A 72,089-nucleotide genomic window follows, 5' to 3' on the forward strand; every position below is an offset into this window, starting at 1 on the left:
AGAATGGGTCTCTATGAGTATGGGTCTCTATAAGTGTGGGTCTCTGTGAGTATGGGTCTCTGTGAGTGTGGTTCTCTGTGAGTCTCTATGAGTATGGGTCTCTATGAGTATGGGTCTCTGTGAGTATGGGTCTCTGTGAGTATGGGTCTCTGTGGGTCTCTATGAGTATGGGTCTCTGTGAGTGTGGTTCTCTGTGAGTATGGGTCTCTGTGAGTGTGGTTCTCAGTGAGTCTCTATGAGTATGGGTCTCTATGAGTATGGGTCTCTGTGAGTATGGGTCCCTGTGAGTATGGGTCTCTGTGGGTATCTATGAGTATGGGTCTCTGTGAGTGTGGTTCTCTGTGAGTATGGATCTCTGTGAGTATGGGTCTCTGTGAGTATGGGTCTCTGTGGGTGTGGTTCTCTGTGAGTATGGGTCTCTATGGTTCTCACTCAGTGTGGGACCTTACCTGGTCAAATTCAAATGCTTGTGATGTGATGTGTGATGATGATGGTTGGCTTGGATCACACGGCCTACGCGGAGGGTGGGGGGATGCGTGACGTCATCAGGTGACATCACAGATGTGACGTCACCGCTCACTTGCCGTGACTAATATTAATATATACAAAAGTCTATTTTTATACTTGTTGCATTGTGTACAGTCTGGAAGCTACCCAGGTGCCAAATTTCAAGTTTGTTGCATGTTGGAAAGTAAGCTAAACATTTCGAACAGACACACATTCACAAATTTCCCTTTTATACATCATAAACTGTATATTATGTGTGTATATATAAACTGTACATTACGTGTGTATAAACTGTATATTATGTGTGTGTATATAAACTGTATATTATGTGTATAAACTGTATATTATGTGTATGTATAAACTGTATATTAAGTGTGTATATAAACTGTATATTAAGTGTAAATAAACTGTATATTATGTGTGTATATAAACTGTATATTATGTGTGTGTATAACCTGTATATTAAGTGTATATAAACTGTATATTATGTGTGTGTATATAAACTGTATATTATGTGTATATAAACTGTATATTACGTGTGTATATAAACTGTATATTACGTGTGTATATAAACTGTATATTATGTGTGTATATAAACTGTATATTATGTGTATGTATAAACTGTATATTATGTGTATATATAAACTGTATATTATGTGTGTATATAAACTGTATATTATGTGTGTGTATGAACTCTATATTATGTGTATATGAACTGTATATTACGTGTGTATATAAACTGTATATTATGTGTATATATAAACGGTATATTATGTGTATGTATAAACTGTATATTATGTGTATATATGAACTGTATATTATGTGTATATATAAACTGTATATTATGTGTATATAAACTGTATATTATGTGTATATAAACTGTATATTATGTGTATATAAACTGTATATTATGTGTATGTATAAACTGTATGTTATGTGTATATATAAACTATATATTATGTGTGTATATAAACTGTATATTACGTGTGTATAAACTGTATATTATGTGTATATATAAACTGTATATTACGTGTGTATATAAACTGTATATTACGTGTGTATATAAACTGTATATTATGTGTATGTATAAACTGTATATTATGTGTGTATATAAACTGTATATTATGTGTGTATATAAACTGTATATTACGTGTGTGTATATAAACTGTATATTATGTGTGTATATAAACTGTATATTATGTGTATATAAACTGTATATTATGTGTGTATATATAAACTGTATATTATGTGTGTATATAAACTGTATATTATGTGTGTATATAAACTGTATATTATGTGTGTATATAAACTGTATATTATGTGTGTATATAAACTGTATATTACGTGTGTATATAAACTGTATATTATGTGTGTATATAAACTGTATATTATGTGTATGTATAAACTGTATATTATGTGTATATATAAACTGTATATTATGTGTGTATATAAACTGTATATTATGTGTATATATAAACTGTATATTATGTGTATATATAAACTATATTATGTGTGTATATAAACTGTATATTATGTGTGTATATTAACTGTATATTATGTGTGTATATAAACTGTATATTACGTGTGTATATAAACTGTATGTTATGTGTATATATAAACTGTATATTATGTGTGTATATAAACTGTATATTATGTGTGTATATAAACTGTATATTACGTGTGTATATAAACTGTATATTATGTGTGTATATAAACTGTATATTATGTGTGTATATAAACTGTATATTATGTGTATGTATAAACTGTATATTATGTGTATATAAACTGTATATTACGTGTGTATATAAACTGTATATTACGTGTGTATAAACTGTATATTATGTGTATATATAAACTGTATATTATGTGTGTATATAAACTGTATATTACGTGTGTATATAAACTGTATATTATGTGTGTATATAAACTGTATATTACGTGTGTATATAAACTGTATATTATGTGTATATATAAACTGTATATTATGTGTTATATAAACTGTATATTACGTGTATATATAAACTATATTATGTGTGTATATAAACTGTATATTATGTGTGTATATAAACTGTATATTATGTGTGTATATAAACTGTATATTACGTGTGTATATAAACTGTATATTATGTGTGTATATATAAACTGTATATTATGTGTGTATATAAACTGTATATTATGTGTGTATATAAACTGTATATTACGTGTGTATATAAACTGTATATTATGTGTGTATATAAACTGTATATTATGTGTGTATATAAACTGTATATTATGTGTATGTATAAACTGTATATTATGTGTATATAAACTGTATATTACGTGTGTATATAAACTGTATATTACGTGTGTATAAACTGTATATTATGTGTATATATAAACTGTATATTATGTGTGTATATAAACTGTATATTACGTGTGCATATAAACTGTATATTATGTGTGTATATAAACTGTATATTACGTGTGTATATAAACTGTATATTATGTGTATATATAAACTGTATATTACGTGTTATATAAACTGTATATTACGTGTGTATATAAACTGTATATTACGTGTGTGTATATAAACTGTATATTATGTGTATATAAACTGTATATTATGTGTATATAAACTGTATATTATGTGTGTATAAACTGTATATTACGTGTGTATATAAACTGTATATTATGTGTATATAAACTGTATATTATGTGTGTATATAAACTGTATATTACGTGTGTATATAAACTGTATATTATGTGTATATAAACTGTATATTATGTGTGTATATAAACTGTATATTATGTGTGTATATAAACTGCATATTACGTGTGTATATAAACTCTATATTATGTGTATGTATAAACTGTATATTATGTGTATATATAAACTGTATATTATGTGTGTATATAAACTGCATATTACGTGTGTATATAAACTGTATATTATGTGTGTATATAAACTGTATATTATGTGTATATATAAACTGTATATTACGTGTGTATATAAACTGTATATTATGTGTGTATATAAACTGTATATTACGTGTATATAAACTGTATATTATGTGTATATATAAACTGTATATTATGTGTATATATAAACTGTATATTATGTGTGTATATAAACTGTATATTATGTGTATATATAAACTGTATATTATGTGTGTATATAAACTGTATATTATGTGTGTGTATGAACTGTATATTATGTGTGTATATAAACTGTATATCACGTGTGTATATAAACTGTATATTGACGATGACGATGATGACGATGCCACGTGTCTATTGATGACGATGACGACGATGCCACGTGTCTACTGATGACGATGACGATGATGACGATGCCACGTGTCTACTGGTGACGACGATGATGACGATGCCACGTGTCTACTGATAATGACGATGCCACGTGTCTACTGATGATGACAATGATGACGATGATGACGATGCCACGTGTCTACTGATGACGACGATGATGATGCCACGTGTCTACTGATGACGACGATGATGACGATGCCACGTGTCTACTGATGATGACGATGACGACGATGCCACGTGTCTACTGATGACGACGATGATGACGATGCCACGTGTCTACTGATGATGACGATGCCACGTGTCTACTGACGATGATGATGACGATTCCACGTGTCTACTGATGATGATGATGACGATGCCACGTGTCTACTGATGACGACGATGATGACGATGCCACGTGTCTACTGATGACGACGATGATGACGATGCCACGTGTCTACTGATGATGACGATGACGACGATGCCACGTGTCTACTGATGACGATGATGACGATGCCACGTGTCTACTGATGATGACGATGATGACGATGCCATGTGTCAACTGATGACGATGATGACAATGCCACGTGTCTACTGACGATGACGATGATGACGATGCCACGTGTCTACTGATGACGATGATGACGATGCCACGTGTCTACTGATGATGACGATGATGACGATGCCATGTGTCAACTGATGACGATGATGACAATGCCACGTGTCTACTGACGATGACGATGATGACGATGCCATGTGTCAACTGATGACGATGATGACGATGCCACATGTCTACTGATGACGACGATGACGACGATGCCACGTGTCTACTGATGACGACGATGACGATGCCACGTGTCTACCAGATGACGACGATGATGACGATGCCACGTGTCTACTGATGACGACGATGATGACGAACGCCGACGAACGGCGGCAGTCGCCCGACTCGGCACAGGGACTCACCAAACGTGGCGGCAGTCTTAGCGACGCTTTGCACGCGGCAACTTCTTCACGCAAACAGCCACCCCGTCTACAACACGCGGCAGGGGCAACGATCAAGCGGGCAGCAGCAGTCAGTCAGTCTCTCTCTGTGTGTGTGTCTCTCTCTCTCTGTCTATCCCTGTGTGTTTCTCTGTGTCTCTCTCTGTCTATCCCTCTCTCTGTCTCTGTTTCTATCCCTGTCTCTCTCTCTGTCTATCCCCGTCTCTCTCTCTGTGTGTGTCTCTCTCTCTGTCTATCCCTGTGTGGCTCTCTGTGTGTCTCTCTCTGTCTATCCCTCTCTCTGTCTGTGTCTCTCTCTGTGTCTATCCCTGTCTCTCTCTCTGTCTATCCCCGTCTCTCTCTCTCTCTGTTTCTCTCTCTGTCTATCCCTGTGTGTCTCTCTGTGTCTCTCTCTCTCTCTGTCTATCCCTCTCTCTGTGTCTCTCTCTGTCTCTGTGTCTATCCCTGTCTGTCTGTCTCTCTGTCTATCCCTGTGTGCCTCGGTGTCTCTGTCTCTCTCTGTGTCTCTGTCTGTGTCTTTTGTGTTTTTCTCTGTGTCTCTCTCTCTCTCTCTGTGTGTCTCTCTCTGTCTATCTCTCTCTCCGTCTCTGTCTCTCTCTCTGTCTCTCTGTGTGTCTCTCTGTCTATCTCTGTGTTTCTCTCTCTGTCTGTCTCCCTGTGTCTCTGTCTCTCTCTGTTTCTCTCTATCTGTCTCTCTGTGTCTCTCTATCTATCTCTGTCTCTGTCTCTCGCTGTTTCTCTGTCTCTCTGTGTCTCTCTCTTTGTGTCTATCTCTGTGTCTCTGTCTCTCTGTGTCTCTCTCTCTGTGTCTCTCTCTGTCTCTCTCTGTGTGTCTCTCTCTGTGTCTGTGTGTCTCTGTCTCTCTCTCTCTGTGTCTCTCTGTGTCTCTCTCTCTGTGTCTCTCTCTGTGTCTCTCTCTGTCTCTCTGTGTCTCTCTCTCTCTGTGTCTCTCTCTGTGTGTCTCTCTCTGTGTCTCTCTGTGTGTCTCTGTGTCTCTCTCTCCGTGTGTCTCTCTCTGTGTGTCTCTCTGTGTGTGTCTCTCTGTGTCTCTCTCTGTGTCTCTCTGTGTGTCTCTCTCTGTGTGTCTCTGTCTCTCTCTGTGTGTCTCTCTCTGTGTCTCTCTCTGTGTCTCTCTGTGTGTCTCTCTGTGTCTCTCTGTCTCTCTCTGTGTCTCTCTCTGTGTTGAACTTCGCACTCAGATCGTCAGCGAGGCCACTGCGACCCGAGCGGTTAGCTCGGGTCGCATTGGGGCGTGGGGAGGGGCCAACCAGCGAGGCAACGCCGCGATTGGACAGAGGGAGGAGGAGGGGGAGGGGCCTCTATCACTTCCCCAACGAGGCAAAGATTGTGAATATTAATTCACGTTTTGGGGAAATGGCAATTCTTCGTACAGCAGAGAGATCTCTCCGGAATTATTTAAGACAATATTTGGGCATTGAGGCTTTATTCATGGCAGAGAGCAATATCCCTTCTTTATTAGAGATGTATTTGCGGTTAAAGTAAACAATTAAACGAAACTATATATACTTTTTTTATTTTACCAGGAAAAGCTGTAGTAGTGTACAGGCCCTTTTCACAAGCGACCTGGCCAGAAATGATAGCTCAGCTAAATGTCTTCTTACGCGGAAATTGACAGAAGCCGAATATCTTCTTTGGTTCTTTCGGTAAAGTCACCACGTAGAATGAGAATAAAATTATAAATTGATAAAATAAAATAACACAATACAATTCTCACGACGTTTCGGCCACAACACAAGCGGCCTTCAGGTGAAGGGACGAGACTGTCTGGCCGAAACGTTGTGATAATTTTATTGCGTTATTTTATTTGATCAATTTATTATTTTATTCTCATTCTACGTGGTGACTTTACCGAAAGAACCAAAGAAGATGAATCCTTGCAGTCACGAAAGCTTTAAATCGACAATTTAACCTTAAAAAACCTTCGGCGCAAGCCCTTGAAACTTACCTACAAGCAAGGGGTCCACTGAGCTGTTAGCTTCTCTTCTTTTAGGAGCGACCTGTCCACAAATGATCGCCCCTCCAAGCAAGCGGCGTGTTGTCGCGTGGACAACGTCGGCAGCCAAACGCCGTGAATGCGCCGTGGTGATGTTGACTTTAAATGTGGGGCGAAAAAACCGGAGGGCCCGGAGAGAAATCCACGCGACCATGGGGAGAGACGCAAATTCTAAATATACAGCAGCAGCAGCAGGCGTCAGGGTCGGGATCGAACCCACTACCTCCTGTAGACCAGGCGACGTAGTTAACATCTCGTGTGTGACACGTATCTCAACACACACGCGAGTGAGGACACACACACGGAATACACACACACATACACTGGGGAACAAACACACACACATAAAACACACACACGGAACACACACACGGGACACACACGGAACACACACACGGAACACACACACGGGACACACACACGGGACACACACGTAACACACACACACGGAACACACACACGGAACACACACACGGGACACACACACGACACACACACACAGAACACACACACGGAACACACACACGGGACACACACACGTAACACACACACACGGAACACACACACTGAACACACACACGGAACACACACACGGAACACACACACGGAACACACACACCGAACACACACACACGTAACACACACACGGAACACACACACGGAACACACACAGGGGACACACACACGTAACACACACACACCGAACACACACATGTAACACACACACACGGAACACACACACCGAACACACACACGTAACACACACACAGAACACACACACGGAACACACACACACGGAACACACACACACGGAACACACACACGGAACACACACACGGAACACACACACACGGAACACACACGTAACACACACACACGGAACACACACACCGAACACACACACACGGAACACACACACGGAACACACACACCGAACACACACACACACATAACACACACACACGGAACACACACACACGTAACACACACACACGGAACACACACACAGAACACACACACGGAACACACACACACACGGAACACACACACGGAACACACACACGGAACACACACACGGAACACGACTGGGTGAGTGGGTGAGTGTGTGGGTGGGTGAGTGTGTAGGTGAGTATGTGAGCGACTGGGCGAGTGATTGGGTGAGTGAGTGTATGAGTGGTTGGGTGAGTGGGTGAGTGTGTTTCTGGGTGAGTGTGTGGGTGGGTGAGTGGGTGGGTGAGCATGTGAGTGAGTGAGCGACTGGGTGAGTGGGTAGTGAGTGTGTGGGTGAGTGTGTGAGCAACTGGGTGAGTATGTGGGCGACTGGGTGAGTGAGTGTGTGTGTGAGTGAGCTACTGGGTGAGTGGGTGGGTGTGTGAGTGTGTGAGGTGAGTGTGTGAGCGACTGGGTGAGTGTGTGAGTGAGTGAGCGACTGGGTGAGTATATGGGTGGGTGAGTGTGTGGGTGGGTGAGTGTGTAGGTGAGTATGTGAGAGACTGGGCGAGGGATTGGGTAAGTGAGTGTATGAGTGGTTGGGTGAGTGGGTGGGTGGGTTAGTGTGTGAGTTTCTGGGTGAGTGTGTGGGTGGGTGAGTGGCTGAGTGAGTGGGCGAGTAAGTGAGCGAGTGGGTGGGTGAGTGGGTGAGAGTGTGGGTGGGTGAGTGTGTGAGCAACTGGGTAAGTGAATGTGTGTGTGTGAGTGGGTGGGTGAGCGTGTGAGTGAGTGAGCGACTGGGTGAGTGGGTAGTGAGTGTGTGGGTGAGTGTGTGAGCGAGTGTGTGAGCAACTGGGTGAGTATGTGAGCGATTGGGTGAGTGAGTGTGTGTGAGTGAGCGACTGGGTGAGTGGGTGGGTGTGTGAGTAAGTGTGTGAGGTGAGTGTGTGAGCGACTGGGTAAGTGAGTGTGTGTCTGTGAGTGGGTAGGTGAGCGTGTGAGTGAGTGAGCGACTGGGTGAGTGGGTAGTGAGTGTGAGTGCCGGACGGGTAACTCTGTCGTGGACAGTGCTGTGGGGGGAGGTCCAATTTCGATTGGCTCCTCCCCTCATGGCATCTGTGTCCACCACAGGGGCTAAACGGGGGCTCTGGACGGGTGCGAGGGGCTGGTAACCCCTCCACCTTCAATTAATTACCACTAAACCACGAGTTAAACTGAAATATGTAACTAATAAGCTTGTGCCGGAGGCCCCGGGGGCCAGGCGTCTATGACGTTTCCTGGCCAAACCCCAATTGGCGGAGCCAGGAGATTGAATATCTACCCTCGGGGCTCCTCCATAAACAACGAAAAACCACTACGGGTGGCCACGTGGAATGTTCGAACGCTCACTGCGGAGGAGAGGCTGCCACTCCTCTGTCGGGAGCTGGACCGGTACCGCCTGGATCTATGTGACATTCAGGAGGTCCGGTGGACCGGTTCTGGCTCCTGCCACCATGAGGGGTGGACAGTCCTCTACTTGGGGCAGCAGACTGCCAAACAACAGGGTGTGGCTCTTTTGAACAAAAGAATGAAGGGGGCGTGGGAGCATGGCGGTGAGGTGTGGGAAGCTGTAAGCCCCAGGCTACTTTGGGCTCGCCTTCCCATCAACCGGAGGCGAGGAATGGTGGTCGTGGTTACTTATGCCCCCACCGAAGATGAACATCCGTGGAGGGATGCAGGCAAAGCCGATGAGTCAGATGCCTTCTATGACCTCCTGTCACAGGTGCTGGCTAAAGTGGCCCCTCGGGATAGAGTCATCATGTTGGGTGACTTCAATGCCCGAGTTGGTCATGATGCTGGCACCTGGTCTGGAGTGATTGGAGGGCATGGACCAGATCAGCTCAATAACAACGGTAGGAGGCTGCTAGATTTTTGTGCAGCCCATGGGCTTGTAATTACCAACACGCTGTTCCGGCATCGGCGCATTCACACAACATCATGGATGCATGCCGGGTCCAAGCAAGAACATCTGCTGGACTACATAGTGACGGACCAGCGGATGCGAGCCCATGTCCTTGACACCAGGACCTACCGTGAAGCTGATCTGCCCTCTGACCATCGACTAGTCATCTGTAAGATGCGCCTGCCATTCTTCTACTCCGGTGGTGGGTGTACACCCAGGACCCCATTCCAACCTAAAGTGGCCTGATCTCAGTTATCTGATGAAAGTTGCAAGCGAGAATTTAATCATTGCTTGTGGCTGGGATTGGCATCGTCCCCGACTCCTCCTGATGTCGAGGGTAAATGGGCGAGGTTTAGGACTGTGACTCATGCAGCTGCAATGGCTGCTTTGGGCACGCGGTCCAGACCTCCCCAGAGACCCTGGCTGACAGAGGAGGTGTTCAGGATGGTTGAGAAAAAGCGACAGGCCCACTGTCATCGGCTACAGAATCCCACGTCAGAGAATGAGGAGGCTTACCGCAGCCTTCGCTCGGAGGTTCGGAGAGCCGTGAGGCGCTGCAAGGATGGGTAGTGGTCGCGGGTTGCTGAGGAGATGGAGTCTGCCTCAGTGGCCCGTGATCACAAATTTCTATTTAACTCCATCAAAAAAGTAACCTGCAGCACCACACCTATTACCATCAGGAGAAAAAACGGTGATCCAATCTCCGACCCCCATGAACAGGTTTGCAGATTTGCTGAGCATTTCTGTGAGGTCCTGGGGGAGGGAAAATCCCTCAGCCAGGAAAACATCGTGGCACAAAGTGAGGATGACCCTGCTGAGGCTGCGGTGCCTCAAATATTGGAAGAAGTCACCCCCTGTGAGTGGCTGGCTGAGGTGTCATCTGTTGAGGAAGTACTGAGGGCGATCCGGAGTCTGAGACCAGGAAAGGCAGCGGGCAGAGATGATCTCCAAAGCGAAATGCTGAGGGAGGGTGGCGTTTGTGCACTGACTGCCCTATATGACATCATAACAACAGTCTGGACCACTGGACGGGTTCCGCAGGATTGGAAGGATGCCCTGGTGGTCCCCCTTTTTAAGAAGGGGGACCACCGGCGGGCAAGGCTGCAATGGCTGGGTCATGTAGCTCGCATGCCCAGCCACTGCATGCCGAAACAGCTTTTGTTCGGCCGGATCGAGGGGGCTAAACGGGCGCGGCCCGGGCTAGAGAAGAGATGGAGTGATGTGGTACGGGAGGACGTGGAGCTGAGTGGACTTGCCGATGACTGGTACCAGCGGTGTCAAGATCGGCCTCTGTGGAGGAGGCTCGTGAAGGACGCTAGTGGGCAGTTGGAGGTAGTCGCCCTCCAACAACAACGGAGGGTGGAGGAATGACGCTCACCACAACGAGCGGAGCGCCGGGTGGCTAAAGCACAGCAGGTTGGCACAGTAGGGGGCATAGGTGGTGCATCAGCCAGTCATCTCAGTCAGTCGACCCATGGCACCTGGGTCTGCCCCGTGACCTGTCAGCGGGCATTCGACACTTCACGTGGCCTCAGGGTGCACATAGCCTGGCACAAGCGTCGTGGTGACGTCACCGCCACTTAGTGGTGAATGGCGGTTGTTGTTGTTGAGGTGAGTGTGTAAGCGACTGGGTGAGTGTGTAAGTGAGTGAGCGACTGGGTGAGTGTGTGGGTGGGTGAGTGTGTGGGTGAGTGGTTGGGTGAGTGGGTGGGTGAGTGTGTGAGTTTCTGGGTGAGTGTGTGGGTGGGTGAGTGTGTGAGCGACTGGGTGAGTGATTGGGTGAGTGAGTGGGTGGGTGAGAGAGAGTGAGTGGCTGAGTGAGTGGGCATGTGGGTGAGTGAATGGGTGAGTGGGTAAGTGAGTGGGTGGGTGAGTGTGTGAGCGACTCGGTGAGTGAGTGCGTGGGTGGATCAGTGAGTGGATGAGTGAGGAGGGGCACTGCGGGGTGGGGGAGTGTACAGAGGGTGAGGGGTAATGATTATTATACAGGGCGGTACTAAAGTCAGGACACAGTTTCTTGGGTTTATCTTTAAGTTTATTGTGATTTTGCGAGTTTATATAGGTAGCTCTGCTTAAACGTGTCTCTCTCTCCATCCGTCTCCACTCTCTCTCTTCCTCTCTTCACTGCTGGCCTGTAGGTTTGGGCCGAGCGAGTTCCTGCCGGGGTTTTGGCTCTTCAGGAGTTGATTCCCCCCGTGGCTTTGTCGGCACGAGGCGACCGCGCGGAGTGTCAAGGGCTCCACCGGGCCCCAAGCCGCTGCCCCAGCACCACCGTAGCAGCCAAACCACCGGTGCTCGGCATGGCCTCTATGAAGGTCTTGCTGGACCTCATGTTGAGCACGGGGTACAACATTGTCCAGGAGAACGGACAGAGGAAGTTCGGACCGCCACCCGACTGGCAGGGGCCCCCTCCCGCCCGTGGCTGCGAGGTGTTTCTGGTGAGGATCCCGCGCGACCTCTACGAGGATGAGCTGGTGCCCGTGCTGGAGATGGTGGGGAAGCTCTACCAGCTCCGCCTCATGATGGAGCATAGCGGAGAGACCCGCGGCTATGCGTTCGCTACCTACGCGACGCTCGCCCAAGCCACGGATGCCGTCAAGAAACTCGACAAATTCGAGATCCGTCCCGGACGCCGCATTGCAGTCTGCTTCAGCGTGGACAATCGCCGCCTCTTCATTGGGGGGCTGCCAGAGGACAAGAAGCGAGCGGAGGTGATGATGGCGATGAGCGGTGCCACAGAGGGCGTGGCGGATGTCAAGATGAGCGTCTGTCGCTGGGACAAAACCCTCAACCGAGGCTATGCGTTCATCGAGTACGGGAGCCATCGCGCGGCCGCCATGGCCAGGAAGAAGCTCCTTCGAATCAACTTCCGGCCATGGGGCCGGACCATCAAGGTGGACTGGGCCATCCCGGAGTGGGAAACGGTAGCTGCGGCCGCGGCAACGGAAGACGCGGAGGAGGAGGCGGCGGTGCCAGACCTGCCGGAGCCGGAGTGCACGGCCACCGGCAAAGCCGCACACAGCCTGTTTGAGGGCTGGGGGGCACGTACGTGGCTGTGGTGGGTACCTCTCCACCTGCGGCCTATGCCCATTGCTCTCGAGGCGCTGCCGGAGGCGGCCATGCTGTCGTGGGAGGTGCGGCTGCGGATGCTGTGCCGGACCGCCGGCGTCAGCTACCCAATCTTCGAGCTGCACGCTCACTCGGAGCCCGGGATACCCGTGGGCCTCCTCTATAAGGTGTCGATTCCCGGGATGGGAAAAGGCACCGGCATCTTCCCCGCATTTCTGAGCTCCAGCGAGGAGGGAGCACGGGAGGTGGCGTGTCAGCACGCCTACAACATCCTCACCAAGGCGAATCCTCTGAGAATGTGCCCAGCCCCTGCCGCGACACCGCCTCCCAGCCGCCTCTTCCAGGATCCTTGAAGAAAAAACTAATTCATGCGTTTGACATGTCAACGCCATTTCGTTTTGAAAATGTAGCGGAGAAAAATATATTTTGTTCACATCGCATTCTGTTTTGTCAATAATCTCTGTAACGTGCGCCTGCTCTGCAAGGCATGCATTAACCCCTTTCTGTCTCAATTTCATTCCCAGCATGCAATTCTCCAAGCCTCAGATTTTATAACATATTTCGCACAACTTTAATCCTGGTAAATATATTATTTTCTTTAAAAACACGAGCATTATATTTAGTCTATTGCATGGCTAAAGTATTCTAAGTAAAAATATAAATTGTATTAACCAATATTTGATAATCGCTATGATAAATATATTTCTACCCTACAATATACAAATCTACATTGTGCTAATGTTTCAATTTTACTTTTATTAACTTACAAATATAGTGTCTAGGACACATTTTCAAAGAAATATTTTCATGTACCCAGACAATATTTGCAAGTGCCCACATAAAAAAAAACTTGCAGACTGCATACGTAGCTACGACAACAGAATCCTTGAAGAAAAAACGAATTCAGGTGTTTGACATTTCGTTTTATACAGGAGAAAAATATATATATATTGTGCACATCGCATTCTGATGTCAAAACATTTGATTCTTTATAAAATTGAAAAACCCTTGAACAACTTTGCTGCACACGGAGATGTCCGTGCACTGCCTCGTTTCCACAGCTTCTATCCCAGTGCCATTTGTATTTCATGCACATACCGCTGTTAAGAGTTTGATGTTTTATTGATTTTCAATTTAGGTGTTTTTTTCCTGTAATGTTTTTTTGTTATTTTTAGTGGAAATAAAGTCCTGAAAAGTCTCTTCCTCTCTCTCTCTCTCTCCACTCTCTCGGCCGAGTCTCTGCCACTTCTGGTTCTGAGTGTCGCATGCTTGGGATCCTTCTTTCCCTCCTCTGTGGATTTAATTTGATATGCTGATTTACACGCCAACATATTTCAGACTTCCCTGTTTTGTTAGGGTATTATCCTGATCATTACCAACGTTCCCACGGCCAGGCACTTTCGAGTAACTTATTACCTTTTACCACAGCATCATAATATCATTTTCCTGGATCATCGCCTTCATAGCTTTGATCAATCACCAATGGTTTACTGGTTCGTTTTTGTATTTACTTATGCCACCCTAAACTTGGTTCGAAGCTTTCGTGACTGCAGGAATTAATCTTTGTTTTTTAGGTAAAGTCACGTATAAATAAGAAATAACAAAACAACATAATTATGTTTTGTTATTTCTTATTTATATGTGACTTTATCGAAAAAACCAAAGATTAATTTATGTCACCCTCTTTCCCCGTGGGACCATGTGGCGTGAAGTTGTGTCGCACATAAAGAGAATCTGTTCACATCACGATTTTCCGTATTCGACTGTCAGTTGCCATCCCAGGGGGCAATATGCACATTTGTCGACTCGGCGAATCGACATGATTTCGGGCTCCGTTGGGTCGCCCCTTTTGTGCTTTTGCGCGAGCCGGATTTCAACGCAATTCCCGATCCGTTGTGGTGCCACGGTCTCGGAGCAACTCTGCCGGCGCCTCGACTCCCCCGTGGCCCCCCACACCGAGCACGCACCTGCAGCGCCCGCACATAGCGTCCTGGCGGGGGATTGCCCGTCACGACGGGTTTTCATCCGAAGGGTCTCTGGGATGAAAGTCCCGCGGTTTCCCGGTGCCAGGAGAATGGCCGACCCTCGCAGAGCGAGTCACATTGCGGCGCCTCTGAGTTGGCTTCAAATTGTTTGGGCGCGCGAAGGTTTGCCGGGTCGGCAGCGACGAGTCGCGCGCGACGCTCCCCGCCTTCTCGAGCCGCTCGCGGCATCTGTGTGACGCCGGCGAGCGCCGCTACGAGGCGGCGATAGGCAAAGTTCCCTTTCGTCTTCGTCCCTACCGACTCTCACGGCGTCCGCGCGACGCCGTGAGCATGGCCGCGAGGTACGTGATGGGGCGTGCGAGCATTTGTGGACTTGGGTAGCGGTAGGCTAGGCTCCGCTCGTAGAATATTCCCTCCGGGCGGTGCGGGGTTTGCGCCACGAATAAAATTTAGCAGAGAGCATCGGTGTGGTGCGCGTGTGATCCCCGTGCGGAGCGGCTCCGTGGGCGGATGCGCGGCGAGAGCGAGGGCGGAGCCGCGGCCGGAGCTCGCGCGTTGAGATCATCGCCCGTCGGCGTGGACGCGAGTGGGCCGCCGCGTGCTGCGTCAGCGTCAGCCGTAGTGGGCGCGCGGCGTGCACGCACGCGCGTTGAGATAATCGCCCGCAGGTGCGAGACCGTTCGGGCCCCGTGTTAACGACGGCTGCGGTGCGCGCCGATGCTCGTGGAGGTAATCGCTCGCCGGTGTAGGCGCTAGCGTGCCGCTGTCCGCTGCGTTAGCGATAGCCGCGGTGCGCGCGGGGGTGCGTGGGTTTACTCCGTGCGGCCGTGAGCCAGCAGCACGAGTCTGTCCCTCGGAGAGGGCGCTAGCGCGGGGGGCCCGATTGCTCGGTCGGCGGGGGCCCGGCGGGAGCCGACCGACGCGGTGGAGGAGGCGGCGGAAGGGGCCGATGTCGCGCCCCACCTGCCCAGCGAGGGCGGTGGGGTGGACGTCGGCCCCCACACCGCCATGGCCCTGTACACGTTAAAGTATTGAGCACAAACTCAAGGAGCGCGGAAAATGGTAATGTTGCTTGGATTTAATTTTAATATCATTGCAACTGTATAGTTTTGATATGTTTTATTGAAAAACATGCACGTGCATTGGCATGTCCCTCTGTCTCAAACATTAATAATGTATCATCTGCAAATGTCCTTTAGCAATGTAAATTTTTGTGCAACATTGGTATGCAGCTTGAAGAATGACGGAGTCTTATAACTGAAGACACTTCGGATTTTCAATCAAAATTTACAAATAATCCACTCTACCATAAACATGCTACATTCCAGCTAAAGTATAGTAGTATATTACTGTAAAGTAGTATGGTGTATAGCACAGATATTTTGTACAAATCCAGTGAGATGGGAGTGCTGCTTTGATGCATTACGCTTGGATCCGATCTCATGGGTTCAATTCAGGCTAACCCCTAAGGGTACAATTTTATTTTTGCAGTTTCAATCGGACCAAGTACCTGGGGAGGTTTATTCCAAGTCAACGTGGCTTAAAATCTGCCATGCTGAAATAAAATAGCTGGACGTTATTGCCTCTGACGTGAGTGCAGGACTCGCTTTCCATGCCAAGGTGCGGAGGCTCATTTGGGCGACCAAAGGAATTCCGAATGCATGTTACAATAACATTAATTTCAGATGACTGGATTCATTGGTAGAGTGCTCCAACTTGGGCAGAGATATCTGGCTGGAAAGTGATGTGGTTAAAACGTTTGTCTCGCAGTTTTAAAGGTTGCAATTTCAAAATACAGTTTGGGCATCAGAGCTCAATAAATTGAGTACTACTCTGTGTGAGGTTAACAGGAGTCATCCAATGGAGAGACTGGGCTACGCCATATAAATGTGGAATTTATATCAGTTGACAGGTCAAACGTACTCTTTGTCCTTTTTGGTCACTTTATTATTATAGGCTAGTGGTGTTTGTGTGTTTTAATCACAGAGATGGATGGGGGGGCATTGCACCTCGCTACACCCATCCACTGCTGACGTAGAGGTTGTGTGTGTTTACACTGTGTCTGTGTGTACACACACAGACACAGTGTAAACACACACAGTGTACACACACACACATTGTACACACACACAGATTGTACACACACAGTGTACACACACAGTGTACACACACACAGTGTACACACACTCACACTGTACACAGTGTACACACACACAGTGTACACACACTGTAAACACACAGTATAAACACACACAGAGTGTACACACACACACAGTGTAAACACACAGAGTGTACACACACAGTGTAAACACACACAGAGTAAACACACACAGTGTAAACACACAGTGTAAACACACACAGTGTACACACAGAGTGTACACACACAGTGTACACACACACGCATTGTGTACACACACACACGGTGTACACACACATTGTGTACACACACACACATTATGTACACACACACATTGTGTACACACACAGTGTACACACAGTGTACACACACAGTGTACATACACACACAGTGTACACACACACAGATTATACACACAGTGTACACACACACACAGTGTACACACACACAGTGTACACACAGACACATTGCGTACACACACAGTGTACACACAGACACATTGCGTACACACACAGTGTATACACACATAGTGTACACACACACAGTGTACACACAGTGTACACACACACATTGTGTACACACACACAGTGTACACACACACACAGTGTACACACACACAGTGTGTACGTGTACACATACAGTGTACACACAGTGTACACACACAGTGTACACACACATAGTGTACACACAGTGTACACACACACAGAGTGTGCACACACACACAGTGTACACACACTGTGTACACACACACAGTGTACACACACACAGTGTACACACACAGTATATACACACAGTGTACACACACACACAGTGTACACACAATAATGTCCACGTTGTTGTTGTAGCTGAGCCCACGCTCCCAAGGGAGGGAGCAATGAAAATGAATCTACATCAACTTAAACTCCAATCCCGCTCTGTGAGGCCACCATTCAGCATTACTTCATCGGCGTGAAACGCCAGGGGGAGGTGTACCTCGCTAGTGACGGCATGTCACCAAGGTATTCCGCTGCGCTCTTGAGCGTGACGTCACCTCCGCTTGGGTCACTGCCAATAGCGTTCCAGGGCCAATCCTTATTTGGGCAAAGCTACGCCCAGTGACTGGCTGCTCATTAACATAATGTATTCGTTAAAGCCGTCGCGAGTTTATTGCGACGGGTTCAGCACTCACGACATAACGGTCAGACATTAACATAATTTATTCACTCTAGTTTATTTAGTTACGGAGCCACTCATTGTGGGAGGAGCGTGTCTCGTACCCCGGACGTGACGTGACGTCACCTGCTGCCGCGAGACGTCACGAGGTAACAGGAAGCGATATGCACTGAAATCCGAGGTGAGAAAGTCTCATTGCGATTGTGGTTGTTGTGGTGGTGGTGATTGTGGTGGTTGTTGTTGTCGTAGGGATGTCAGTTGAGTAGCAGCGAGCATGGGAATCGATGTCCAGGTTGGAACTTTACAACGCGGGGCCTAGCCACGCGGGGCCTTGCCTCCTGCCCTCGCCTGATTGCATTTACTTTAATTATCTCGCTTAAGTTTAATTTGTCTTCACCCGGCTCGCCACTTTGTAACTTTGTTTTATTGTCAATATTCACGCAGTTTTTATTTTTTTTCACCAGGCCAAGCCCGCTTGAGCTGCTATACCGCTCTTGTTATCAGAAGCAACCTGCCCACAACAACACAAGGTGAGGCTTTGTCAACGTGTGTGAATGTTTTGACTTAAAACTTTGGTGACTGCAGGAATTAATATTCTTGGTTCTTTCGGTAAAGTCACGTAGATAGAAAATTAAATAACAAAATAACAGATAATAATTTATCTTGTTTAAATGAAGCAAAAAACCCCACGTTTCTATGGCAACATTAATGTTGAAGATGCGAGGGCTTACAGGAATATTTATGACATTTGCCTTCTCATTGCGTGCCATGACAGTGCTGTTTGCACAGTCACACATAGTCACTGTAAGATGTTTTTCTTGGTCGTGTTTTTGTTTTGTTGCTTGTTGTGGTTGCACCCGATTCAAGAGCCGAATGGCTCACGGGACTATAACCAAAATAAATCAAACTGAAAATCAAAAAACTGAAACCGCGTGATGAATTTGGGAAAGTTTTTCACTGCATCTCCAAATACATATAAAAGGCAAAGTTGTGATTGTGTATGTCCGTTCAAAATGTTTAGCGTACTTCCCGACATGCAACAAACTGGAAATTTGCCATGTGGGTACTTTCCAGACTGTACACCGTGCAAACATTATACAAATACACTTTTGTGTTTTTGTTGGGGGGGGGAGGGGAGCTCAATAATGTATAGATTTTTTGGACGGCAAGTGAGCTGTGACGTCAAATCTGTCACGTGACCCTCGCATGTGGAAGCGTCACGCATTGTGGTGTAGTGGTTAGCGTTGTCTGTGTGTGTGTGTCTGTGTGTGTCTGTCTGTGTGTGTGTGTCTGTGTGTGTGTCTGTGTGTGTGTGTGGAAGAGTAACTCATTGTAGTGTAGCGGCTAGCGCTAAACCACGCTACGAACCCGGCGACCCGAGTTCGATTCCCGCTCACGGCCACCACCGGTGACGATTATTTGAACCGCTTCTGGGCCTCCCCTAGGTCGACTCAGCCTTAAACGAGTAACTGTTGTGGTGTAAACATCGCCACTGGGGAGACAAAGGCAACCGGACGTGGGGATCCAAGTCCCGGGCGAAGCCAGGTAGTACAGCTAGTCGTGAATACATGAATGAATATAGACGTGTAACTCACGTGTGACTGTTTATATTCATTCCTCCATGGCTCGATACTGACGTGTAGATGGTGTGGATATTCTTATTTTCTGTCTGCAGCTGACGCTGGTCTGATGGAGCAAAGGCCCTCAGCACACCAGCTCGGTACGACAAGTCAACAATGCGACCAGCGTGCATACAGCACGGATCGGACTGGAAATTTGACACAGCACCAGAGAACTCGCACAGGAGAGAAACCCTTCAAGTGCACTGTGTGTGACAAGGCATTTTCAGATTCATCTACTCTTAAAAAACACCAGAGAACACACACGGGAGAGAAACCCTTCGAGTACAGTGTGTGGGGGAAGGCATTTTCAGATTCATTTGCTCTTAAAACACACCAGAGAACACACACGGGAGAGAAACCCTTCAAGTGCAGTGTGTGTGGGAAGGCATTTTCAGATTCATCTCATCTTCAAAGACACCAGAGAACACACACGGGAGAGAAACCCTTCAAGTGCAGTGTGTGTGGGAAGACTTTTTCAGATTCATCTACTCTTAAAACACACCAGAGAAAACACACGGGAGAGAAACCCTTCAGGTGCAGTGTGTGTCGGAAGACATTTTCAGGTTCATTTGCTCTTAAAACACACCAGAGAACACACACGGGAGAGAAACCCTTCAAGTGCAGTGTGTGTGTGAAGGCATTTTCACGGTCATCTGCTCTTAAAACACACCAGAGAACACACACGGGAGAGAAACCCTTGTGCAGTGTGTGTGGGAAGACATTTTCTGATTCATCTGCTCTTAAAAAACACCAGAGAACACACACGGGAGAGAAACCCTTCAAGTGCACTGTGTGTGTGAAGGCATTTTCACAGTCATCTGCTCTTAAAACACACCAGAGAACACACACGGGAGAGAAACCCTTCAAGTGCAGTGTGTGTGGGAAGGCATTTTCACAGTCATCTGGTCTTAAATCACACCAGAGAACACACACGGGAGAGAAACCCTTCAAGTGCAGTGTGTGTGGGAAGGCATTTTCACAGTCATCTGCTCTTAAAAAACACCAGAGTACACACGGGAGAGAAACCCTTCAAGTGCAGTGTGTGCGGAAAGGCATTTGCACATTCATCAAATCTTCTAGTACACCAGTGAACACAGACAGGAGAGAAACCCTTGAGGTACACTCTGTGTGGGATGATGTTTGCACAGTCATCACATCTTAAAGTACACCAGAGAACACACAGGAGAGAAACCCTTCAGGTGCACTCTGCGGGAAGGCGTTTGCACATTCATAAAATCTTCAAGTACACCAGAAAACACGGAAGCATCAGAAGATCTGCAAGGAGTGGAATCTGAAATCAGCTTGTGAAAGTCAAAGTGCCACAATAAGCCCATCCCTCATGAAACAAGAACCGGACGAAAATCGCAGCTTGGACACTTTTAAAGGTATCGAGGTGAAATATGAAGAGGTGATGGTGAAGAGGGAAGAAGTGATGGTGAAGAGGGAAGAAGTGAAGGTGAAATGTAAAGATGAAGATTCAACTCCAAAATGGGACCTTCACATCGATGGAGGCAACGTAAAGCAGGAGGAGAATTCTGACTGTGAGGCAGAGCGAGGCAACTCCCAGCAGTTTGTGGAGGTGTGGGTGGACTTCCTCCGAGACAATCCAAAGTCAAGTGGAGACCCGGTAGATGTATAAGCCAGAGACGATGTCGCTACAATAGATGCACCTTTGTCACAAGCCTTTAATGACAATGTGAAGTTGAACACTTTGTGGGCCCGTGAGTTGGGTAGATCTCTAACCAGGAGCAAGAGCCAATAATCTCCCAAGCATTCACTGTTATAATAATTGCTTTTACACGGTGCTTGCTTAATCGCCTCAGCAACTCGGAGTTTTGTGTCGTACCTCGCCTGAAACACTCAAAGAGCATCCCCAAGTAGCAGCTGCCCCTGTGTGGCACAAGGTGGTGGCCCTGCACCGGCCTGCATGTGGACAAGAGCCTGTCAGTAGGGGGCGATGATTGATGTGTCATCTCAGTTGTGTGGTTTGTAGGTAATGTTTAGAATTTGCTACATTTTCACTCAGACGCCAACATGCAATGGCCTACTCGTTTTGAATGATACAATAGTATGTTTTACATACACGGTGAAGCAGACTGTGCAACTTTCTTGTTAATACGATGTAACGTGATGCAGTATATTTCACTGCAGTAATCCAATTTTGTTAATATGCCTGTCAATAATTTAGAATGTATACTTGTCTGGTTTTGTGCATACTTGTAACATTTGATCTGTAAGGGTCAAACATTGAATAAGTGATGTTAGGACAAAGTGTGTGTGTGTGTTTTGGAAGTAACCTGTACAGAGAACTCAGGTGGGACCCGTTGTTCTTGTGATACAGGTCAAACGGTGTTTTTGTGTTCCACGAAGCGTCTGCCTCTGGAGCAACTCATCGTCTTTGAAATAGGGAGCACGCTCGGATCATTCATCGGTTACAAGGCATACCACTTAAAAGTTACATGTAGCGGAGGAGGTACATTCTCTACAACACGAATTGTAGTTTTGTCTTACGTGTTGACGTAGATTTTGTCTAACTAGGACTAGAAATGCACCTTGCTGATTAACGTCTGGATGTTCGTACCTGTCGGTTGAAGCAAACCCCACTGCTGTTGTTGAGACGCTGTGCACCAATAAGGGTCCAACACATTGACGGCCTTCAGGCCAGGAAAGTCACAACATTTGCACACGAAGGACGCATTCACGCAAACACCCGGTGCTCCATTTTGAAGTTTTAAAATGAAACATCTTTGAATTGTGTTGTGTTTTGAATTAGATGATTTTTATTTCTTCATTAAAAGCTTGTATCAATTTACATCTGGAAGACTTCATTGAAAAGGACATTTCGTGTGAATTTTCTCTCGTCATTAAGTAGATGGCCTTGCCGGGGGTTCGGACACAAACAGTGTACACATAGTGTACACACACACAGTGTACACACACACAGTGACACAACAACAAACGCCATTCGCCACTAAGTGGCGGTGACGTCACCACGACGCTTGTGCCAGGCACAGTGACACATACACAGTGACACACAGTGTTTACATACACACACAGTGTGTACACAATAGTTTCAGTTTATATATATTTGGTATACCCCTGTGAGCCATTCGGCTCTTGAATCAAGTGCAACCACAACAAACACAAACAAGAACAAGAAACACATCTTAAAGTGACTACTTTGTGTGACTCTGCAAACAGAAAAAACATTAAAAAAACAGCAAAATGTTCCTGAAAAAAGCACCGTACACCAACGCTGTGTGCTAAAAATCCCAGTGGGATGCAATGTCCACGTTGTTGTTGCTGAGTTCAAGGGAGGGAGCAATGGAAAATGAATCTAAATCAACTTAAACTCCAATCCCGCTCTGTAACGTGACCACTCAGCAATACCTCATCGGCGTGAAACGCCAGGGGGAGGTGTACCTCGCCAGTGACGTCATGTCACCAAGGTATTCACCCCACCCCGTCTACCGCGCCTTTGAGCGTGACGTCACCTCTGCCTGGGTCAACTTGCGTTATCTGTTCAAGTACAATCCTTATTTGGGCAAAGCTACGCCCGGTGACTGGCGGCTCATTAACATAATATATTCGTGTTTACTGTCGCGAGTTTATTGCGACGGGTTCAGCACCCACGCCCCATCCCTCCACGTATGGGCCGGGCTCATTAACATAATTTATTTAAATTAAAACCCGCTCGTTGCGGGAGGGGAGTGTTCTTGTACCACGCAAGTGACGTCATCTCCTGCTGCCGCGTGACGTCACGAGGTAACAGAAATCTGCCGCTCCGTGCGTGAACTGAAATCCGAGGTGAGAAATTCTCATCGCGGTTGTGGTGGTGGTGGTTGTGGTGGTTGTTGTTTACCAATGTAGAGCCTCGCTCTCTCTCGTAGGGATGTCAATTGAGTAGCAGCGAGCATGGGAATCGATGTCCAGGTTGGAACTTTACAACTCGGGGCCTAGCCACGCGGGGCCTTGCCTCCTGCCCTCGCCTGATTGCATTCACTTTAATGATCTCGCTTAAGTTTAATTTGTCTTCACCCGGCTCGCCACTTTGTAACTTTGTTTTATTGTCAATATTCACGCAGTTTTTATTTTCTTTTGTTACCAGACCAAGCCCGCTTGAGCTGCTATACCGCTCTTGTTATCAGAAGCGACCTGCCCACAACAACACAAGGTGAGGCTTTGTCAACGTGTGTGAATGTTTTGACTTAAAACTTTGGTGACTGCAGGAATTAATATTCTTGGTTCTTTCGGTAAAGTCACGTAGATAGAAAATAAAAGAAAAATAACAGATAAAAAAATTTCTTTTTTACAATGAAGCAAAACACCCCACGACGTTTCTATGGCAACATTAATGTTGAAGATGCGAGGGCTTACAGGAATATTTATGACATTTGCCCTCTCATTGCGTGCCATGACAGTGCTGTTTGCACAGTCACATAGTCACTGTAAGATGTTTTTCTCGGTCGTGTTTTTGTTTTGTTGCTTGTTGTGGTTGCACCCGATTCAAAAGCCGAATGGCTCACGGGACTATAACCAAAATAAATCTAACTGAAAATCAAAAAACTGAAACCGCGTGATGAATTTGGGAAAGTTTTTCACTGCATCTCCAAATATATATAAAAGGCAAAGTTGTGATTGTGTGTGTTGTCTGTTCAAAATGTTTAGCGTACTTCCCGACATGCAACAAACTGGAAATTTGCCATGTGGGTACTTTCCAGACTGTACACCGTGCAAACATTATACAAATACACTTTTGTGTTTTTGTTGGGGGGTGGGAGCTCAATAATGTATTGAATTGTTTGCACGGCAAGTGAGCTGTGACGTCAAATCTGTCACGTGACCCGCGCACGTGGAAGCGTCACGCATTGTAGTGTAGCGGTTAGCCTTGTCTGTGTGTGTGTGTCTGTGTGTGTGTGTCTGTGTGTGTGTCTGTGTGTGTCTGTGTGTGTGTGGAAGAGTAACGCATTGTAGTGTAGCGGTTAGCGTTGTGTGTGTGTCTGTGTGTGTGTGTAAGCGTAACGCATTGCAGTGTAGCGGTTAGCGCTACGCCGCGCTACGAACCCGGCGACCCGAGTTCAATTCCCGCTCACGGCCACCACCGGCGACGATTATTTGAACCGCTTCTGGGCCTCCCCTAGGTCGACTCAGCCTCAAACGAGTAACTTGTGGTGTGAACATCACCACTGGGGAGACAAAGGCGGCCGGACGTGGTGGATCCAAGTCCCGGGCGAAGCCGGGTAGTACAGCTAGTCGTGAATACATGAATGAATATAGACGTGTAAGTCACGTGTGACTGTATATATTAATTCCTCCATGGCTCGATACTGACGTGTAGATGGTGTGGATATTCTTATTTTCTGTCTGCAGCTGACGCTGGTCTGATGAAGCAAAGGCCCTCAGCACAGCAGCTCGGTACGACAAGTCAGCATTGCGACCAGCGTGCATACAGCACCGATCGGACTGGAAATTTGACACAGCACCAGAGAACTCGCACAGGAGAGAAACCCTTCAAGTGCACAGTGTGTGACAAGGCATTTGCATGGCCATCAGTTCTTCAGACCCACCAGAGAACTCACACAGGAGTGAAACCCTTCAGGTGCAGTGTGTGTGGGAAGGCATTTTCACGGTCATCTGCTCTTAAAATACACCAGAGAACACACACGGGAGAGAAACCCTTCAAGTGCACTGTGTGTGTGAAGACATTTCCAGATTCATCTACTCTTAAAACACACCAGAGAACACATACGGGAGAGAAACCCTTCAAGTGCAGTGTGTGTGTGAAGGCATTTTCAGATTCATCTACTCTTAAAAAACACCAGAGAACACACACGGGAGAGAAACCCTTCAAGTGCAGTGTGTGTGTGAAGACATTTTCATGGTCATCTGCTCTTAAAACACACCAGAGAACACACACGGGAGAGAAACCCTTCAGGTGCAGTGTGTGTGGGAAGGCATTTTCAGATTCATCTCATCTTCAAAGACACCAGAGAACACACACGGGAGAGAAACTCTTCAAGTGCAGTGTGTGTGGGAAGCCATTTTCAGATTCATCTGCTCTTAAAACACACCAGAGAACACACACAGGAGAGAAACCCTTCAAGTGCAGTGTGTGTGGAAAGGCATTTTCAGAGTCATCTCATCTTCAAAGACACCAGAGAACACACACGGGAGAGAAACCCTTCAAGTGCAGTGTGTGTGGGAAGACATTTTCAGATTCATTTGCTCTTAAAACACACCAGAGAACACACACGGGAGAGAAACCCTTCAAGTGCAGTGTGTGTGGAAAGGCATTTTCAGATTCATCTACTGTTAAAAAACACCAGAGAACACACACGGGAGAGAAACCCTTCAAGTGCACTGTGTGTGGGAAGACATTTTCAGATTCATCTGCTCTTAAAACACACCAGAGAACACACACGGGAGAGAACCCCTTCAAGTGCACTGTGTGTGGGAAGGCATTTGCAGAGTCATCTGCTCTTAAAAAACACCAGAGAACACACACGGGAGAGAAACCCTTCAAGTGCAGTGTGTGTGGGAAGACATTTTCAGATTCATCTGCTCTTAAAACACACCAGAGAACACACACGGGAGAGAAACCCTTCAAGTGCACTGTATGTGGGAAGGCATTTGTACAGTAATTTGCTCTTAAAACACACCAGAGAACACACACGGGAGAGAAACCCTTCAGGTGCAGTGTGTGTGGGAAGACATTTTCAGATTCATCTACTCTTAAAAAACACCAGAGAACACACACGGGAGAGAAACCCTTCAAGTGCAGTGTGTGTGTGAAGACATTTTCACGGTCATCTGCTCTTAAAACACACCAGAGAACACACACGGGAGAGAAACCCTTCAGGTGCAGTGTGTGTGGGAAGCCATTTTCAGATTCATCTGCTCTTAAAACACACCAGAGAACACACACAGGAGAGAAACCCTTCAAGTGCAGTGTGTGTGACAAGGCATTTGCATGGCCATCAGTTCTTCAGACCCACCAGAGAACTCACACAGGAGTGAAACCCTTCAGGTGCAGTGTGTGTGGGAAGGCATTTTCACGGTCATCTGCTCTTAAAATACACCAGAGAACACACACGGGAGAGAAACCCTTCAAGTGCACTGTGTGTGGGAAGACATTTCCAGATTCATCTACTCTTAAAACACACCAGAGAACACATACGGGAGAGAAACCCTTCAAGTGCAGTGTGTGTGTGAAGGCATTTTCAGATTCATCTACTCTTAAAAAACACCAGAGAACACACACGGGAGAGAAACCCTTCAAGTGCAGTGTGTGTGTGAAGACATTTTCACGGTCATCTGCTCTTAAAACACACCAGAGAACACACACGGGAGAGAAACCCTTCAGGTGCAGTGTGTGTGGGAAGCCATTTTCAGATTCATCTGCTCTTAAAACACACCAGAGAACACACACAGGAGAGAAACCCTTCAAGTGCAGTGTGTGTGACAAGGCATTTGCATGGCCATCAGTTCTTCAGACCCACCAGAGAACTCACACAGGAGTGAAACCCTTCAGGTGCAGTGTGTGTGGGAAGGCATTTTCACGGTCATCTGCTCTTAAAATACACCAGAGAACACACACGGGAGAGAAACCCTTCAAGTGCACTGTGTGTGGGAAGACATTTCCAGATTCATCTACTCTTAAAACACACCAGAGAACACATACGGGAGAGAAACCCTTCAAGTGCAGTGTGTGTGTGAAGGCATTTTCAGATTTATCTACTCTTAAAAAACACCAGAGAACACACACGGGAGAGAAACCCTTCAAGTGCAGTGTGTGTGTGAAGACATTTTCACAGTCATCTGCTCTTAAAACACACCAGAGAACACACACGGGAGAGAAACCCTTCAAGTGCAGTGTGTGTGGGAAGCCATTTTCAGATTCATCTGCTCTTAAAACACACCAGAGAACACACACAGGAGAGAAACCCTTCAAGTGCAGTGTGTGTGGAAAGGCATTTTCAGATTCATCTACTCTTGAAAAACATCAGAGAACACACACGGGAGAGAAACCCTTCAAGTGCAGTGTGTGTGTGAAGACATTTTCACAGTCATCTGCTCTTAAAACACACCAGAGAACACACACGGGAGAGAAACCCTTCAAGTGCAGTGTGTGTGGGAAGCCATTTTCAGATTCATCTGCTCTTAAAACACACCAGAGAACACACACAGGAGAGAAACCCTTCAAGTGCAGTGTGTGTGGAAAGGCATTTTCAGATTCATCTACTCTTGAAAAACATCAGAGAACACACACGGGAGAGAACCCCTTCAAGTGCACTGTGTGTGGGAAGCCATTTTCAGATTCATCTGCTCTTAAAAAACACCAGAGAACACACACGGGAGAGAAACCCTTCAAGTGCAGTGTGTGTGGGAAGACATTTTCAGATTCATCTGCTCTTAAAACACACCAGAGAACACACACGGGAGAGAAACCCTTCAAGTGCACTGTATGTGGGAAGGCATTTGTACAGTCATTTGCTCTTAAAAGACACCAGAGAACACACACGGGAGAGAAACCCTTCAGGTGCAGTGTGTGTGGGAAGACATTTTCAGATTCATCTACTCTTAAAAAACACCAGAGAACACACACGGGAGAGAAACCCTTCAAGTGCAGTGTGTGTGGGAAGGCATTTTCACAGTCATCAAATCTTCAAGTACACCAGAGAACACAAAAGCATCAGAAGATCCACAAGGAGTGGAGTCTGAAATCAGCTTGTGAAAGTCAAAGTGCCGCAATGAGCCCATCCCTCATGAAACAAGAACCGGAAGAAAATCCCAGCTTGGACACTTTTAAAGGTATCGAGGTGAAATGTGAAGAGGTGATGGTGAAATGTGAAGAAGTGATGGTGAAGAGTGAAGAAGTGATGGTAAAGAGCGAAGAAGTGATGGTGAAGAGCGAAGAAGTGATGGTGAAATGTGAAGAAGTGATGGTGAAGAGTGAAGAAGTGAAGGTGAAATGTGAAGAAGTGAAGGTGAAATGTGAAGAAGTGATGGTGAAGAGCGAAGAAGTGAAGGTAAAATGTGAAGATGAAGATTCAACTCCAAAATGGGACCTTCACATCGATGGAGGCAACGTGAAGCAGGAGGAGAATTCTTACTGTGAGGCAGAGCGAGGCAACTCCCAGCAGTTTGTGGAAGTGGAGGTGTGGGTGGACTTCCTCCGAGACAATACAAAGTCAAGTGGAGACCCAGTAGATGTGTAAGCCAGAGACGATGTCGCTACAATAGATGCACCTTTGTCACAGGTCTTTAATGACAAGAACGTGAAGTTGAACACTTTGTGGGCCCATGGGTTGGGTAGATCTGTAACCAGGAGCGAGAGACAATAAGCTCCCAAGCATTCACTATGTTATAACAATTGCATTTACACGTTGCTTGCTTTATCGCCTCAGCAACTCATAGTTTCGTGTCGTACCTCGTCTGAAACACTCGAAGAGCATCCCCAAGTAGCAGCTGCCCCTGTGTGGCACAAGGTGGTGGTCCTGCACCGGCCTGCATGTGGACAAGAGCCTGTCAGTAGGGGGCGATGATTGATGCGTCATCTCAGTTGTGTTGTTTGTAGGTAATCTTGATTCGAAGCTTTCGTGACTGCAGGAATCCACACTCTTGAGTTCTTTCGGTAAAGTCACCACGTGGGTAGAAACATAACAGATCACGGCGTTTAGATCGCAACACAAGCAATCGTCATCAGGTGGGACAACCACAGCAAGAGAAACTGCTGAAGGAGTAGGCGCCTACTCCAGCAGTTTCTTGTTGCTGCTGTGCTTGCCCCACCTGATGACGATTGCTTGTGTTGCCATCGACATGCCGTGATTTATTATTTGTAGCGTAATGGTTTGAATTTGCTACATTTTGACCCAGACGCCAGCATGCAACGGCCTACTCGTTTTGAATGACGCAACAATAGTACGGTGTACATACACGGTTAAGCAGACGGTGCGTATTTGTAAATAACTTCTTGTTAATACGATATAACGTGATGCAGTCAATTTCGCTGCAGTAATTCAATGTTAATATGCCCGTCAATGATTTAGAATTAATACTTGTCTGATTGTGCGCGTACATGTAACATTTTGTCTGAGGGTCAAGCATTGAATAAGTGATGTTAGGACAAAGTGTGTGTGTGTTTTGGAAGTAACCTGTACAGAGAACTCAGGTGAGACCCGTTGTTCTTGTGATACAGGTCAAAGGGTACTTTTGTGTTTCACGAAGCGTCTGCCTCTGAAGCAACTCATCGTCTTTGAAATAGGGAGCACGCTCAGATCATTCATCAGTTACAAGGCATACCACTGGAAAGTTACACGTATAGGAGGAGGTACATTCTCTACAACACGAATTGTAGTTTTGTCTTACGTGTTGACGTAGATTTTGTCTAACTAGGACTAGAAATGCTCCTTGCTGATTGACGTCTGGATGTTCGTAACCATTGGTTGAAGCAAACCCCACTGCTGTTATTGAGACGCTGTGCACCAATAAGGGTCCAACACATTGACGGCCTTCAGGCCAGGAAAGTCACAACATTTATGGCACACGAAGGACGCATTCACGCAAGTACCCCATGCTCCGTTTTGAAGTTTTAAAATGAAGCATCTTTGAATTGTGTTATGTTTTGAATTGGATGATTTTACTTCTTCATTAAAAGCTTGTATCAATTTACATCTGGAAGACTTCATTGAAAAGGACATTTCGAGTGAATTTTCTCTCAACGTTAAGTAGACGGCCTTGCCGGGGGTTCGGTTCGATGCGGACTTTCACCTGTCTGGGATTGCGGGATCGAGATAAGGCGACACGGAGCTGGCCGTGCGAGAAGACCGCCGTCTGCAGATCGATTCCAACATAATCGAACGTCTGTCCCTGCTCCTCCGTCGTCCATGCAGGGGGTGCGTCGGTTTGCAGTGCCCCCTGCATGAAAACAACGGAAAGTGCAGCGCTCATCACAGATAGATAAAGATGTGCGCTTTTATTTAAAATGTTATTCTTTTATAAGGTGATGTTGAAATCGGAAAGTGTTTGGCCAGTTCATGATTTCAATCCGATTGATTCATTTATTATGAACCACATATCCGAGCTTTTGTGGTCCTGTTGAGCTAAAGTTGGAAAAAGTCCGTGACTATAACTTCGCTCAATATTGTAAACGTGTTTCTATTATTTAGTTATTGTTTAATACAAAGTACTTCAGATAATGGGTTTCAAGATGTACTTGAATGGCACGTTCATTGTTCCGGTGTTTAATGGCTTGGACGTCATGGCAAATGGCTTCCATCGATGTGGAAGTCAAATGTGGATGATAATTTGACATTTCGGTGTTGATTTGGAGTAGATTGTTTAACTGTTGAATACCGGGTGGTGAAATGCTTTGCCGAGTACCTGAACTGTTTGACCAAGTGAATTCATGAAGAGTTAGATACGAGTTTGAGCGTTAATATTCTTGCGGAACAACAAAGGTCGGATATTTTAAAGATTCCTGATCGTACGTTTATTGCGACAATGTTCACGGGGAACACGTGTGGAGGAGAGTTCCGGGTGAAGTCTCCCCTTACCTGACAACCATGGTGGCTGTCCGCTGATCACTCTCGCTCCGTCACAGCTACGAGCTGTAGGGACGGGACGCTCCACCCTGGCGCTGTTTTAATTCACAGCACCAAGACTGGAGAGCCTCATCCCTGCAGTTCCCTCCTGTTGTGCCGCAGCATTTACCGCGTAACGAGGCAACGTTTTCATGAGCAGTGCGTTCCACTACACACCCACACGAGCGAACCATGTGCAACAGTGTGCGTACATACAGACACGAACAAACACGCGGGTGCACATACACACACGAGCGCTTACTTGCAGACACGGACGAGTGGAGATGCACGCACGAGTGTGGTCACCACCTGGCTAGCTACACTAGTCACGTGATAACTAGTATACTAAACTATACACTACACTATACACTACTATAGACTACACTATACACTACACTATACTAAACTATACACTACACTATACACTACACTACTATACACTACACTATACACTACACTACTATACACTAAACACTATTATACACTACACTATACACTACTATACACTACACTATACACTACGCTATACACTACTATACACTACACTATACACTACACTACTATACACTACTATACACTACACTATATACTAATATACACTACACTATACACTACACTATACACTACTATACACTACACTATATACTACACTATACACTACTATACACTACACTATTATACACTACTATACACTACACTACTATACACTACACTATACACCACTATACACTACACTATACACTACACTATACACTACTATACACTATACACTACACTACTATACACTACACTATACACTACTACACACTAGTGCTGCACTAGTCCCCAAAATGCAAAGACAAAGGCTCCCCAATGTAGACTGACGCATCCACAGACCCACACGTGGACCCACGGACTCGCACAGAAACCCACGGACTCATCGACTCCCACTGGGCGTGCGCTGTTAGCGAGCACCGGTGAGGGTCGCAATGGAACAACACCAGGGGCTGGTGTGGACACAACCACGGCTGGCCGCTCGTCTCTCCAATTCTGATGTTAGCACCCCCACCCACCTCACCACCACCTTAATTATGGCTGAGTCCACCTAAGTGACGCTCGGGACTGCTTCAGGTAAGGGGCCAACCTTAAATGACGTCACGCGATTTTAGAGGATTTTTGACCCCCCCCCCCCCCCCATCGTCACATGACGTCACACAAATTCTAGATTTAAAGCTTTCGTGACTGCTAGGATCCATACTCTTTGGTTCTATTGGGTAAAATCACGTAGGTGAAAATAAAATAACAAAAAATCACGACGTTTCGGCCACAACACAAGCGGCCTTCATCAGGTGAAGGGACGAGACTGGAGGACAGTGCTGGAGTGGGAGAAGCCACGCTTAGATCACGACCTTTAAGCTGTGTGAGAAGAAAAACAGAGCGCCTTGACAAAGGAATTAGCATAGAATTTAGCATTGAAATGGCTCATTGAAATAGCTATACTTTAACTTAGCTATTTCAATGAGCCATTTCAATGCTAAATTCGATGCTAATTCCTTTGTCAAGGGGTACCTCTGCGGATGTGTATACTTTAACTTAGCTATTTCAATGAGCCATTTCAATGCTAAATTATATGCTAATTAATTTGTCAAGGCGCTTGGTGTTTTTCTTCTCACACAGGTTAAAGGTCGTGATCTAAGTGTGGCTTCTTCCACTCCAGCGCTGTCCTCCAGACAGTCTCGTCCCTTCACCTGATGAAGGCCGCTTGTGTTGTGGCCGAAACGTCGTGATTTTTTGTTATTTTATTTTCACCTACGTGACTTTACCCAATAGAACCAAAGACTACGTCACACAAAGTCAGACCCCTCCCCCTCAAATATGACGTCACAAAGCTCTGCCCCCTCCCCCCTCCCAAAAAAAATATAAAACATGCTTCAAATCGCTCTAAACTATTGTCATTGTAGTGCGTTGTTAATGTGCCGCTGCACTCTGATGTAGGTAGAAATCATTTATTACAAAGTCGATTTAATTAAGTAGAACGTGTTTACATTTATTTAAAGTTGCGCAATTTGATGTGATGTCACTTTTCTCAAACCCCCCCCCCCCTTGTCACACATCGTCACAAACGTCTGACCCCCCCCCCCACCCTCTAGGTGCGTGATGTCATTCACGGACGGCCCCTAATTGTCGCTGGTATTGGCCGTGAGCGAGAATAGCGCAGCTATTCCCGCTTACGGTGGCTTTCAGACAACATACATTAATTTTTCGTCTCCCCCCTCCTCTTTTCAGAACATAGATGGACTCGTCCTTCTAAATAATCTGCCAAATCGCTGCACGTGGCGCTGACGTTTTTTTATAAATAAATAAACCGTTTAAAAATAAATAAATTAATTCGAACCGACACACCTGATGACGACCGTTTGTGTTATGGTCGAAACGTCGTGAGAATTTTTATTGTTTTATATATCATTATTTTATTGTTTCCCTTCAACGTGACTTTACCGAAAGAGCTAAGAATATGAATTACTACAGTCACGAAAGCTTTAAATCAAGATTAAAATTAATTAGCATACCAAAATTAGCATAGGTCAACCGTTGACCAATCGCTACGCACCATCGCCGGAGACGCGCCCAGGTTTGCCTCTCGACCAATCGGATCGCTGGCCCTCCCCTCCCCACTTTTGCACGCGGCGACCAATCAGATCGCGGGAGGACGCTACCATTTTTAATGCCCTACACGCTGAGCAGCGCGCGCCCATGTGCGTGTGAGTGTTTAGTTTTGTTTTAATTATTTTAATCATTAAAGTTCGCGAGTGTCAAGGTAAGCTAAGTTGACTTTTTTTAAAAAGCATTTTCTCAAGAGAACCGTTGTTGCTGCTGCGGCTGTTGTTGTGAAAGGCCCGGTACACCCTGAGGCCTTGCCTAGACTAGGACAGCCTTGATGTCACGTGGGTCCACACTCTTTGCTTTCGGTAAAGTCACGGAGGTAGAATTTTTTATATATATTTATTATTTAATTTAATTACATTTTATTTTATACCTACGTTAAATTTGATTTAAAATTTTAATTAAGTTGATTTAAACTTGTTTTATATCTACGTATTTTTTAAATAAATGAATGAGTTCTTAATTTAAATGTATTTTATACCTACGTTAAATTTAATTGAAATTTGTAATAAATCAAAATTTCTTTATTTTATTTCATAGCTACGTTAAATTAAGTTGAAATTTTTAATAAATTAAATTTATTTTATTTAAATTACATTTATTTAATACCTACGTTTAATTTAATTTTTAAAATAAATTACATTATTTAAATACATTTTATATTATACCTACGTTAAATAAACATTTTTATAAATTAGATTATTTTATTTAAATTAAATTTTTTAATAAATTACATTTATTTTATTTAAATTACATTTATTTTATACCTACGTTAAATTAAATTAAATGTTTTAATAAATCAAATTTATTTTATTTTATACCTACGTTAAATTAAATTTTTAACAAGTTGCCTCTCGACAACTTGTTAACTGCTCTGACTGCTACAAGCTAAGTGCGGCCTGGAAGCGTATTATTAAGTAATACATTTTACAATTACAATTCCTTATAGAGGAACCCCATACTAATGAACTGACTACGTATCTATATAATTAAAAGACCGCACGCAGATACCGCAAAAGCAGACCCCGTTGTCAATGATATAATTTCATGTACGTACAGCAGTTGCTGTACGTGCATCATTAAAATTACACCGATTGTAATACGTCACCAAAGACGACACAATTTTAATTTGACCCCCGGGTCTGATCGCGTTAACTGTGCAGGTGGCGGGTCGAGAGGTGACTTGCACGTGTGTGCAGCTTGTTGAATATTGACGTGCGATGACTTGTGGAGAGGAAGAACGATGATGATGGCGATGCAAGTCTTGAAGTCTGACGTTGTTCTCCGAGTCGTGTAGCCTACCCCGTGCGACTTTGGGGATTGCGTAATGTCATTTTAGTTTCCTCTGTGGAACTTTTTATTTTGTTGATTCTAACGATGTAAACTGACGTAGGGCGGGCTTGGGAGCGGCGTTGACGATGTGTTTTGGCGTTGCACCAACCAGCACCTTTGCATTCAGAAGTTGGAGGTGCTTTGATTGTTACGGCGAGAGGTGGAATCGTCACCGCCATCGTCATGGGTTTAAGTGGGCACGGAGCCCGTCAAGGGAATGGGTAGGTAGAGGAATGGGGTTGGAGAGTATACACAACTTGCATTTCTAGTCATTTCAACAATTTATGGGCATGTGCATCATTAACAGTATCCTGATTGATGAGCAAAACAAAGTCATCAATCTATTGTCATAAATGAGTCCGAAATATCAATAGTCATGCTCAAAACCGCATTCCTATTATAAAAATCATTGTACCCCCATTAATGATGACAATTCCATTATGGTCATTATGATGCTCAGAATTACACTTATATTCTCAGAATCATGAACATTTATTAAAACAGCAGTGTGCTCAAAATGCTCATTTAACAATTTCAACATGTACACAATCAATTCCAAGATTCTAATCAAAGTAAGTCCTATGTATCGTGGTGTTTTCATGCTTATACATTATTGCGCGCCCCCCCAAAAAATATACAAAAGTCTATTTTTATAATGTTTGCACGGTGTACAGTCTGGAAATTACCCATATGGCAAATTTCAAGCTTGGTGCGTGTCGGGAAGTACGCTAAACATTTTGAACAGACACACACATTCACAACTTTGCCTTTGATATATATGGAGATTGGTAATAAATTGTTAATTTAACTACTTTCATGTTGACGGATTGTAAATAGGAATAGCACTGGCTCACCACGGAGCTTATCGCGTGGTATCTGGGCACTTTATTTGAAACGTAAACCCCACAGTGTGTGAGTACAATTCCTCGCAAGTTGCGTCCACAGAGACAGACAGACTGACAATGACGTTTCTAGGTAAGAGTAAGAAATGAATCTACATGTCGAGGAGAAACGAGAGAGCCAAGAGGTCACCTCGGGAGACGGGGCGACGCGTCAACCTTAGTCACGTGACTGAAGGAGTGTGGGCGTGCCGTGTGTGTGTACTGTGGGTGTGTGTACTGTGTGTGTGTACTGTGCGTGTAGTGTGTGTGTGTACTGTGCGTGTGTGTGCATGTGTGTGTGTGTACTGTGCGTGTGTACCGTGCGTGTGTGTGTACTGTGTGTGTGTACTGTGCGTGTTTGTGTACTGTGTGTGTGTACTGTGTGTGTGTACTGTGCGTGTGTGTGTACCGTGTGTGTGTGTGTACTGTGCGTGTGTACTGTGAGTGTGTGTATACTGTGCGTGTGTGTCGTGCGTGTGTGTGCATCGTGTATGTGTACTGTGCGTGTGTGTGTGCACCGTGTGTGTGTACTGTGTGTGTGTGTACTGTCTGTGTGTACCGTGTGTGTGTGTACTGTGTGTGTGTATGTAACGTGCGGGTGTGTGTGTGTGTACCGTGCGTGTGTGTACTGTGTGTGTGTGTACTGTGTGTGTGTGTACTGTGTGTGTACTGTGTGTGTGTACTGTGTGTGTAACGTGTGTGTGTGTGTGTACTGTGTGTGAATAAGTAATACAAACAAATAAAAATAATTCATTAAAAAAATTAATTGATGAGAAGATGCCATGGGTCTACTGACTCAGATGACTACCCACACACACACAGTGTGTACACGTACACAGTGTGTACACGTACACACTGTGTGTGTACGTGTACACACGTACACACTCTGTGTGTACGTGTGTACGTGTACACACAACAACGTGTGTACGTGTACACACGTTGTTGCTGAGTTCATGCACCCAAGAGAGGGGGCAATGGAAAATGAAGCTAAATCAACTTAAACTCCATCCCCGCTCTGTGACGTCACCACTCAGCATGACTTCATAGGCATGAAGCGCCAGCGGGAGGTGTACCTCGCTAGTGACGTCATGTCACCAAGGTATTCACACTCCCCCAACCCCGTCCACCGCGCTCTTGAGCGTGACGTCACCTCCGCATGGGTCACTGGCGATATCAATCCAGTGGCAATCTTTATTTGGGCAAAGCTACGCCCAGTGATTGGCGGTTCATTAACATATTGTGCTCGTTGAAGCCGTCGGGTTCAGCAGCCACGCCCCATCCCTCGACATATGGGCAGTTTATATTAACATAAATTATTCATATTCTTAGTTTTTTCGGTAAAGTCACGTTGAAGAGAAACAACAAAATAACAAAATATATATAAAACAATAAAAAATTCTCACGACGTTTCGACCATAACTCAAACGGTCATCATCAGGTGTGTCGGTTTGCATAAATTTATTTTGAAAACGGCATATTTATTTATATATATAAAAATAACGTTTGCGTCACGCGCAACGATGGCAGTTTGCCAGGACTAGTCCATCTATTTTTTGAAAAGAGGAGGGGGGAGACGAAATTTGTTTTTATGTATGCTGTCTGAAAGGCACTGTAAGCGTGAACAATCAATCAAGAACTGAAATGATTTATCAAATCTTTCCAATGATTGCTAAGATAGAATCCATCTTCTCGGTTGAAATTGTCTCTGTGTTTGTATATGTGGATAGCCTCATGAACGAATCTCTCATGGAAGCCAGATGGCTTACAAAGAACCTCCGTCTTGGAAAAGTCAATGGCATGTGAGCCTACTGAATTAGAACAATGATCTGCTACGGCCGAGGTGTTGGTCCTACCGTGTTTAAGGTCTGCTTTATGTTCACGAATGCGGTCCGAGATATGGCGTTTGGTTTCTCCAATGTAACTACTACCACAGAGGCAACTTAGTTTGTAGACACCAGGGTATTGTATGTCCGGAATCACATCTTTTACAGACGGAACCAGATCACGGATTTTATGTAATGTGTTGAAACGGACCTGGATCTTGTGTTTATTCAAGATTTTGGAGATCTTTTTTGTGATCCCAGCAATGTAGGGTAAAGTGATGGTTTTGAAAGGCTCCTCAAGAGGGTTCTTCTTCATGGTTTGAGTGATAGCTTTGCGGATTGTATAGTCGGAGTAACCATTAGCCCTAAGAGCTTGGTGTACGTGCTTGAGTTCACTGCTTATGTGTTCCTGGTCGGATATGCATTGGGCTCTATGATACAGAGTCTTGATGAGAGAATTCTTCTGTGATGGATGGTGGTGGGAATCCGGTTTCAGATAAGCATCCGTATGGGTAGCTTTCCTGTAGACAGAGTGGCTCATTGAACCATCAGGTCTCTTTTTAATTAGGACATCCAAAAAAGGTATCTTGCCATCTATTTCGACTTCCATGGTAAATCTGATGGCTGGGTGTATGGAATTGATGTGGTCGAAGAATTTGTCTAGAGCAGGCCGGCCATGTGGCCAGATGACAAAAGTGTCATCCACGTACCTCTTCCATAAGGTTGGGCGCAGAGTGGCAGTCTGGATGGCGTCAGTCTCAAATTTCTCCATGAAAATGTTAGCTATAACTGGAGAAAGGGGGGAGCCCATTGGGGTGCCCTCAGTTTGTTTGTAGAAAGTTCCATTCCAAGTGAAGTATGTATTGGTTAAACAGTGTCTCACCAGGGGGGGTACCTCAGTGTTTAGTCCTTGATGAACCAAGTCTTCAATGATTGCAATGGTGTCAGGTACAGGAACCTTGGTGAATAAGGAAACTACATCAAAACTGACAAGCAGGTCGTCTGGGGACAGGGAAATACCCTTGATTGTTGATACCAGGTGAGTAGAATTTTGTACCGCAGAGGTGGTCTTTCCAGTGAAAGGACGCAGGATTTCAGACAAAAAACGAGCTAGTTTGTAGGTGGGGGAGCTGATAGTAGAGACTATGGGACGAAGAGGTGTATCAACTTTATGTATTTTTGGTAAGCCGTATAATCTTGGTGGCCTGGCAGCAGAAGGTTTCAACGAAAACTGTTTAGATTGATCAATTAATGCGGTTGAATCAGAAATTATTTTGTTGGTTTGTGTGACGAGGCTGTTGGTGGGATCTCTTTTTATTTTTGTATAACTACCATCGTCGAGTAATTCTTTAATTTTGTTGTTGTATTCTATTTTATCCATGATAACAGTAGCATTGCCTTTGTCAGCTGAGAGAACTACAATATCATTCCTCTTTTTTAATTTATATAATTCAAAACGCTCATCTTTGCTGAGGTTGCTAGCTGGCATCTTAGCGTTTTTGAGGGTTGCAGCGATTTCAGATCTTGCTACGTCTGCAGCGATGTGACCCAGGCCCCTGAGAGCAACGTCTACTTGGGCAATTATATCATTAACTGGTATGTGTTTAGGTGTGACTGCAAAGTTTAGACCTTTAGCTAAAACGGATTTCAGACCATCGGAAATAGAACTGTTACTGCGATTAATTACGACTTTATTAACGTCTAACTTTTTGGTGTGTGGGTCCGGTCTTTTGTTTAAGAGGAGGTTAAATTTGGAAATCAGGTTTTCCTTACATTTGGTCGACATAGTAGCAGCTGAAGAGGCAGTCATATTGTCTACATGTTCCCAATCCGATGTGGACATTATTGCCGTCAATGATAAGTGTGATTTGTAGAGTGTCTTGTCTAACTGATCTAGTTCTGTGCGTATAAGTCTGATTTTTTCTGAGATAAGAGCTAAGCTAGTTTTGAAAAGAATTCGTTTCGCATTAGAAGAAGTTACAGTAGCAGAGGTGAGTGTAAATGCGATTGGTATTACCCCAGAGTCGCGGCATCTCTTCAGGAAGGTGAGAGACTCGATCAGCTGAGCTTTCTTATCCCGGAGTTTGTTGAAAGATCTTAAAGTTATGTGAAAACCCTCCCCGTAGAGGCGATTAAATTTTGATTTAAAGCTTTCGTGACTGCAGTAATTCATATTCTTAGTTTTTTCGGTAAAGTCACGTTGAAGAGAAACAACAAAATAACAAAATATATATAAAACAATAAAAAATTCTCACGACGTTTCGACCATAACTCAAACGGTCATCATCAGGTGTGTCGGTTTGCATAAATTTATTTTGAAAACGGCATATTTATTTATATATATAAAAATAACGTTTGCGTCACGCGCAACGATGGCAGTTTGCCAGGACTAGTCCATCTATTTTTTGAAAAGAGGAGGGGGGAGACGAAATTTGTTTTTATGTATGCTGTCTGAAAGGCACTGTAAGCGTGAACAATCAATCAAGAACTGAAATGATTTATCAAATCTTTCCAATGATTGCTAAGATAGAATCCATCTTCTCGGTTGAAATTGTCTCTGTGTTTGTATATGTGGATAGCCTCATGAACGAATCTCTCATGGAAGCCAGATGGCTTACAAAGAACCTCCGTCTTGGAAAAGTCAATGGCATGTGAGCCTACTGAATTAGAACAATGATCTGCTACGGCCGAGGTGTTGGTCCTACCGTGTTTAAGGTCTGCTTTATGTTCACGAATGCGGTCCGAGATATGGCGTTTGGTTTCTCCAATGTAACTACTACCACAGAGGCAACTTAGTTTGTAGACACCAGGGTATTGTATGTCCGGAATCACATCTTTTACAGACGGAACCAGATCACGGATTTTATGTAATGTGTTGAAACGGACCTGGATCTTGTGTTTATTCAAGATTTTGGAGATCTTTTTTGTGATCCCAGCAATGTAGGGTAAAGTGATGGTTTTGAAAGGCTCCTCAAGAGGGTTCTTCTTCATGGTTTGAGTGATAGCTTTGCGGATTGTATAGTCGGAGTAACCATTAGCCCTAAGAGCTTGGTGTACGTGCTTGAGTTCACTGCTTATGTGTTCCTGGTCGGATATGCATTGGGCTCTATGATACAGAGTCTTGATGAGAGAATTCTTCTGTGATGGATGGTGGTGGGAATCCGGTTTCAGATAAGCATCCGTATGGGTAGCTTTCCTGTAGACAGAGTGGCTCATTGAACCATCAGGTCTCTTTTTAATTAGGACATCCAAAAAAGGTATCTTGCCATCTATTTCGACTTCCATGGTAAATCTGATGGCTGGGTGTATGGAATTGATGTGGTCGAAGAATTTGTCTAGAGCAGGCCGGCCATGTGGCCAGATGACAAAAGTGTCATCCACGTACCTCTTCCATAAGGTTGGGCGCAGAGTGGCAGTCTGGATGGCGTCAGTCTCAAATTTCTCCATGAAAATGTTAGCTATAACTGGAGAAAGGGGGGAGCCCATTGGGGTGCCCTCAGTTTGTTTGTAGAAAGTTCCATTCCAAGTGAAGTATGTATTGGTTAAACAGTGTCTCACCAGGGGGGGTACCTCAGTGTTTAGTCCTTGATGAACCAAGTCTTCAATGATTGCAATGGTGTCAGGTACAGGAACCTTGGTGAATAAGGAAACTACATCAAAACTGACAAGCAGGTCGTCTGGGGACAGGGAAATACCCTTGATTGTTGATACCAGGTGAGTAGAATTTTGTACCGCAGAGGTGGTCTTTCCAGTGAAAGGACGCAGGATTTCAGACAAAAAACGAGCTAGTTTGTAGGTGGGGGAGCTGATAGTAGAGACTATGGGACGAAGAGGTGTATCAACTTTATGTATTTTTGGTAAGCCGTATAATCTTGGTGGCCTGGCAGCAGAAGGTTTCAACGAAAACTGTTTAGATTGATCAATTAATGCGGTTGAATCAGAAATTATTTTGTTGGTTTGTGTGACGAGGCTGTTGGTGGGATCTCTTTTTATTTTTGTATAACTACCATCGTCGAGTAATTCTTTAATTTTGTTGTTGTATTCTATTTTATCCATGATAACAGTAGCATTGCCTTTGTCAGCTGAGAGAACTACAATATCATTCCTCTTTTTTAATTTATATAATTCAAAACGCTCATCTTTGCTGAGGTTGCTAGCTGGCATCTTAGCGTTTTTGAGGGTTGCAGCGATTTCAGATCTTGCTACGTCTGCAGCGATGTGACCCAGGCCCCTGAGAGCAACGTCTACTTGGGCAATTATATCATTAACTGGTATGTGTTTAGGTGTGACTGCAAAGTTTAGACCTTTAGCTAAAACGGATTTCAGACCATCGGAAATAGAACTGTTACTGCGATTAATTACGACTTTATTAACGTCTAACTTTTTGGTGTGTGGGTCCGGTCTTTTGTTTAAGAGGAGGTTAAATTTGGAAATCAGGTTTTCCTTACATTTGGTCGACATAGTAGCAGCTGAAGAGGCAGTCATATTGTCTACATGTTCCCAATCCGATGTGGACATTATTGCCGTCAATGATAAGTGTGATTTGTAGAGTGTCTTGTCTAACTGATCTAGTTCTGTGCGTATAAGTCTGATTTTTTCTGAGATAAGAGCTAAGCTAGTTTTGAAAAGAATTCGTTTCGCATTAGAAGAAGTTACAGTAGCAGAGGTGAGTGTAAATGCGATTGGTATTACCCCAGAGTCGCGGCATCTCTTCAGGAAGGTGAGAGACTCGATCAGCTGAGCTTTCTTATCCCGGAGTTTGTTGAAAGATCTTAAAGTTATGTGAAAACCCTCCCCGTAGAGGCGATTAAATTTTGATTTAAAGCTTTCGTGACTGCAGTAATTCATATTCTTAGTTTTTTCGGTAAAGTCACGTTGAAGAGAAACAACAAAATAACAAAATATATATAAAACAATAAAAAATTCTCACGACGTTTCGACCATAACTCAAACGGTCATCATCAGGTGTGTCGGTTTGCATAAATTTATTTTGAAAACGGCATATTTATTTATATATATAAAAATAACGTTTGCGTCACGCGCAACGATGGCAGTTTGCCAGGACTAGTCCATCTATTTTTTGAAAAGAGGAGGGGGGAGACGAAATTTGTTTTTATGTATGCTGTCTGAAAGGCACTGTAAGCGTGAACAATCAATCAAGAACTGAAATGATTTATCAAATCTTTCCAATGATTGCTAAGATAGAATCCATCTTCTCGGTTGAAATTGTCTCTGTGTTTGTATATGTGGATAGCCTCATGAACGAATCTCTCATGGAAGCCAGATGGCTTACAAAGAACCTCCGTCTTGGAAAAGTCAATGGCATGTGAGCCTACTGAATTAGAACAATGATCTGCTACGGCCGAGGTGTTGGTCCTACCGTGTTTAAGGTCTGCTTTATGTTCACGAATGCGGTCCGAGATATGGCGTTTGGTTTCTCCAATGTAACTACTACCACAGAGGCAACTTAGTTTGTAGACACCAGGGTATTGTATGTCCGGAATCACATCTTTTACAGACGGAACCAGATCACGGATTTTATGTAATGTGTTGAAACGGACCTGGATCTTGTGTTTATTCAAGATTTTGGAGATCTTTTTTGTGATCCCAGCAATGTAGGGTAAAGTGATGGTTTTGAAAGGCTCCTCAAGAGGGTTCTTCTTCATGGTTTGAGTGATAGCTTTGCGGATTGTATTGTCGGAGTAACCATTAGCCCTAAGAGCTTGGTGTACGTGCTTGAGTTCACTGCTTATGTGTTCCTGGTCGGATATGCATTGGGCTCTATGATACAGAGTCTTGATGAGAGAATTCTTCTGTGATGGATGGTGGTGGGAATCCGGTTTCAGATAAGCATCCGTATGGGTAGCTTTCCTGTAGACAGAGTGGCTCATTGAACCATCAGGTCTCTTTTTAATTAGGACATCCAAAAAAGGTATCTTGCCATCTATTTCGACTTCCATGGTAAATCTGATGGCTGGGTGTATGGAATTGATGTGGTCGAAGAATTTGTCTAGAGCAGGCCGGCCATGTGGCCAGATGACAAAAGTGTCATCCACGTACCTCTTCCATAAGGTTGGGCGCAGAGTGGCAGTCTGGATGGCGTCAGTCTCAAATTTCTCCATGAAAATGTTAGCTATAACTGGAGAAAGGGGGGAGCCCATTGGGGTGCCCTCAGTTTGTTTGTAGAAAGTTCCATTCCAAGTGAAGTATGTATTGGTTAAACAGTGTCTCACCAGGGGGGGTACCTCAGTGTTTAGTCCTTGATGAACCAAGTCTTCAATGATTGCAATGGTGTCAGGTACAGGAACCTTGGTGAATAAGGAAACTACATCAAAACTGACAAGCAGGTCGTCTGGGGACAGGGAAATACCCTTGATTGTTGATACCAGGTGAGTAGAATTTTGTACCGCAGAGGTGGTCTTTCCAGTGAAAGGACGCAGGATTTCAGACAAAAAACGAGCTAGTTTGTAGGTGGGGGAGCTGATAGTAGAGACTATGGGACGAAGAGGTGTATCAACTTTATGTATTTTTGGTAAGCCGTATAATCTTGGTGGCCTGGCAGCAGAAGGTTTCAACGAAAACTGTTTAGATTGATCAATTAATGCGGTTGAATCAGAAATTATTTTGTTGGTTTGTGTGACGAGGCTGTTGGTGGGATCTCTTTTTATTTTTGTATAACTACCATCGTCGAGTAATTCTTTAATTTTGTTGTTGTATTCTATTTTATCCATGATAACAGTAGCATTGCCTTTGTCAGCTGAGAGAACTACAATATCATTCCTCTTTTTTAATTTATATAATTCAAAACGCTCATCTTTGCTGAGGTTGCTAGCTGGCATCTTAGCGTTTTTGAGGGTTGCAGCGATTTCAGATCTTGCTACGTCTGCAGCGATGTGACCCAGGCCCCTGAGAGCAACGTCTACTTGGGCAATTATATCATTAACTGGTATGTGTTTAGGTGTGACTGCAAAGTTTAGACCTTTAGCTAAAACGGATTTCAGACCATCGGAAATAGAACTGTTACTGCGATTAATTACGACTTTATTAACGTCTAACTTTTTGGTGTGTGGGTCCGGTCTTTTGTTTAAGAGGAGGTTAAATTTGGAAATCAGGTTTTCCTTACATTTGGTCGACATAGTAGCAGCTGAAGAGGCAGTCATATTGTCTACATGTTCCCAATCCGATGTGGACATTATTGCCGTCAATGATAAGTGTGATTTGTAGAGTGTCTTGTCTAACTGATCTAGTTCTGTGCGTATAAGTCTGATTTTTTCTGAGATAAGAGCTAAGCTAGTTTTGAAAAGAATTCGTTTCGCATTAGAAGAAGTTACAGTAGCAGAGGTGAGTGTAAATGCGATTGGTATTACCCCAGAGTCGCGGCATCTCTTCAGGAAGGTGAGAGACTCGATCAGCTGAGCTTTCTTATCCCGGAGTTTGTTGAAAGATCTTAAAGTTATGTGAAAACCCTCCCCGTAGAGGCGATTAAATTTTGATTTAAAGCTTTCGTGACTGCAGTAATTCATATTCTTAGTTTTTTCGGTAAAGTCACGTTGAAGAGAAACAACAAAATAACAAAATATATATAAAACAATAAAAAATTCTCACGACGTTTCGACCATAACTCAAACGGTCATCATCAGGTGTGTCGGTTTGCATAAATTTATTTTGAAAACGGCATATTTATTTATATATATAAAAATAACGTTTGCGTCACGCGCAACGATGGCAGTTTGCCAGGACTAGTCCATCTATTTTTTGAAAAGAGGAGGGGGGAGACGAAATTTGTTTTTATGTATGCTGTCTGAAAGGCACTGTAAGCGTGAACAATCAATCAAGAACTGAAATGATTTATCAAATCTTTCCAATGATTGCTAAGATAGAATCCATCTTCTCGGTTGAAATTGTCTCTGTGTTTGTATATGTGGATAGCCTCATGAACGAATCTCTCATGGAAGCCAGATGGCTTACAAAGAACCTCCGTCTTGGAAAAGTCAATGGCATGTGAGCCTACTGAATTAGAACAATGATCTGCTACGGCCGAGGTGTTGGTCCTACCGTGTTTAAGGTCTGCTTTATGTTCACGAATGCGGTCCGAGATATGGCGTTTGGTTTCTCCAATGTAACTACTACCACAGAGGCAACTTAGTTTGTAGACACCAGGGTATTGTATGTCCGGAATCACATCTTTTACAGACGGAACCAGATCACGGATTTTATGTAATGTGTTGAAACGGACCTGGATCTTGTGTTTATTCAAGATTTTGGAGATCTTTTTTGTGATCCCAGCAATGTAGGGTAAAGTGATGGTTTTGAAAGGCTCCTCAAGAGGGTTCTTCTTCATGGTTTGAGTGATAGCTTTGCGGATTGTATAGTCGGAGTAACCATTAGCCCTAAGAGCTTGGTGTACGTGCTTGAGTTCACTGCTTATGTGTTCCTGGTCGGATATGCATTGGGCTCTATGATACAGAGTCTTGATGAGAGAATTCTTCTGTGATGGATGGTGGTGGGAATCCGGTTTCAGATAAGCATCCGTATGGGTAGCTTTCCTGTAGACAGAGTGGCTCATTGAACCATCAGGTCTCTTTTTAATTAGGACATCCAAAAAAGGTATCTTGCCATCTATTTCGACTTCCATGGTAAATCTGATGGCTGGGTGTATGGAATTGATGTGGTCGAAGAATTTGTCTAGAGCAGGCCGGCCATGTGGCCAGATGACAAAAGTGTCATCCACGTACCTCTTCCATAAGGTTGGGCGCAGAGTGGCAGTCTGGATGGCGTCAGTCTCAAATTTCTCCATGAAAATGTTAGCTATAACTGGAGAAAGGGGGGAGCCCATTGGGGTGCCCTCAAGACTCTGTATCATAGAGCCCAATGCATATCCGACCAGGAACACATAAGCAGTGAACTCAAGCACGTACACCAAGCTCTTAGGGCTAATGGTTACTCCGACTATACAATCCGCAAAGCTATCACTCAAACCATGAAGAAGAACCCTCTTGAGGAGCCTTTCAAAACCATCACTTTACCCTACATTGCTGGGATCACAAAAAAGATCTCCAAAATCTTGAATAAACACAAGATCCAGGTCCGTTTCAACACATTACATAAAATCCGTGATCTGGTTCCGTCTGTAAAAGATGTGATTCCGGACATACAATACCCTGGTGTCTACAAACTAAGTTGCCTCTGTGGTAGTAGTTACATTGGAGAAACCAAACGCCATACCTCGGACCGCATTCGTGAACATAAAGCAGACCTTAAACACGGTAGGACCAACACCTCGGCCGTAGCAGATCATTGTTCTAATTCAGTAGGCTCACATGCCATTGACTTTTCCAAGACGGAGGTTCTTTGTAAGCCATCTGGCTTCCATGAGAGATTCGTTCATGAGGCTATCCACATATACAAACACAGAGACAATTTCAACCGAGAAGATGGATTCTATCTTAGCAATCATTGGAAAGATTTGATAAATCATTTCAGTTCTTGATTGATTGTTCACGCTTACAGTGCCTTTCAGACAGCATACATAAAAACAAATTTCGTCTCCCCCCTCCTCTTTTCAAAAAATAGATGGACTAGTCCTGGCAAACTGCCATCGTTGCGCGTGACGCAAACGTTATTTTTATATATATAAATAAATATGCCGTTTTCAAAATAAATTTATGCAAACCGACACACCTGATGATGACCGTTTGAGTTATGGTCGAAACGTCGTGAGAATTTTTTATTGTTTTATATATATTTTGTTATTTTGTTGTTTCTCTTCAACGTGACTTTACCGAAAAAACTAAGAATATGAATTACTGCAGTCACGAAAGCTTTAAATCAAAATTTAATCGCCTCTACGGGGAGGGTTTTCACATAACTTTAAGATCTTTCAACAAACTCCGGGATAAGAAAGCTCAGCTGATCGAGTCTCTCACCTTCCTGAAGAGATGCCGCGACTCTGGGGTAATACCAATCGCATTTACACTCACCTCTGCTACTGTAACTTCTTCTAATGCGAAACGAATTCTTTTCAAAACTAGCTTAGCTCTTATCTCAGAAAAAATCAGACTTATACGCACAGAACTAGATCAGTTAGACAAGACACTCTACAAATCACACTTATCATTGACGGCAATAATGTCCACATCGGATTGGGAACATGTAGACAATATGACTGCCTCTTCAGCTGCTACTATGTCGACCAAATGTAAGGAAAACCTGATTTCCAAATTTAACCTCCTCTTAAACAAAAGACCGGACCCACACACCAAAAAGTTAGACGTTAATAAAGTCGTAATTAATCGCAGTAACAGTTCTATTTCCGATGGTCTGAAATCCGTTTTAGCTAAAGGTCTAAACTTTGCAGTCACACCTAAACACATACCAGTTAATGATATAATTGCCCAAGTAGACGTTGCTCTCAGGGGCCTGGGTCACATCGCTGCAGACATAGCAAGATCTGAAATCGCTGCAACCCTCAAAAACGCTAAGATGCCAGCTAGCAACCTCAGCAAAGATGAGCGTTTTGAATTATATAAATTAAAAAAGAGGAATGATATTGTAGTTCTCTCAGCTGACAAAGGCAATGCTACTGTTATCATGGATAAAATAGAATACAACAACAAAATTAAAGAATTACTCGACGATGGTAGTTATACAAAAATAAAAAGAGATCCCACCAACAGCCTCGTCACACAAACCAACAAAATAATTTCTGATTCAACCGCATTAATTGATCAATCTAAACAGTTTTCGTTGAAACCTTCTGCTGCCAGGCCACCAAGATTATACGGCTTACCAAAAATACATAAAGTTGATACACCTCTTCGTCCCATAGTCTCTACTATCAGCTCCCCCACCTACAAACTAGCTCGTTTTTTGTCTGAAATCCTGCGTCCTTTCACTGGAAAGACCACCTCTGCGGTACAAAATTCTACTCACCTGGTATCAACAATCAAGGGTATTTCCCTGTCCCCAGACGACCTGCTTGTCAGTTTTGATGTAGTTTCCTTATTCACCAAGGTTCCTGTACCTGACACCATTGCAATCATTGAAGACTTGGTTCATCAAGGACTAAACACTGAGGTACCCCCCCTGGTGAGACACTGTTTAACCAATACATACTTCACTTGGAATGGAACTTTCTACAAACAAACTGAGGGCACCCCAATGGGCTCCCCCCTTTCTCCAGTTATAGCTAACATTTTCATGGAGAAATTTGAGACTGACGCCATCCAGACTGCCACTCTGCGCCCAACCTTATGGAAGAGGTACGTGGATGACACTTTTGTCATCTGGCCACATGGCCGGCCTGCTCTAGACAAATTCTTCGACCACATCAATTCCATACACCCAGCCATCAGATTTACCATGGAAGTCGAAATAGATGGCAAGATACCTTTTTTGGATGTCCTAATTAAAAAGAGACCTGATGGTTCAATGAGCCACTCTGTCTACAGGAAAGCTACCCATACGGATGCTTATCTGAAACCGGATTCCCACCACCATCCATCACAGAAGAATTCTCTCATCAAGACTCTGTATCATAGAGCCCAATGCATATCCGACCAGGAACACATAAGCAGTGAACTCAAGCACGTACACCAAGCTCTTAGGGCTAATGGTTACTCCGACTATACAATCCGCAAAGCTATCACTCAAACCATGAAGAAGAACCCTCTTGAGGAGCCTTTCAAAACCATCACTTTACCCTACATTGCTGGGATCACAAAAAAGATCTCCAAAATCTTGAATAAACACAAGATCCAGGTCCGTTTCAACACATTACATAAAATCCGTGATCTGGTTCCGTCTGTAAAAGATGTGATTCCGGACATACAATACCCTGGTGTCTACAAACTAAGTTGCCTCTGTGGTAGTAGTTACATTGGAGAAACCAAACGCCATATCTCGGACCGCATTCGTGAACATAAAGCAGACCTTAAACACGGTAGGACCAACACCTCGGCCGTAGCAGATCATTGTTCTAATTCAGTAGGCTCACATGCCATTGACTTTTCCAAGACGGAGGTTCTTTGTAAGCCATCTGGCTTCCATGAGAGATTCGTTCATGAGGCTATCCACATATACAAACACAGAGACAATTTCAACCGAGAAGATGGATTCTATCTTAGCAATCATTGGAAAGATTTGATAAATCATTTCAGTTCTTGATTGATTGTTCACGCTTACAGTGCCTTTCAGACAGCATACATAAAAACAAATTTCGTCTCCCCCCTCCTCTTTTCAAAAAATAGATGGACTAGTCCTGGCAAACTGCCATCGTTGCGCGTGACGCAAACGTTATTTTTATATATATAAATAAATATGCCGTTTTCAAAATAGATTTATGCAAACCGACACACCTGATGATGACCGTTTGAGTTATGGTCGAAACGTCGTGAGAATTTTTTATTGTTTTATATATATTTTGTTATTTTGTTGTTTCTCTTCAACGTGACTTTACCGAAAAAACTAAGAATATGAATTACTGCAGTCACGAAAGCTTTAAATCAAAATTTTATCGCCTCTACGGGGAGGGTTTTCACATAACTTTAAGATCTTTCAACAAACTCCGGGATAAGAAAGCTCAGCTGATCGAGTCTCTCACCTTCCTGAAGAGATGCCGCGACTCTGGGGTAATACCAATCGCATTTACACTCACCTCTGCTACTGTAACTTCTTCTAATGCGAAACGAATTCTTTTCAAAACTAGCTTAGCTCTTATCTCAGAAAAAATCAGACTTATACGCACAGAACTAGATCAGTTAGACAAGACACTCTACAAATCACACTTATCATTGACGGCAATAATGTCCACATCGGATTGGGAACATGTAGACAATATGACTGCCTCTTCAGCTGCTACTATGTCGACCAAATGTAAGGAAAACCTGATTTCCAAATTTAACCTCCTCTTAAACAAAAGACCGGACCCACACACCAAAAAGTTAGACGTTAATAAAGTCGTAATTAATCGCAGTAACAGTTCTATTTCCGATGGTCTGAAATCCGTTTTAGCTAAAGGTCTAAACTTTGCAGTCACACCTAAACACATACCAGTTAATGATATAATTGCCCAAGTAGACGTTGCTCTCAGGGGCCTGGGTCACATCGCTGCAGACGTAGCAAGATCTGAAATCGCTGCAACCCTCAAAAACGCTAAGATGCCAGCTAGCAACCTCAGCAAAGATGAGCGTTTTGAATTATATAAATTAAAAAAGAGGAATGATATTGTAGTTCTCTCAGCTGACAAAGGCAATGCTACTGTTATCATGGATAAAATAGAATACAACAACAAAATTAAAGAATTACTCGACGATGGTAGTTATACAAAAATAAAAAGAGATCCCACCAACAGCCTCGTCACACAAACCAACAAAATAATTTCTGATTCAACCGCATTAATTGATCAATCTAAACAGTTTTCGTTGAAACCTTCTGCTGCCAGGCCACCAAGATTATACGGCTTACCAAAAATACATAAAGTTGATACACCTCTTCGTCCCATAGTCTCTACTATCAGCTCCCCCACCTACAAACTAGCTCGTTTTTTGTCTGAAATCCTGCGTCCTTTCACTGGAAAGACCACCTCTGCGGTACAAAATTCTACTCACCTGGTATCAACAATCAAGGGTATTTCCCTGTCCCCAGACGACCTGCTTGTCAGTTTTGATGTAGTTTCCTTATTCACCAAGGTTCCTGTACCTGACACCATTGCAATCATTGAAGACTTGGTTCATCAAGGACTAAACACTGAGGTACCCCCCCTGGTGAGACACTGTTTAACCAATACATACTTCACTTGGAATGGAACTTTCTACAAACAAACTGAGGGCACCCCAATGGGCTCCCCCCTTTCTCCAGTTATAGCTAACATTTTCATGGAGAAATTTGAGACTGACGCCATCCAGACTGCCACTCTGCGCCCAACCTTATGGAAGAGGTACGTGGATGACACTTTTGTCATCTGGCCACATGGCCGGCCTGCTCTAGACAAATTCTTCGACCACATCAATTCCATACACCCAGCCATCAGATTTACCATGGAAGTCGAAATAGATGGCAAGATACCTTTTTTGGATGTCCTAATTAAAAAGAGACCTGATGGTTCAATGAGCCACTCTGTCTACAGGAAAGCTACCCATACGGATGCTTATCTGAAACCGGATTCCCACCACCATCCATGACAGAAGAATTCTCTCATCAAGACTCTGTATCATAGAGCCCAATGCATATCCGACCAGGAACACATAAGCAGTGAACTCAAGCACGTACACCAAGCTCTTAGGGCTAATGGTTACTCCGACTATACAATCCGCAAAGCTATCACTCAAACCATGAAGAAGAACCCTCTTGAGGAGCCTTTCAAAACCATCACTTTACCCTACATTGCTGGGATCACAAAAAAGATCTCCAAAATCTTGAATAAACACAAGATCCAGGTCCGTTTCAACACATTACATAAAATCCGTGATCTGGTTCCGTCTGTAAAAGATGTGATTCCGGACATACAATACCCTGGTGTCTACAAACTAAGTTGCCTCTGTGGTAGTAGTTACATTGGAGAAACCAAACGCCATATCTCGGACCGCATTCGTGAACATAAAGCAGACCTTAAACACGGTAGGACCAACACCTCGGCCGTAGCAGATCATTGTTCTAATTCAGTAGGCTCACATGCCATTGACTTTTCCAAGACGGAGGTTCTTTGTAAGCCATCTGGCTTCCATGAGAGATTCGTTCATGAGGCTATCCACATATACAAACACAGAGACAATTTCAACCGAGAAGATGGATTCTATCTTAGCAATCATTGGAAAGATTTGATAAATCATTTCAGTTCTTGATTGATTGTTCACGCTTACAGTGCCTTTCAGACAGCATACATAAAAACAAATTTCGTCTCCCCCCTCCTCTTTTCAAAAAATAGATGGACTAGTCCTGGCAAACTGCCATCGTTGCGCGTGACGCAAACGTTATTTTTATATATATAAATAAATATGCCGTTTTCAAAATAAATTTATGCAAACCGACACACCTGATGATGACCGTTTGAGTTATGGTCGAAACGTCGTGAGAATTTTTTTATTGTTTTATATATAATTTGTTATTTTGTTGTTTCTCTTCAACGTGACTTTACCGAAAAAACTAAGAATATGAATTACTGCAGTCACGAAAGCTTTAAATCAAAATAAATTATTCAGTTACAGAGCTACTCATGGGAGGGGCGTGTCTCTTACCCCGGAAGTGACGTCTGTTACCTGCTTACCCGCGTGACGTCGCGAGGTAACAGGAGGCTGCCGATCCGCGCTTGCACTGAAATCTGAGGTGAGAAATTCTCATGGTGGTGGTGGTTGTTGTTGTGGTGGTTGTTGTTGTTGTTGTTTACCAAGGTAGAGCCTCTCTCTCTCGTAGGGATGTCAGTTGAGTAGCAGCGAGCATGGGAATCGATGTCCAGGTTGGAACTTTACAACGCGGGGCCTAGCCACGCAGGGCCTTGCCTCCTGCCCTGGCCTGATTGCGTTCACTTTAATTATCTCGCTTAAGTTTAATTTGTCTTCACCCGGCTCGCCACTTTGTAACTTTGTTTTATTGTCAATATTCACGCAGTTTTTATTTTCGTTCTTTTGTTACCAGGCCAAGCCCGCTTGAGCTGCTATACCGCTCTTGTTATCAGAAGCGACCTGCCCACAACAACACAAGGTGAGGCTTTGTCAACGTGTGTGAATGTTTTGACTTAAAACTTTGGTGACTGCAGGAATTAACATTCTTGGTTCTTTCGGTAAAGTTAAGTAGATAGAAAATTAAATGAAAATAACAGATAATAAAAATAAATGAAAAATATTTTTTTTTTTAAATAAAGCAAAAAACCGACGACGTTTCGATCGCAACACAAGTGGTCTTTATCTTATTGAATTTAATCTGTTATTTTTATTTTCTATCTACGTTACTTTACTGAAAGAACCAACAATACGTGTGTCAATGTATCTATCGGTCAAAGACGCTAAGCGCGTGCCGCTGTTTACTCTGAATGTGTGGAGGGGAACACCTTCACCACGGGGAGAGAGAGACAGATACACGGATAGCCTCGGCTATGTTGATTGATCCTCAATTCATTACTTGGTGGAGTGAGGAAGAATTAATGCTGAGCAGATGAAGGTGGCCAGGCATGGAGCTGGTTACACCACCACCTGTTTACTCATGGCAGTGTGTGACAGTGTCAAGTTTGTGTTTGCAGTAAAGTCTATTAACTCTTCTTCTTTGGTTCTTTCGGTAAAGTCACGTAGAATGAGAATAAAATAATAAATTGATAAAATAAAATAACAATAATATTCTCACGACGTTTCGGCCACAACACAAGCGGCCTTCATCAGGTGAAGGGAGCGAGACTGTCTGGTAGGACAGCGCTGGAGTGAGAGAGCCACGTTCAGATCACGGCTTTTAAGCTGTGTGAGAGGAACAAAGAGCCTTGACGAAGGAATTAGCATAAAATTTAGCATTGAAATGGCTGAATGATTAGCTTGTGACTGGTCACAGAAATAGCTATGTTAAAAGTTAAAGCATACACATCCGCAGAACAAACAGTTCTTGTTGAAACCCTCTGCTGCCAGACCACCAAGATTATATGGCCTTCCAAAGATACACAAAGAAGATACACCCCTTCGTCCCATCGTCTCTACTATCAGCTCCCCCACCTACAAACTGGCACGTTTTCTGGCTGATATACTGCGACCTTTCACTGGAAAAACCACCTCTGCGGTACTAAATTCTACTCACCTGGTATCGACAATCAAAGACATTTCCCTGTCCCCAAACGACCTGCTTGTCAGTTTTGATGTGGTGTCCTTGTTCACCAAAGTCCCGGTACCTGACACCATCGCTATCATTGAAGACCTGGTTCATCAAGGACTGCATACTGATGTACCCCCCCTGGTGAGACATTGCTTAACCAACACATACTTCACCTGGAATGGAACTTTCTACAAACAAACTGAGGGCACCCCAATGGGCTCCTCCCTATCTCCGGTTGTAGCCAACGTATTCATGGAAAAATTTGAAACTGACGCCATCCAGACTGCCACTCTACGCCCGACCTTATGGAAGAGGTACGTTGATGACACCTTTGTCATCTGGCCACATGGCCAGCCTGCTCTAGACCAATTCCGCGACCACATCAATTCCATACACCCAGCCATCAGATTTACCATGGAGGTCGAAAAAGATGGCAAACTACCCTTTCTGGATGTCTTAATTAAAAGGAGACATGATGGTTCAATGAGCCACTCTGTCTACAGGAAAGCTACCCATACAGATGCTTACTTGAAACCGGATTCCCACCACCATCCATCCCAGAAGAACTGCCTCATCAAGACTCTATACCATAGAGCCCAATGCATTTCCGACCAGGAACACATTACCAGTGAACTCTAGCACGTACACCAGGCTCTCAGGGCTAATGGCTACTCCGACTACACAATCCGCAAAGCCATCACTCCAGTCATGAAGAAGGATCCTCTTGTGGAGCCACTCAAAACCATCACCTTACCCTACATTGCAGGGGTCACTAAAAAGATCTCCAAAATCCTGAATAAACACAAGATCCAGGTCCGATTCAACACAGTACACAAAATCCGTGATTTAGTTCCATCTGTAAAAGATGCTCTTCCAGACATACAGTACCCGGGCGTTTACAAACTAAAGTGCCTCTGTGGTAGTAGCTACATTGGAGAAACCAAAAGACATATCTCGGACCGCATCCGCGAACATAAAGCAGACTTGAAACACGGTAAGACGAACTCCTCTGCCGTGGCAGATCACTGTTACAATTCAGTGGGCTCACATGACATTGACTTCTCCAAGACGGAGGTTCTTTGCAAACCTACTGGCTACCATGAGAGATTCGTTCATGAGGCCATTCACATATACAAGCACAGAGACAATTTCAACCGAGAAGATGGATTCAGGCTTAGTAACCACTGGAAAGATGTGTTAAATCATTTCTGTTCTTAATTAATTGTAATTTTACGATGACCTTCAGACCGCAGCTCTTTCGCCAGCATTGCCTCTTAATACCTCTCACACCACGGTTAATGGTATGGTTTACAACATGGAGTATACTAGGGCTTCGCAGCTGTCTCTCTCCCCCTCCTCTGTTCCGACCATGGACGAACTCGTCCGTCTGAACGGGGCCCGTAGCTATCCGTGGTACGGAAATTTGAGGGTAAGAAACCACCCATTTTTTCGCCATATAGCATTGTGATATATAACGACTTATGGTTGGTAGCTTAGCTGATTGGAGAATATAGAGTTTATTGATAACATGAAGGTAATTTATATTTTAGTTTTTATTGGTTCACTATATAGTACTGTGAATAGCTCAGATGTGTAGTCATTTCTGTGACCAGTCACTAGCAAATCACCCAGTTATTTCAATGCTAAATTCGCCTAGTTATTTCAATGCTAAATTCTCCTGTTTTGATTTGTACTAAGTGCCTCGGTGAATGTGTATGCTCTGACTTCAACGTAACTATTTCTGTAGCAGTTACAAGCGAATGCCTTAATTTAGCTATTTCAATGCTAAATTCTATGCTAATTACTTTTAACAATGGGTGCCTCTGCGGATGTGTATGCTTTAACTTTTAACATAGCTATTTCTGTGACCAGTCACAAGCTAATCATTCAGCCATCTCAATGCTAAATTTTATGCTAATTCCTTCGTCAAGGCTCTTTGTTCCTCTCACACAGCTTAAAAGCCGTGATCTGAACGTGGCTCTCTCACTCCAGCGCTGTCCTACCAGACAGTCTCGCTCCCTTCACCTGATGAAGGCCGCTTGTGTTGTGGCCGAAACGTCGTGAGAATATTATTGTGTTATTTTATTTTATCAATTTATTATTTTATTCTCATTCTACGTGACTTTACCGAAAGAACCAAAGAAGATGAATCATTGCAGTCACGAAAGCTTTAAATCGAAATCTATTAACTCTGTTGAACACAGAGGTTATATCAAAACAATAGTTTATTTTTGTTTTCCTCTGGAACTCTTTGTAAGAATGGAAACAGGATGTGAACACAGCACACACATGCAGCTGAAGTCGGAACTGTTCATCCCAGCATTCAAGGCCATCTGAGCCTGGATTCACACCTCTAAGTTGCGATTGAACGTTAATTTCTGCATTTCTGCATACCACAAATAGTATTGGTTTCAATACCCTTTGCTATGCCAGCTGAATTTAGCTTTCATAAATATTCATTTTGTAGTCAGACAGCCGAAATTGTGTGCTTAGAGTTTTGAGTTATCATTCATATTGAAGATACGAGGGCTTCCAGGCATATTTATGACATTTTCCCTCTCATTGTGTGCCATAACAGCCCGTGGAGAGAAACCCTTCAGGTGCACTCTGTGCGGGAAGGCGTTTGCAGATTCATCAAATCTGATTAATTTGGGAAACTTTTTCACTACGTCATGAATATATTAATAAGTATAGACGTGTAAGTCACGTGTGCATTCCTCTGTGCCTGACGTGTAGATGGTGTGGATATTCTTTTTTTCTGTCTGCAGCTGACGCTTCCTCTGCAGATTTGGTCTGATGGAGCAAAGGCAGTCAGCACAGCTCGGTACGACAAGTCAACAATGCGACCAGCGTGCATACAGCACGGACCGGACTGGAAATCTGACACGGCACCAGAGAAGTCACACAGGAGAGAAACCCTTCAAATGTACTGTGTGTAACAAGGCATTTGCATGGCCATCAGTTTTTCAGAACCACCAGAGAACACACACGGGAGAGAAACCTTTCAGGTGCACGATGTGCGGGATGGCGTTTACACAGTCATGTAATCTTGTAACACACCAGAGAACACACACGGGAGAGAAACCTTTCAAGTGCAGTGTGTGTGGGAAGGCATTTTCAGATTCATCTACTCTTAAAAACACCAGAGAACACACACAGGAGAGAAACCTTTCAGGTGCAGTGTGTGCGTGAAGGCATTTGCACAGTCATCTGATCTTGTAAAACACCAGAGAACACACACGGGAGAGAAACCCTTCAGGTGCACGATGTGCGGAATGGCGTTTACACAGTCATGTAATCTTGTAACACACCAGAGAACACACACGGGAGAGAAACCCTTCAGGTGCACGATGTGCGGAATGGCGTTTATACAGTCATGTAATCTTGTAACACACCAGAGAACACACACGGGAGAGAAACCCTTCAAGTGTGTGTGGGAAGGCATTTTCAGATGCATCTACTCTTAAAAAGCACCAGGGAACACACACGGGAGAGAAACCCTTCAGGTGCACGATGTGCGGGATGGCGTTTACACGGTCATATAATCTCGTAATACACCAGAGAACACACACGGGAGAGAAACCCTTCAGGTGCAGTGTGTGTGGGAAGGCATTTTCACAGTCATCTGCTCTTAAACACACCAGAGAACACACATGGGAGAGAAACCCTTCAAGTGCAGTGTGTGTGGGAAGACATTTTCAGATTCATCAAATCTTCAAGTACACCAGAGAACACAGAAGCATCAGAAGATCCACAAGGAGTGGAGTCTGAAATCAGCATGTGAAAGTCAAAGTTCCGCAATGAGCCCATCCCTCATGAAACACGAACCGGAAGAAAATCCCAGCTTGGACACTTTTAAAGGTATCGAGATGAAATATGAAGAGGTGATGGTGAAGAGCGAAGAGGTGAAGGTGAAATGTGAAGATGAAGATTCAACTCCAAATTGGGACCTTCACATTGATGGAGGCAACGTGAAGCAGGAGGAGAATTCTGACTGTGAGGCAAAGCGAGGCAACTCCCAGCAGTTTGTGGAAGTGGAGGTGTGGGTGGACTTCCTCCGAGACAATACAAAGTCAAGTGGAGACCCGGTAGATGTGTAAGCTTGAGATGATGTCGCTCCAATAGATGCACCTTTGTCACAGGCCTTTAATGACAAGAACGTGAAGTTGGACACTCAGTTCCTAGCTAGGTTCAACCTGCAGAGTAAGGGCGGCCAGTCTTTGTGGACCTGTGGGTTGGGTAGATCTTTAACCAGGAACGAGAGACAATAAGCTCCCAAGCATTCACTATGTTATTATAATTGCATTTACACAGTGCTTGCTTTATCGCCTCAGCAACTCGGAGTTTTGTGTCGTACCTTGTCTGAAACACGCGAAGAGCATCCCCAAGTAGCAGCTGCCCCTGTGTGGCACAAGGTGGTGGCCCTGCACCGGCCTGCATGTGGACAAGAGCCTGTCAGTAGGGGGCAATGATTGATGTGTCATCTCAGTTGTGTAGTTTGTAGGTAATGCTTAGAATTTGCTACATTTTCACTCAGACGCCAGCATGCAATGGCCTACTCGTTTTGAATGACACAATAGTATGTTTTACATACACTGAAGCAGACTGCAACTTTTTTTTAAAAGCTTCTTGTTAATACGATGTAACGTGATGCAGTATATTTCACTGCAGTAATCCAATTTTGTTAATATGCCTGTCATTAATTTAGAATGTATACTTGTCTGGTTTTGTGCATACTTGTAACATTTGATCTGTAAGGGTCAAACATTGAATAAGTGATGTTAGGACAAAGTGTGTGTGTGTGTGTTTGAAAGTAACCTGTACAGAGAACTCAGGTGAGACCCGTTGTTCTTGTGATACAGATCAAATGGTGTTTTTGTGTTCCACGAGGCATCTGGAGCAACTCATTGTCTTTTTTAAATAGGTAGCACACTCGGATCATTCATCAGTTACAAGGCATACCACTTAAAAGTTACACGTTTAGGAGGAGGTACATTCTCTACAACACGAATTGTAGTTTTGTCTTACGTGTTGAGGCCACGTGATGTGTCGAAGGCTCTCTGCCAGCTCACAGGACAGACCCAAGTGCCATGTGCTCAATAAGATGACTGACAGGCACCACTGCACCGACTTGGTGTGGTAGACGCTCCGCTCGTTGTCGTGAGCGTCGCTCATCCGCCCTCCGTTGTTACTGGAGGGCGACTGCCTCCAACTGCCCAGCAGTGTGCTTCACGAGCCTCCTCCACAGAGGCCGATCTTGACACCGCTGGTACCGGTCATCGGCAAGTCCACTCAGCTCCACATCCTTCTGTACAGCATCAGTCCATACATCTTTAAGAGGGTTATTGAATTGCCATGCTACAGACAGATGGGCAGATATGAACGAACAGAGCTAATGCATTAACATCTCAACCTTGGTTGGAAAGCGTTAAAAAGGAATGTTATTTGACCTGAACTGCATATTGTTTGATTTGAGTTAAGGACAATAAAAAACTAATACAGAGATCGTGCACTCACATCAGTCTGGGTTAGCGCGTGAGAGGACCTGTAATACTATGATCTTACCAGATACGGAGACAAATTGGCATTAATGCAGATTTGAGGCTATGTGGATGGCTTTGAACCCAATGCACCCTTCAATGGTAATGCACATAATAGAGACATGCTTTGTTCACTTTTCTAAACCCATGCTTTTAAAATAATCTCAAGCAATTTTCTCTGCCAGTCATATTGCCTGATTTTATTGCACACACACACTCACACACACAAACACAAAGATCCCCCGTACAGCCTTCAACAGACTGATGGGGCAAGTGCTGTTGGTGAGCTCCTATAAACGCCGGCACGCACGGCACTCGAGGGGGAGGGTGGCCAACACCGCACCGGGCCGCCTTTGTCTCCCCTGATATTTACACCACGCTAGGAAGTCATTCAAGACTTCATCGATGTAGGGAAAACCCAGGACTGGTTTAAATATCTGCCACTGTTGTGTGTCATGAGCAGGAATCCAAGTTGGGTCACCGGGTTACGGAGTGCAGTGCGATAGCCACTAAATTACTGCTCCCCACTCGTACACAACAACAAGAACAAAGATAGAGATGGAGCATTAACAGACTCTAGGGGCAAGTGCTGTTAGCGAGCACCTATGAAGGCTGGCACGGCACACGAGGGGGGTGGGTAGCTAGCACCGCGCCCGGCCGTCTTTGTATCCCGAGTGGCGATGCTCACATCACACTGGGTACTCATTTTTAGGCTGAGTCGACCTAGGGAAGGCCCAGGACCGGTTCAGATAATCGTCACTGGCGGTGTTGGCCGTGAGCGGGAAACAAACCCGTGTCTCCGGGTTCGTAGCACAGCGTAGCGCTAACCACTGCCCTACCGCTCGTACAAAGATACGTTTATACACGCGCACGCAAATACACATTCTGTTTGACTAACACTTCTTTCAAACCGTACGTAGCCAAGCATTTCCGTTGTTGAGTTTCTGGATAATGTTTGGAATTACCACAATTTTGACCATGACACCAACATGCAATGTGCGTTGTGAGTGACACAATACTCTGTTTGACATCCGCCGTGAAGCAGAACAGTGCATATTGTGGTGAATGTTACTGGGGTAGCCAGGTGTGCCTGTCGGACTTGAACTTTGAACCTTTGCAACAAATAGAGAATGCGCTACCATATTCCTGGTTCTTTCAGTAAAGTCACGTAGATAGAAAACAAAAAATAAACAATAAAAGATAAAAAAATATATACAAATAACAAATAAAAATAATACATTTTAAAAATAAATTGATAAAATGCCATGGGTCTACTGACTCAGATGACTGGCCAATGCCCCGCCTTTGCCCTCCACTACACACACTGTGTTTGTGTACATACACACACACTGTGTACGTACACACACTGTGTACGTACACACACTGTACATACAATAATGTCCACGTTGTTGCTGAGCTCACACACCCAAGGGAGGGGGCAATAGAAAATGAAGCTAAATCAACTTAAACTCCATCTCCGCTCTGTGACGTCACCACTCAGCATGACCTCATCGGCATGAAGTTCCAGCGGGAGGTGTACCTCGCTAGTGATGTCATGTCACCAAGGTATTCACACTCCCCCAACCCCGTCCACAGCGCTCTTGAGCGTGACGTCACCTCCGCTTGGGTCTGCCGATATCAATCCAGTGCCAATCCTTATTTGGGCAAAGGTACGCCCAGTGACTGGCGGTCATTAACATAATGTATTCGTTGAAGCCGTCGAGTGTTTATTGCGACGGGTTCAGCAGCCACGCCCCATCCCATGGACATTAGGCCCGGACTCATTAACATAATTTATTCTGTTGCAGAGCCGCTCCTTATGGGAGGGGCGTGTCTCTTACCCCGGAAGTGACGTCATGTTACCTGATTTACGCGCGTGACGTCGCGAGGTAATAGGAGGCTGCCGATCCGCGCTTGCACTGAAATCCGAGGTGAGAAATTCTCATGGTGGTCGTGGTGGTTGTTGTTGTTGTTGTTTACCAAGGTAGAGCCTCTCTCTCGTAGGGATGTCAGTTGAGTAGCAGCGAGCATGGGAATCGATGTCCAGGTTGGAACTTTACAACGCGGGGCCTAGCCACGTGGGGCCTTGCCTCCTGCCCTCGCCTGATTGCGTTTACTTTAATTATCTCGCTTAAGTTTAATTTGTCTTCACCCGGCTCGCCACTTTGTAACTTTGTTTTATTGTAAATATTCACGCAGTTTTTATTTTTTTCACCAGGCCAAGCCCGCTTGAGCTGCTATACCGCTCTTGTTATCAGAAGCGACCTGCCCACAACAACACAAGGTGGGGCTTTGTCAACGTGTGTGAATGTTTTCACTTAAAACTTTGGTGACTGCAGGAATTAATATTCTTGGTTCTTTCGGTAAAGTCACGTAGATAGAAAATAAAATAACAATAACATAATAAACATAAAAAATAGTAAATAAAGCAAAAAAAACCCACGTTTTGATTGCAACACAAGTGGTCTTTATTTAATGTAATTGTAGTATCTGTTATTGTTATTTTCTGTCTACGTAACTTTACCGAAAGAAACAAGAATAAGTGTATATTATATACTTAGTTTTTTCGGTAAAGTCACGTTGAAGGGAAACAACAAAATAATAAAATATATATAAAACAATAAAAAATTCTCACGACGTTTCGACCATAACTCAAACGGTCGTCTTCAGGTGTGTTGGTTTGCATAAATTTATTTTTAAAAGGTGCATTTATTTATAAAAACGTTAGCGCCACGCGCAACGATTTGCCAGTTTATTTAGGACTAGTCCATCTATATTCTGAAAAGAGGAGGGGGGAGACGAATTTTTTTATAATGTATGCTGTCTGAAAGCCACTGTAAGCGTGAACAATCAATTAAGGCTATCCACATATACAAGCACAGAGACAATTTCAACCGAGAAGATGGATTATATCTTAGCAATCATTGGAAAGATTTGATAAACCATTTCAGGTCTTAATTGATTGTTCACGCTTACAGTGGCTTTCAGACAGCATACATTATAAAAAAATTCGTCTCCCCCCTCCTCTTTTCAGAATATAGATGGACTAGTCCTAAATAAACTGGCAAATCGTTGCGCGTGGCGCTAACGTTTTTATAAATAAATAAATGCACCTTTTAAAAATACATTTATGCAAACCAACACACCTGAAGACGACCGTTTGAGTTATGGTCGAAACGTCGTGAGAATTTTTTATTGTTTTATATATATTTTATTATTTTGTTGTTTCCCTTCAACGTGACTTTACCGAAAAAACTAAGAATATTAATTACTGCAGTCACGAAAGCTTTAAATCAAAAGAATAAGTGTGTCAATGTCTATCGGTCAAAGACGCTAAACGGAGAAACGCTCAAACTCTAAATATACAGCAGGCGTCAGGGTCGGGATCGAACCCACGACTTCCTGTATACCCAGTGAGGTAGTTAACATCTCACCAGTTAGCCTCGGCTATGTTCATTAATCCTCAATGAATTACTTGGTGGAGTGAGAAAGCAATAATGCCTAGCAGATGAAGGTGGCCAGGCGTGATTCTAGACACGCCACCACCTGTTTACCCGGTGACAGTGTACAGTTTGTGTTTGCAGTAACGTCTATTCACTCTATTGAACACGGAGGTTATAGCGTAACAATAGTTTACTTTTGTTTTCCTCTGGAACTCTTTATAAGAATGGAAACAGGAAGTTAACACAGCACACACATTCAGCTGAAGTCGGAACTGTTCATCCCAGCATTTAAGGACATCTGAGCCTGGATTCACACCTCTAAGTTGTGATTGAACGTTGATTTATGCATTTCTGCCTAACACAAATAGTATTGTTTTCAACACCCTTTGCTATGTCAGCTGAATTTAGCTCTCATAAATATTCCTTTTGCAGCCAGACAGCCGAAATTGTGTGCTCGGAGTTTTGGGTGAACATTCATTTTGAAGATATGAGGGCTTCCAGGCATGTTTATGACCATTTGCCCTCTCATTGTGTGCCATAACAGCCCTGTGATGAATTTGGGAAACGTTTTTACTACACCCTGAATATATGAATAAGTATAGACGTGTAAGTCACATGTGACTATATATGCATTCCTCTGTGCCTCGATACTGTCGTGTAGATGGTGTGGATATTTTTTTTCTGTCTGCAGCTGACGATTCCTCTGACGCTTCCTCCGCAGAATTGGTCTGATGGAGCAAATGCAGTCAGCGCAGCTCGGTATGACAAGTCAACAATGCGTCCAGCGTGCGTACAGCTCGGATCAGACTGGAAATTTGACACGGCACCAGAGAACTCACACAGAAGAGAAACCCTTCAAGTGCACTGTGTGTGGGAAGGCATTTACTTGGCCATCTGTTCTTCAGACCCACCAGAGAACACACACAGGAGAGAAACCCTTCAAATGCACTGTGTGTGGGAAGGCATTTTCACAGTCATCTGTTGTTAAAAAACACCAGAGAACACACACGGGAGAGAAACCCTTCAGGTGTACTCTGTGCGGGAAGGCGTTTGCACAGTCATCACATCTTCAAGTACACCAGAGAACACACACGGGAACCCTTCAAGTGCAGTGTATGTGGGAAGGCATTTACACGGCCATCAGTTCTTCAGACCCACCAGAGAACACACACAGGAGAGAAACCCTTCAAGTGCACCGTGTGTGGGAAGGCATTTGCATGCCCATCAGTTCTAAAAAAACACCAGAGAACACACAAAGGAGAGAAACCCTTCAAGTGCACTGTGTGTGGGAACGCATTTTCAGAATCATGTAATCTTGTAACACACCAGAGAACACACACGGGAGTGAAACCCTTCAGGTGCACGATGTGCGGGAAGGCGTTTGCACATTCATCAAATCTGCAAAGACACCAGAGTACACACACGGGAGAGAAACCCTTCAAGTGCACTGTGTGTGGGAAGGCATTTTCACGGTCATCTGCTCTTTAAAAAACACCAGAGAACACACACAGGAGAGAAACCCTTCAGGTGCTTTTTGTGCGGGATGATGTTTTCACAGTCACCACATCTTCAAGTACACCAGAGAACACACATGGGAGAGAAACCCTTCAGGTGCACTCTGCAGGAAGGCGTTTGCACATTCATAAAATCTTCAAGTACACCAGAGAACACAAAAGCATCAGAAGATCTGCAAGGAGTGGAGTCTGAAATCAGCTTGTGAAAGTCAAAGTGCCACAATAAGCCCATCCCTCATGAAACACAAACCAGAAAAAATCCCAGCTTGGACACTTTTAAAGTTATCGAGGTGAAATATGAAGAGGTGATGGTGAAGAGGGAAGAAGTGAAGGTGAATAGCGAAGAAGTGAAGGTGAAATGTGAAGATGAAGATTCAACTCCAAAATCGTACCTTCACATTGATGGAGGCAACGTGAGGCAGGAGGAGAATTCTGACTGTGAGGCAGAGCGAGGCAACTCCCAGCAGTTTGTGGAAGTAGAGGTGTGGGTGGACTTGTTCCTAGACAATACAAAGTCAAGTGGAGACCCGGTAGATGTGTAAGCCAGAGACGATGTCGCTCCAATAGATGCACCTTTGTCACAGGCCTTTAATGACAAGAACGTGAAGTTGAACACTCAGTTCCTAGGTTCATCCTGCGGAGTAAGGGCGGCCAATCTTTGTGGGCCCGTGGGTTGGGTAGATCTCTAACCAGGAGCGAGAGACAATAAGCCCCCAAGCATTCACTATGTTATCATAATAATTGCATTTACACGGTGCTTGCTTAACCGCCTCAGCAACTGGGAGTTTTGTATCTCGTCTGAAGCACTCGAAGAGCATCCCCAAGTAGCAGCTGCCCCTGTGTGGCACAAGGTGGTGGCCCTGCACCAGCTTGCATGAGGACAAGAACCTGTCAGTAGGGGGCGATGATTGATGCGTCATCTCAGTTGTGTAGTTTGTAGGCAATCTTGATTCGAAGCTTTCGTGACTGCAGGAATTCACACTCTTGAGTTCTTTTGGTAAAGTCACCACGTGGGTAGAAACATAACAGATCACGGCGTTTAGATCACAACACAAGCAATCGTCATCAGGTGGGACAACCACAGCAAGAGAAACTGCTGAAGTAGTAGGCGCCTACTCCAGCAGTTTCTTCTTCTTGCTGCTGTGCTTGTCCCACCTGATGACGATTGCTTGTGTTGCCATCGGAGCGCCGTGATTTATTGTTTGTAGCGTAATGTTTTAAATTTGCTACATTTTGACCCAGACGCCAGCATGCAACGGCCTACTCGTTTTGAATGACGCAACAATAGTACGTTGTACATACACTGTTAAGCAGATGGTGCGTATTTGTAAAATTACTTCTTGTTAATACGATGTAACGTGATGCAGTCAATTTCGCTGCAGTAATTCAATTTTGTTAATATGCCCGTCAATGATTTAGAATGAATACCGTGTCTGATTGTGCGCGTGCATGTAACATTTTGTCTGAGGGTCAAACATTGAATAAGTGATGTTAGGACAAAGTGTGCGTGTCTGTTTGGAAGTAACCTGTACAGAGAACTCGGGTGAGACCCGTTGTTCTTGTGATACAGGTCAAAGGGTACTTTTGTGTTTCACGAAGCGTCTGCCTCTGGAGCAACTCATCGTCTTTGCAATAGGGAGCACGCACGGATCATTCATCAGTTACAAGGCATACCACTTAAAAGTTACACGTATAGGAGGAGGTACATTCTCTACAACACGAATTGTAGTTTTGTCTTACGTGTTGACGTAGATTTTGTCTAACTGGGACTAGAAATGTGCCTTGCTGATTCACGTCTGGATGTTCGTACCTATCGGTTGAAGCAAACCCCACTGCTGTTGTTGAGACGCTGTGCACCAATAAGGGTCCAAGCATTTTAGGGCCTTCGGCCAGGAAAGTCACAACATTTACGGCACACGAAGGACGCATTCACGCAAGCGCCCCGTGCTCCGTTTTGAAGTTTTAAAATGAAACATCTTTCAATTGTGTTGTGTTTTGAATTAGATTATTTTATTTCTTCATTAAAAGCTTGTATCAATTTACATCTGGAAGACTTAGTTGAAAAGGACATTTCGCATGAATTTTCCCTCGTTAAGTAGACAATGGCCTTGCTGGGGGTTCGGTTCGATGCGGACTTTCACCTGGTAAGGGATCGCGGGATCGAGATAAGGCGACACGGAGCTGCTGGTCGTCTGCAGATCGATTCCAACGTAATCGAGCGTCTGTCCCTGCGCGTCCGTCGTTCGCATGCAGGGGGTGCGTGTAGGTTTACAGCGCCCCCTGCATGAAAATGACGGAAAGTGCAGCGTTCATCACGGATAAAGTTGTGCACTTATTTTTTTAATGTTTTTCTTTTATAAGGTGATGTTGATATCGAAAACTGACACATAGCTGGCATGCCATAAATAGGAAATTATCTCTGCTTATTCGAATCAATGTATTCATATATGTTGATAAACTGTTTTCAAGCAGATTTTGTGTCTCTAACGGTGACTACAGGGACCACGTGATTGTTTAAAAATGTCTTTGATTATAACTATAATTGCCTACAATTCGTCATGTGTAGCTTATTAAGACTATAATTTATTCACTACCCAAAATGTTTCCATTTAAAGCTTTCGTGACTGCAATGATTCATACTGTGAATAGCTCAGATTTGTAGTCATTTCTGTGACCAGTCACCAGCAAATCACCCAGTTATTTCAATGCTAAATTCGCCTAGTTATTTCAATGCTAAATTCTCCTGTTTTGATTTGTACTAAGTGCCTTGGTGAATGTGTATGCTCTGACTTCAACGTAACTATTTCTGTAGCAGTTACAAGCGAATGCCTTAATTTAGCTATTTCAATGCTAAATTCTATGCTAATTCCTTTTAACAATGGGTGCCTCTGCGGATGTGTATGCTTTAACTTTTAACATAGCTATTTCTGTGACCAGTCACAAGCTAATCATTCAGCCTTTTCAATGCTAAATTTTATGCTAATTCCTTCGTCAAGGCTCTTTGTTCCTCTCACACAGCTTAAAAGCCGTGATCTGAACGTGGCTCTCTCACTCCAGCGCTGTCCTACCAGACAGTCTCGCTCCCTTCACCTGATGAAGGCCGCTTGTGTTGTGGCCGAAACGTCGTGAGAATATTATTGTGTTATTTTATTTTATCAATTTATTATTTTATTCTCATTCTACGTGACTTTACCGAAAGAACCAAAGAAGATACCCAAAATGTATTTACTTGAAAACATAGAGCTGATATTTATTCTTGGTTCTTTCGGTAAAGTCACGTAGAAGGGAAACAATAAAATAATAAAAATATAAAACAATTAAATTCTCACGACGTTTTGACTGCAACAGAAGCAATCATTATCAGGTGTCACACACAGGCACACACACAGAGACACAGGCACACACAGAGATACAGGCACACACAGTGTGTACACACAGTGTACACACAACACACTGTACACACAGTGTACACACACACAGTGTAGACAGTATATACACAGTGTACACACACAGTGTATACACACAGTGTGTATACACAGTGTACACACACACAGTGTATACACATAGTGTACACACATAGTGTGTACACACAAACAGTGTGTACACACAAAAACTGTGTACACACTGTTTCTGTGTGTACAGACTGTGTGTGTGTGTGTACACACACACAGTCTGTGTACACACACAGTCTGTACACAGTGTACACACAGAAACAGTGTGTACACACAGAAACAGCGTGTACACACAGTAATGTCCACGTTGTAGTTGCTGAGCTCACGCACGCAAGGGTCTCTGTTCAAGAGATGGAGCAATGGAAAATGTATCTAAATCAACTTAAACTCCATCCCTGCTTGTGACGTCACCACTCAGCATGACCTCATCGGTGTGAAACGCCGTTGGGAGGTGTGCCTCGCTAGTGACGTCATGTCACCAAGGTATTCACCCCACCCCCGTCCACCGCGCCCTTGATCGTGACGTCACCTCTGCTTGGTCACTGCCGATATCTGTTCCTGTACATTCCTTATTTGGGCAAAGCTACGCCCAGTGACTGGCGGCTCATTAACATAATGAGTTCGTGAAAGCCGTCGCGAGTTGATTGGGACGGGTTCAGCACCCACGCCCCCATCCCTCGACATATGGCCCGAGCTCATTAACATAATTTTATTCAGGTACGGAGCCGCTCGTGGTAGGGGAGTGTCTTGTACCCCGGACGTGACGTCATATCACCTGCTGCCGCGCGACGTCACGAGGTAACAGGAAGCGTTCGTTTCGCTCTTCCACTGAAATCCGAGGTGAGAAATTATTATCGTGTTGGTGGTCGTGGTTGTTGTGGTGGTTGTTGTGGTGGTGGTTGTTGTTTACCAAGGTAGAGCCTCTCTCTCGTAGGGATGTCAGTTGAGTAGCAGCGAGCATGGGAATCGATGTCCAGGTTGGAACTTTACAACGCGGGGCCTAGCCACGCGGGGCCTTGCCTCCTGCCCTCGCCTGATCGCGTTTGCTTCAATTATCTCGCTTAGTTGAGCAATCTTTGTAAGAAAGTAATCTACCAGGCTATGCGTTTATTGTGTGTTGATCGACTCTCTGTGTTGCATTGCATTACATTTCAAAAATTTTACTCAGTTTCTTTGATTAAGTGTGCTTTTGATTTAAAGCTTTCTTGACTGCAGGGATTCATATTCTTGGTTCTTTCGGTAAAGTCACCACCACGTAGAAGGGAAACAATAAAATAATAAAAATATCAAACAATAAAATTCTCACGACGTTTCGACTGCAAGACGAGCAATCATCATCAGGTGTGAAAACCACAGCAAGAACATTTTCTTGCTGTGGTTTCTTGCTGTGGTTTTCACACCTAATGATGATTGCTTGTGGTGCAGTCGAAACGTCGTGAGAATTTTATTGTTTAATATTTTAATTATTTTATTGTTTCCCCTTCTACGTGGTGACTTTACCGAAAGAACCAAGAATATAAGTGTGCTTTCTCTCTCTCTGCGTGTACTCGTGTTATTATTATTTCCTGCAGTCACCAAAGTTCCAAATCTCTCATTGACACAAGGCCGTAATTATAATATATTATAATAATTATAATATATTGGTGGGGGACATATCCCCCCACAATAATCAAACATGCTCAAAATGTCTCCCCCAATTTATTGCTATAAAAATATTATTTAAAATAATAATTGCTATGCTATGTTAATAAAAACAATTTGCTAAACCTTGGCCACAAAATGTGGACTTGTCTTCATGTAACAATGTGTAGATTTGTGTTTGTATGATTGCGTTGTACTTTATGAATCCCTAATCTCTGCCATTGCATACTATGAAACAAGAAAAGTTAAAAAATAAACAACAGAGCAATGTAATACAATACAATATTATACAATATTGTATCAAATAATACAAATTCCATCCCATGTGTTAGTGAAATTTTTCAATATTTTAAAAATTAGTTTTCAAATTTAGATTTTCTTTCTGGGGGGGGGAGACCCCAGAGCCCCTGGTAGATTTGTTCCCCCCCCAATGTTGACTCCATGGCTACGGCCTTGCATTGACTCGCGGATTTCTCTAAACCCCTCCCCTCTCTCTCTCTGCACCCCTCTCTCTCTATTTAACGCCTCGACACAGAGGCGTTGTTTCTCTGTGTGCCTACAGTGAGGGAGAAAAGTATTTGATCCCCTGCTGATTTTGTACGTTTGCCCACTGACAAGGAAATGATCAGTCTATAATTTTAATGTTAGGTTTATTTGAACAGTGAGAGACAGAATAACAAAAAGAAAATCCAGAGAAACGCATGTCAAAATATTATAAAATGATTCGCATTTTAATGAGGGAAATAAGTATTTGACCCCCTCTCAATCAGAAAGATTTCTGGCTCCCAGGTGTCTTTTATACAGGTAACGAGCTGAGATTAGGAGCACACTCGTAAAGGGAGTGCTCCTAATCTCAGCTTGTTACCTGTATGAAAGACACCTGTCCACAGAAGCAATCAATCAATCAGATCCCAAACTCTCCACCATGGCCAAGACCAAAGAGCTCTCCAAGGATGTCAGGGACAAGATTGTAGACCTACACAAGGCTGGAATGGGCTACAAGACCATTGCCAAGCAGCTTGGTGAGAAGGTGACAACAGTTGGTGCGATTATTCGCAAATGGAAGAAACGCAAAAAAACTGTCAATCTCCTTCGGCCTGGGGCTCCATGCAAGATCTCGCCTCAGGGAGTTGCAATGATCATGAGAACGGTGAGGAATCAGCCCAGAACTACACGGGTGGATCTTGTCAATGATCTCAAGGCAGCTGGGACCATAGTCACCAAGAAAACAATTGATAACACACTTCACCGTGAAGGACTGAAATCCTGCAGCGCCTGCAAGGTTCCCCTGCTCAAGAAAGCACATATATATATGCCCGTCTAAAGTTTGCCAATGAACATCTGAATGATTCAGAGGACAACTGGGTGAAAGTGTTTTGGTCGGATTAGACCAAAATGGAGGTCTTTGGCATCAACTCAACTCGCCGTGTTTGGAGGAGGAGGAATGCTGCCTATGACCCCAAGAACACCATCCCCACCGTCAAACATGGAGGTGGAAACATGCTTTGGGGTGTTTTTCTGCTAAGGGGACAGGACAACTTCACCGCATCAAAGGGACGATGGACGGGACCATGTACCGTCAAATCTTGGATGAGAACCTCCTTCCCTCAGCCAGGGCATTGAAAATGGATGGTGGATGGGTATTCCAGCATGACAATGACCCAAAACACACAGCCAAGGCAACAAAGGAGTGGCTCAAGAAGAAGCACATTAAGGTCCTGGGGTTGCCTAGCCAGTCTCCAGACCTTAATCCCATAGGAAATCTGGAGGGAGCTGAAGGTTCGAGTTGACAAACGTCAGCATCG

The 72,089-nt window shown here is 44.1% G+C and overlaps 1 long non-coding RNA gene and 2 pseudogenes across 1 annotated transcript in view; all 3 read left to right on the forward strand.

The window, feature by feature from the left end:
• The first annotated feature begins 594 nt into the window (after positions 1 to 594).
• Positions 595 to 13,885, forward strand: LOC142915877 (putative RNA-binding protein 46 pseudogene; annotated as a pseudogene).
• Positions 13,886 to 25,539: 11,654 nt separating this feature from the next.
• On the forward strand, positions 25,540 to 29,820 carry LOC142915857 (uncharacterized; annotated as a pseudogene).
• A 39,571-nt stretch (positions 29,821 to 69,391) lies between these two features.
• LOC142915849 (uncharacterized) overlaps positions 69,392 to 72,089 on the forward strand; it is an 18,306-nt gene continuing 15,608 nt past the window's right edge. The window contains exon 1 of the long non-coding RNA XR_012936132.1: positions 69,392 to 69,483. This is a non-coding gene — a long non-coding RNA (uncharacterized LOC142915849). The remainder of the gene's footprint in view (positions 69,484 to 72,089) is intronic.

This window comes from Petromyzon marinus, unplaced genomic scaffold, assembly GCF_048934315.1.
Source record: "Petromyzon marinus isolate PM22_M1 ecotype Great Lakes invasive population unplaced genomic scaffold, UKy_Petmar_22M1.pri1.0 PM_G_Scaffold_36, whole genome shotgun sequence".
Lineage (NCBI taxonomy): Eukaryota > Metazoa > Chordata > Hyperoartia > Petromyzontiformes > Petromyzontidae > Petromyzon > Petromyzon marinus.